This window comes from Onychomys torridus, chromosome 11 (genome assembly GCF_903995425.1).
Source record: "Onychomys torridus chromosome 11, mOncTor1.1, whole genome shotgun sequence".
Taxonomy (NCBI): Eukaryota; Metazoa; Chordata; class Mammalia; order Rodentia; family Cricetidae; genus Onychomys; species Onychomys torridus.
Window position 1 is genome coordinate 29,302,495 of NC_050453.1, and position 70,635 is coordinate 29,373,129.

Consider the following 70,635-nt stretch of genomic DNA (forward strand, 5'->3'; position numbering starts at 1 on the left):
GCCCAGCATGCCTGGCTTCCTGACTCTCTCTGTCCATCCGAGGAGAGGCCTGACCCCCAGTGGGAACTCACTTGTTTCCAGTCCTCCTTTCTACATCCTTCCTTTCCTAGCTCATCCCTATCTCTACTTGTTGGTCTCCACATTTTAAACTGAAGTTTGTGGTTTCAGAATGTTTGTCCCTTCGGGCTCTTTGTTTATAAACTGTCCCAGTTCCTTCAAGAGAAACACCCACAAAAAAAAGAAGGAAAAGAAAGAAAAATATTTTGTTTGTGCGGCATCTGGACAGAACAAGCATGAATTCCTAGGATTGTTTGTTTGGTTTCAATCTGTGCCCATTAGCTTTTTTATTAAGCCCTGGTTCATTGTTATCTTCAGACATCAGCATATAAATGTTTCCTTGACAATATTCTGTTCATCTACTGAAGTTTTATAGCTTAGAATTTTCATGACCTGGATTAAAATACACATACAAAAGTCTATCCTTCAGAGGCTATTTCTATAAAAGGCATTTTTAAATACATGTGTTTTACAAGGGATTAAGGCCAGTGATTTTTCTCACAAACTCAAAATAACATTTGAATCAGTCTTTTAGGTGTTTATATTTCCCTAAGAGCCCAAATAAATGCCTTATTTTAGTATACTAAAATAAGGCTATCCTCTATAAAGTGTTCATAGTTGCTTCATTCCCTGACATTAATTATGTCAACAATGATATAGTACAGCTGTTTCTCTGTGTAAATGATTCTAAAATGGGCTATTTACCTAAGTTCCATCAGCTCATTTGCTACTGTTCCAGGCCACAAATTTAAATCTCTCTCCATGTGCACACATATTATACATATACAACAAAGAATCACAGTGTTTACACAGTCAGAATTTAAATGACAAAAAGTAATACCAAAGACAAAAAATATCAACACACACAAAAAAAATGCTGTTGACTGCAGAGATCTTCACAGCAAGTTACCAAGTTCTGAAAGGACAGATCACATCCTGAGCTGGGTACAGCTGGTACATCAGTAACTCCTGCCTCCTGCCACCCAGTAGCTCTCTCGCTCTCTCTCTCTCTCTTTCTCTTTTTTTTTGTATGTGGAGCTGAGGATCGAACCCAGGGCCTTGCGCTTGCTAGGCAAGTGCTCTACCACTGAGCTAAATCCCCAACCCCCCAGTAGCTCTCTAGACCATTGAGAAATGTAAGAATTCACCTGTACCATTTATAAAGAAAATAAATGCTGGGTCATGGTGGCGCAAACCTTTAATCACAGCACTCAGGAGGCAGAGGTAGGTGGATCTCTGTGAGTTCGAGGCCAACCTTGTCTACAAAGCAAGGTTTAGGACAGCCAGGGCTATGCAGAGAAAGTCTGTCCTTCTTTATATAGAGAAAGAAGAGAAACAGTGTAACAGCTGCATTAGAAGCAATGAGTCTTTTTATTTTTTTAAGATAAGGTTTTACTGTGTAGCTCTGGCTGGCCTAAAACTCACTATGAAGACTGTAGACCATACCGGTCTTGAACTCAGAGATCCACCTACCTCTGAGCGCTGGGATGAAAGGTGTGTGCCACCACATCTGGCCAGGAGTAATGACTCTTCTAAGGTAGTGTCTCACAAGCCAAACAAGTGTGCTTTGGGTTATGATGATAGGTCCAAGAGCTCTAGAAGCTGGTTATATGGAGAAATTCCCTTGCTTTGATTATTTTGTGGCCCTACATACAACAGTTTTAATCCGACTTTGGGTTACATCTCTACTGCACCTAGAAACACCTCAATGCTTGTCTTACCTGTTGTATTTTGGGTCTTCAAATAGGGTTCTGCTTCTGAATTAGGACTGTTTTGGTGCGAGTGTGGGCACACACACACACACTTTTCACACCTGAAAGGTGGGAAGAGGTTCAGTTTCCTAACTTACCTTTCAGTTTTCTGCTTCTTATTCTATACTCTTTCTCTGCTCTCTTCCTATCTCCAGGCTTGCCCAGACTAGCAGCACAATAGGAAAATCTTTCCATTCTTCCCCTGACTAGCACAGAGTCCACAGTTGTAGATACTGGAGGCAGGGAGCAAGTGCCCATCTCTGAGAACTACCATGTCACCAATTCATGGGCTTCTATCAGCAAGGCTGATCTGGTTCCTATTGATTGGGTCTTGATGGACACCTGATTCAAGCTCAGCGGATCAGGTTCTCTCTGCCTAGAATTTGAAATGTAAGCCAGGAGCTGGTTGGCAAGATTGTACTTGGAAGGCCTGGGATTGTACATGAAGAGTACAGACTGAACTGACTGAAGACCAAGAGATAGAGAGAGACAGAGATGATACAGACAGAGACAGAGATGATTGGCAGAGAGATAGAAATACAGAGGCAGAGATGATAGAGACAGACACAGAGAGCCATGTAGTGGGTAGCCATTCCAGCCTCGGCTTGGGAGTTCCAACCCCCATTGAGGCTTCAGTAATGGTCATGCCTACAAGGCGGGGCTGAGAGAGGATGCTGATGATCCGGGATCAAGAGGCCTGGCTAGCTCAGTCGGTAGAGCATGAGACTCTTCGTCTCAGGGTCGTGGGTTCGTGCCCCACCTTGGGCGCCAGCTATTGGTGAAATTATTAAGGCCACACTCCACATAGTTAAAAAGGAAGTTTATTTTGTGGGGTAACTTACAAATGAAGGGATAGGTTGCAGGGTCTGGGAAAGGTATGGCGCAGTCCGGCGGTGTTCTCTGGAGAACTCTGCTCGGTCTACTTCCAGCGTCCAGGGTCCCGGAACCAAGAGAAGCCTCTTCTCTTGATCCTGGGTCTTCAGCGTCCTCTCTCAGCCCCGCCTTGTAGGTGTGACCATTACTGAAACCTCAATGAGGGTTGGAACTTCCAAGCCAAGGCTGGAATGGCTACCCACTACAGAGCCAGCTGCAGGGTATGTTAGAAAGACTATAGAAACTGACTAGCATTCAAGACTTTCCAGCCCCTGGGTCCTTCCTTCCAGAGGCCTGGTTATTCCCTTTTTCCAGACATGCCATGAGATAATTCCAAATTCTTTTGGGAACTCAATCTGTAGACCAGGGTGGACTCAACTCACAGAGATCCTCCTGCCTCTGCCTCCCAAGTGCTGGGATTAAAGGTGTGTGCCACCAGTGCCTAGCCCAAATACTTGAATACAAACTCCTTCACTAAGGACACCTGGAGATAGTTTCTTCTGGTCTTAACCAAAAAGTAATTCTATTAAGACACTCCCTTAGAGAGCATATTATTTGTGCTCATTATCATTACACTGAGAAGCAGTGTGGCCTCTTTTAGGCATTTGATTCTTGTAGAACTCTCTAAGCCCCTGGTCAGTTCCTTGACAACTCCTCAGTCTAAAAGAGACCCAGCTCCTCTACCTCTGCTTTGCCTTATCACTTCCTCTTTCCACCCATCCTGTTTCCTCCTCCTAAGAGCTGGGATTACAGGTGTGTGCCACCACTGCCTGGCTTCTAGTGGCTAGCTCCACACTCTGATCTCCAGGCAAGCTTTATTTGTGAGAGCACGAACAAAATACCACCACATCCCACCTCTTGGGAATATGGGCGTTGTATTCTTAAAATTACTTCCTGCTGTCTGGGGGCACCAGCATCTTTAGAGGACCCTGAAAAACAAATTGGGAGAATTGTGAAGTCCTGGGAGAGCTGGCTGGTACCGTTTGTTATCCAGTCTCTGTGTGACGGGAAAGTGCAGGGCTTGTCTCAAGTCCTGGCTAGAGGAGTCTCTGAGGCTGGACCATCTCAGCTAGCCACCTTGAAGTTGTCCTGAGCAGTTTGTAGTCCAAAGCCAATCTTTAGGTGGTGTTTGTCAGCTTAGTGGTGTTACCATAGTCCAGGTGAATTGTTGTTGTGGGGCCCCATACGCCTTTGGAGACTTCAAAGGTCACTATTAGGCATGGTCTTGGTTCACTGCAGAAAACTGAAACAAAATTCATATGCAGCAAACCTCAAAGAGATTAAAGAACCATAATTTGTTATATATATCCAGAGTACAAAACTTAATTCCTAGTTACCTGGTAGAGACTCAAACACAAAAAAGTCATGTTCAGGAAGTTAGATGAAGCCTTCTAGAATTATGAAGCCTTCTAGAATTAGTTCTCTAGATGACCATTAATATCATGACAAAAACCTGAAAATATATATTAATATTATAAATTTTATATAATATTTATACCTTAAGAAAAGCAAAATAATGTGACTTTTTTTTTTCTTTCCTGAAACAGGATTTCTATGTGTAGACCTAGCTGTCCTGGAGCTTGCTCTGTAGACCAGGCTGGCCTCAAACTCAGATATCTGTCTGCCTCTGCCTCCCAAGTGCTGGGATTAAAGGCGTGCGCCACTACCACCCGGCCCCACCTTTGATTTTTAACTGAACAGGGACTACAGAAAAAAGAGCCAGTTGTCTGCATGGGGGGAATGTGTGAACACAGCAGTGTGACCAGTGGGAAGTGAAATCACTGAGCTGCCTGAAGGCAGAACCAGCTGGTGGTGAGGGGCTGACGCCAGTGGTGTTGGAGCCCAAGTGTCTGTGGCATTTGCTGTAGAGAGGCTGCAATAGAAAACTCCCAGACCCATTCAGAGGGTTTGGGGGAAAAACAGAAAAAGGAAAACCTAGTGGGGTGGTGACTCCAGCAGGAGCCCCCAAATGCAGCTCAGGCATGTGCCTGTGGCTGCAAAGCCACAGGCAAGCGGCTTTTTCGTGAATTTATGCCCCAAAAGTTGGATGCCAAATGAAGCGGAAATCTAATTAATCTTATCAATAAAAACTAGGAGTCAGAGCTGGGCGGTGGTGGCACATGCCTTTAACTCCAGCACTCAGGAGGCAGAGCCAGGTGGATTTCTGTGAGTTTGAGGCCCACCTGAGCTACAGAGAGTTTCAGGAAAGGCACAGAGCTACACAGAGAAACCCTGTCTGGAAAACAAAAAAGAAAACCAAACCAAACCAAACCAAACCAAACCAAACCAAACAAAACAACAACAACAAAACCCTAGGAGTCAGATATCAGGGTAAAACCTGAAAGATCAGACAAGCAGAGGAGCAGCCACCAGTGGCTTCTTACCTCTCCAGATCCTCCAACCAAAAGGGGCCAAGATCCTGTCTCCACCCTACCTTGTCATTTCCTGTCTCCTCTCTATACAGACTTCTACGGTTAACTAGTGGCTGGCTCCGCCCTCTGATCTCCAGGCAAACTTTGTCAGAACCCAAACAAAATATCCCTCAACACGTTCCCCATTCCCCAGTGAACTGTTCCACTGTTTAATAGTTCCCAGGGCCCTACTGCTCCTCCCACCCCAGGAAGAGCTATTGCCTCTGCCCCATGTTGCTGTAACAATTCTTTTTGTGAGGTTTTTGGTTTTTGGTTTTGTTTTTAAATCAGGTTTTTAATAAAAACAAGGAGATACAGAGTGGGTCTTCTTTCTTTCCTATTTTTTGGTTTTTGGGACAAGGTTTCTCTGTGTAGCTCTGACTGTCTGGGAACTCACTCTGTAGACCAGGCTGGCCTCAAACTCTGAGATCCACCTGAGTCTGCCTCCTGAGGGCTGGGATTAAAGGCGTGCACCAAAAACGTCCAGCAAGAGAGTCAATTTTTAAGACACAAGAGAAATATAACCAAGCGAGATGGGTGATCGGAGTGAAAGTATCGCGAGGTCGTTAGGGTTTGACAACAGAGTAGTAATATACGTAACAGCCTGTTCCAAGCATTTAATAAAAAAGTCATGAGCCGGGCATGGTGGTGCACGCCTTTCATCCCAGCACTTGGGAGGCAGAGGTAGACAGATCTCTGAGTTAGAGGCCAGCCTGGGCTACAGAGCAAGCTCCAGGACAGCCAGGTCTACACATAGAAACCCTGTTTCAGGAAAGAAAAAAAAAAAAAAGTCACATTATTTTGCTTATTTTCATTGGCACAATTCCAGAAAGCAAGTATGGAAATAAAATACAACATTGCAGGTTCAAAGATGGAGGAATGTTTTGCTATGTAGACTAGAAAATCAGAGATCCTCCATATTTTTCTTGGCTTAATTTAGAAAAATTCAAAGGAAGAAATCATATAGTAAGAATGTTGGGATGGAGGAAGGCCTGGTGATATATATATATATATATATATATATATAATCCCAATACCAGGGAATCAGCAGAAGGATCAGGGATTCAAGGTCATCCTTAGCTAAAATAGTGAAGGGTCTACCTAGGCTATATGAGACTCTTTTGGAAAAATTGTTGGGATGGCTTTTATTACATGTAATTTGCTCATTCACCTCCTCATTAGGTCTTCTAGCAGATCTAGATAATGTGAGCTTTACAATGAATCTGTAGTGAAAAGGCCCCAGCTTCCTTGGTAAGTTTTCCAGTAGCCAACCACTGTAGGCCAGTGATGAAGGTAGACAACCCTCCACTATTCAGAACGAGCTTCTTCCATGGGGATGCTGACATGCCTACTTTCCATAGGCAACGTGAATGGAGTAACTGGAGTAGGAAGCAAGGACAGAATGCCAACAAAATGAATCAACCCAGAGACCCTGGGCAGGGAAACTGATGATGGGTTCTTGGGTCAGAAATACATACAGAATACCTAAGGAGGAAAGGGTTTATTTGGCTTACACCTCTAGGATGTCAAGGCATGAACTGATTCAGGAACCATGGAGGGACGCTGCTTAGTGGCTCCAGAGTCGAGGGTACGTTTTGAGTGCAAGATGGGTAGGAGTAAGAGGGGGCTGCTGGAACTGAGATGGTAAACAGTTTTGAGAGATGCTCTAATAATAAACCATCTCGTTTTGAGGCAGCTGAAGCCTACAATAATGAGGTGTTTTACCCAAAGGTGCACACAGTTGCACTGCAAGCGTACACGGAGCACCAGGTTTTCAGCGTTGTTTCCACCACACCAGTGTGCAGGCAGCAAAGTCTTCGAATATCAAAAGGATAATTTGCCGCTCCCTTCGCGGTACTAAGAACTGAACACAGGGCCTCGGCGGCTTGCAAGGTAAGTAAGCGCTCTTCCAGAATTGCGCGGTGGAGCCACGATCAATCATTGGCTCGAAGGCCATTGATGCATTGATGTATTCTGTTGGTGCTGCGCCTCCTAAACGCTAGGAGCATTGGGCATGTCCTCAGTACCACGACTCATAAACGCACGAGGTGATGACACTGCTTGGAGGCGTCTGCAAGGCAGAGGAGGATGGGGCTCCGGATCGAGAAAGACGCATTTCCCAAGCCGCTCTGGAGTGACGTCACCGGAAGACTTGAGGCTGAGCGCTCAGGAAAACACCCAGGCGCTCTAAGCCCCGCCCCTCAGCGGCCTCACGTACAACGTGAGTCACGCAGAGCCAGTGGCTCGTCCCGGAAGCAAAATCTGTAGGGGCGGAAGAGACGGCGGAAGGGCGGGCCTACGGCGCGGCGGCAGGGGGCGGGGCCGCAATGGTAACGGACAAACCCCGGAGCCGCGCTTCAGGCAGGGCCGCACTGTGACCGCTGCCGCCCGCACTTGCTCCGAGTGGCCCTACGGCTCCATCTCTGCCATGATGATCCACGGCTTCCAGAGCAGCCACCAGGACTTCTCCTTCGGGCCTTGGAAGCTGACGGCGTCCAAGACCCACATCATGAAGTCTGCGGATGTGGAGAAGTGAGGCTGCGGGGCGGGGCAGGGCCAGGCAGGGCCGGGCAGGGCCGGGCCGGGCCGGGGGTGGAGCTGGGGGTCGAGCGGGCTCCGTGCACCTTCTCGCGGGTCTCGGGACCGCAGGTTCCGACCCTCTGATCCGCCCGTTGATTGACAACTTTAGTAAATGGTTCAGTCCCCAGCTCGCCACCTCTGCTTGCTGAAACTGTCGCTGCGCCGGGCTGAACTGAGCGCGGCTGTTTGGCTGGACTTTCCCCTCGCCTCTCCTATCCTCTGCCTAAGCCTGCGCCACCTTTCAGGGCGTAGATGACCTCTTTCCCGCGGGGCAATGACAGAGATGGAATTTATGTTTAGCTTCTAGCTGGTGGGGTTCTGTGGTGGGCGCTTGAGATTCGGAACACGAACCAATAAGTCTCACAGACTTAATCGTTTGTGAGACCGTTACATTACTGTGTTCAGGATGAAGATGCTTACCCGGAGCGATTTCAGTTTTCAATTTTTTTTTTCTTTTTGCTTTTATCAAATCAGGTGCTGTGATGCCCTTAAGATGTGGAAGGTGAATGATAAAGTCTCAGGGAATTCATAGTTTCATGAGAGACCGTTATAATTACTGTGTGGCTGTTTAGGATGAAGATGTATATACACAGGGCGGTTTGAGAAGTGTGTGTGTGGTCAATGCATTGGGCAGAATCTTTTTTTTTTTCCCCAAGGTGGGGGTTTCTCTGTATGTAACCCGGGTTTTCCTGTAACTCGCTCTGTAGACTAGGCCTTGAACTCACAGAGATCCGCCTGCCTCAGCCTCCAGAATGGGGAATTTGATTGATTGGTAAGTTATTTCGAGACAGGGTTTCTCAGTTTTGTCTTGGTGCCTGTCCTGGATCTCTCTCTGTAGACCAGGCTGGCCTCGAACCCACAGAGATCCTCCTGGCTCTGCCTCCCTAGTGCTGGGATTACAGGCGTGGGCCACCACTGGCCTGGCTTTGGCAGAGTCTTGATCAAGTCTGGGGACTGGGTGGACAAGTAAAGCCAGCAGTCAGAGTGAGCTCTGAGGTGTTTGGGGATGCCTGAACTATATCTAAACAAAATTTTGGGGGCGGCCTGGCAACGTATGTTTGGAGAATTGCCTCCTCTGTCATTGGAGAGTGAGTTCTCCGTTGTACTAAGGAGTTTGGATTTTATCTGATAGCCACCAGGTGTAGTTTTACCCAGAGTCACTAAGTACAGTATGGTTGTGTCTGAAAGGGTTTTTGGAGGTGTTGTAGAAGATGGATTGAAGGTCTGGAGGGCTGTAAAGGAAGCCAGAAAGTGGCAAAGAGATAGTTGAAGGAGCTAAGTGTAAGTGCTTATTAAGTTTGATGGCCAATTGATGGATAAGATATGATGGCAGGATCATATTTAGATATTAAGAATCCCTGGTTTTTAACATGTTTCAAAATTTTAAATTCAGAATATGTTTTAAAATATTTTTATTGTATGTGTATGAGTGTTAGGTGGCATTTTATGTGGGCCTGGTACAGAAAAGGGGGGTTGGATCCCCTGGAACTGGAGTTAATGGACCACTCTAAGCCTCCATGGTGCTGGAAACTGAACCCAGTCCTCTGCAAGAGCAGCAATGCTCTAACCTAGCACCATCTTCCTAGCCCATAAATTTAGAGTATCTTAAACAAGACCCAAACACCTCATTTCTAATGTCACCTTCACCTTTAGCAAGTAGATATCCCAAGTGATAGAGCTGGAAGCCAATAGGTAGAGCATTTGGAGCAACTTACCTAAATAACACTGATTCTTTTACATATGTAACTGGAGTATTTTGTTGGACTACTAGATTTTTTTTTTCAGATAAATTGAGTAAAACCCATGGAATTACATTTATTATTTCATATTTGATAGAATTCAAGAAAGTAGTTAAACACGTATATTTTACAGAATCTTCTTATGGATATCAATCTTTTAGTATTTAATCTTTTAGGCATTTAATATTTTCCATCCCCTAGTAGTAAAGAATAATTCTTACCTGATTTTATGGTGAAAACATGCCATCTTACTGTTATTAACTATCCTAAAAATACACAGCTTAGAAACCCAGTCACAACAGGTGAAATAGATAGTATGTGCCCAGTTTTTGCATTATATTGTCTTAGGCATTTTTCCATCTTTTCCCTAAATGTTTTTAGTGATTTTATAATATTTCATCATATGGTTCCAAGTTTGTATAACCATTTATTGTGGGGTTTTGTTGTTTTTTGAGACAGGATCTCTGCTGACCTAGGATTCACTGTGTAGACCAGGCTGGCCTCAACACACAGATCTGTTTGCCTCTGCCTCCTGAGTGCTGGAACTAAATATGTGAGCCTCCATACCTCACTTATCTATTGGTAGTTTTTTTGTTTTTTAAAGATTTATTTAATTTATTATATATGGTATATAGCATGTATGACTGCAGGCCAGAAGAGGGCACCAGAACTCATTACAGATAGTTGTGAGCCACCATGTGGTTGCTGGGAATTGAACTTAGGACTCTGGAAGAACAGCCAGTGCTCTTAACCTCTGAGCTATCTCTCCAGCCCTCTATTGGTAGTTTTGAGACAGGTCTCTCCGCATATGGCTGCTCTGAAACTCTCAGAAACCAGCCTGTCTCTGCCAGCCTGAGTGCTGGGATTAAAAGCTTGGGCCACCATGCCTTTATTATTTTTTTCCTTTTTTTGGGGGGGGGGGCAGTGGTGATGCACACCTCTAATCCCAGCACTTGGGAGGCAGAGGCAGGCAAATCCCTGAGTTTGAGGCTAGGCTGGTCTATGGAGTGAGTTCCAGGACAGCCAGGGCTACACAGAAACCCTGCCATCCCACCCCACTCCCCAAAAAAGAAAAAGCTTTTTTCACCTCACATATAACCACTTATTTTTATTTGGACACTCAGTATTCCTTTTACACTATTATAACAGAAGTTATTAGTATGTATGATCCAATCTCCTTCCTGTACTTGGTTATTTTGTGTTGCTATCTTGAGTCAGAAATTATAAATCTGATTAAGTTCTTAGACTGTTTTGCTTGATTGTGGTCCCAGGTGGGCAGTGTCCTAGAGAATCTAGTAAGCAAGTGTTGTGACCCTGACCCCAGGGTGGGATGTCAGTGCCCTAGACAGCCTTTTGAGCAAGTGTTGTAACCCTGGCTCCAGGGTGGGATGTCAGTGTCCTAGAGAATCTAGTAGGTAAGTGTTGTGACTGTGGCCCCAGGGCGGAATGTCAGTGTCCTAGAGAATCTAGAGAATCTAGTAAGCATGTGTTGTGACTGTGGCCCCAGGGGGGAATGTCAATGCTCTCTAGACAGCCTTGTGAGCAAGTGTGACTCTGGCTCCAGGGTGGATGTCAGTGTCCTAGACAACCTTTTGAGCAAGTGTTGTGACTGTGGCCCCAGGGTGGGATGTCAGTGTCCTAGACAGCCTTTTGAGCAAGTGTTGGTTTCTGCCCTCGTTTGTAGCTGCTGTAGTTCCTTTTTAACAACAATTTTGAAATTGCTAAGAAGTTGAAAATTTTACTGAGTTTTTTTTTTCTTACAAGTGACAGATTCTTCATTATCTTTTCTTCATAGCTATGATTGATATTAGATGTCATGTAAAAACACAAAGTTCAGCAAAATATGGGGGTGTAGCGCGTTGTAAGTCATCTCCTAGGTGATATTTAAACTCTTTTTTTTTTTTTTCTTTAACTGTTATGGGCCTTTGATGACCCAGAAATGAGATAGATGTTTCTCATAAGGAGCAGTATTTCTCCCCTCTAAAACCTAACTTATTTTATTTGATCATATAGATTTTTTTAAATTAATTGATTTTAATATGTACACAAAAACTTGTTTGTCTAATTGGAAATAAATTTAAAGCTATTGAAAAGAATATAAATGTGCATAGATCTTTTCTTTATGTAAGATTATATTGTTACATAATGGGTTTCATGATGACATTTTTCGACATGTACATAATGTATTTCAATTACATTTACCTCTCATACTACATGTTTATTCCCCTCTGATTCCTGCTAATCTCCTTTTTATTCCTATCTAGTCCCCCTTCTATTTTCTTGTAAGACTATTTCTTTCTTTCTTTTTTTTTTTTTTTCCCAATGCAGGGTCTCACTGTGCAGACCAGGCTGCCCTTGAACTCACAGAACTGAGATTAAAGGCATGTGCCACCATACTTGGCAAGAATATATTCTCTTATTTTGTCTTTCCTAATTCAGGCTGTGGTGGAAGACTCCTTTAATCTCAGCACTCGAGGCAGAGGCAGGCAGATCTCTGTGAGTTCGAGGCTGGCCTGGTCTATAGATCAATTCCAGGACAGTCTCCAAAGCTACACAGAGAAACCCTGTTTCGAAAAACAACAAAACCTAAATAAGTGTATTTGTTTGTTTTTCTAGCCTATAGTAGATTAGGAACCAAATGAAAAGGGGTGAGTGTTGGGTCTGGGGTCTCACAATAATGGGGGACAGACCTCCAAACTCTATTAAACCAGAAGCAAACTTTATTCCATAAATATAAATAATGAAAAAAATTTAAAAAAATATCACAGGGCACAAAAGCTTATCAGCTAGCTGAGACCACAGCCAATGTTGGAATTCTGAGGCTGTGGCAATAGAGTACTGGCCCCCATTTATAGTACCAGGCATGGGATGCATGCTAGAAGTCATGTAGAAACAACTATTAAAAGTTAACTTTGGTCCAGGCAGTTGTTGGCTATAAGGGTCAAGAGGGTTAAAAGTTAACCCCTGGCTGTTGACAGAGGAGCTGGCTGTAAAGCAGACAGCCATTGCTAGCAGTTAACCTTTAGAGCTGATGATTGTCTGTTTTTATCTCTTAAGCTTATAATTTTATATTTCTATATTCCTGGACCCTTCATGAGGATAATTCAGGAGTGGAGCCCTTCATTCTGGAGCAGCTGTAGATTTATACACTATTTAACTTGACACAGCTCCATATGTTGTTATGTGTGATAATCATTGCCAAGAAATGGTAAAATAAGATAGATGTTTCTTGCTTAAGGACACAGAAAAGTCAACTATTTAAATTGGATAGTCTCTAAGCAGCCATATCAGAAGGCTTATCTTTATCTATACTTATGTAGATATAAGTTCATCTGCAGAGTTCCCAAAAGGAAAAATTTTCTTTTCCAATCATCTCCCTGCCCAGATGGAGACACTGGATGAAACCTGGTGTGTTTAAATTAGCAACTCAGACACTTAGTTAAATATACACTTTAAAGCCTCTTGTGAAATTTTCTTCATAATAACCATTCAAACAAAAAAATTCTATGTTAAGAGTAATAGTAGTTCATGATTCATAGCGAGGCTAGGACTTGACTCCTGGAAACCTAGTCGGATGGTTAGAAGGTATCAGGAAACCTGTCTAGTAGCAGAAGCGTTAGCACCTAGTGACATAGGTGAATGAACAAGCTTTTGTAATTTAAACAACTGTTCTGTATGTACTTTCTTTTACTCTCCCTTCTTATTTCAACCTTTTGTTTTCCTGGTTCAGCAAAAGCCAGGAAAATCAACAACATTATAAGCAAAATGTTATCCAATTGTACACTGCATACTTTATTGTAAAGTATGGTATAAAAACTGGTCAATATATAGTTTTATACTTTAAAAACCCCACAAATCTATGGAACATTTAAAAAAGTTTCTAAAATCAGTAAGATTTGGTTCATAAGGTCTCTGGAAAATGTACTTGCTTAGAACCTTTGTGTTAGGTCTGTTTTCAGACTGTGAAATATAGAGACCTGCAGGTTTTGTCTGTCTGTCTGTTTGATTTTTAGACGAGATCTCACTTATTCCTGATTGGCCCAGAACTCACTGTGTACATCAGGCTAGCCCCAAAGTCACAGAGATCTGCCTTCTGAGTACTGGGATTAAAGGTGTGCACTACTAAGCCCAGATTCAGGGTGTTGGTTTTTGTTTTTGTTTTGAGAAAGGGTGTAAATTGCAGCTCTGGTTGGTCTAAAACTTATGTCAACCAGGCTTTCACAGAGATCTGCCTCTACCGATACGTCTTGAGTGCTAGGACTAAAGGTGTGCACCACCACATTTAGGTGAGACTTGTCTTTTGAAGTGGTAAGAATATAATCATTATATATGTGTGTGTGTGTGTGTGTGTGTGTGTGTGTGTGTGTGTATGTATATATATATATTAATGTATTTCTCACACACACACACACACACACACACACACACACATATATATACTGTGTATTTTATAATGCCAGCTAGTAAGTGATTAAAAAACAAGGCAAGGTACCTGGGTGGGAGACATTATTTTAGGTGGGATGATATGAGATCAGTTCTTAAACAGTGGAATATACATATTTGTCTACTCTATAAAACCTGTCTAGCTGGGCAGTGGTGGCGCACGCCTGTAATCCCAGCATTCGGGAGGCAGAGCCAGGCGGATCTTTGTGAGTTCGAGCCCAGCCTGGTCTACCAATGAGATCCAGGAAAGGCGTAAAGCTACACAGAGAAACCCTGTCTCGAAAAACCAAAACAAAAAACAAAAAACAAAAAAACCCTGTCCATCTGTCTAAAAGAACTTGAGTTTCTGTGCAAGGCTTTACTGTTTTTTTCCTTTCCTTCTCTTTGACTTGCTTCCTTTCCTGCTCCTCTTTCTATTACTTGGCAGCTTCACTCTTCAGTTCATGCCTCATGACTTCTGTTTCATGCTGTGTCTCTTAAACAGTGCTGCTTGTGACTGTTCACTCAGATTTCGGAATGGAGAGAATAACAGTAGTAATTGGTCATTATTCAACCCAGCATAAGCATATTGGGCCAAGTTTCAGGGTTTCTAGCCAGCCCATGGGTAATTGCCTTTGGTTGAGATGTTGAACTTTCATCCCTGAATTGGAAGTTCAGGTTGTCACCAAGGTGATTAGATCATGAAGTGCGGCAGTCTATGTACCCACAGCTTTGTTTTTCCAAACATGAATAACTAATTGTCACTTAGTTTTACAGAAGCTAGGGTTGCAGATAGGAGATATGTGCCCAGCCTGTGCAAGGCCCTGAGTTCAGTCTCAGGTATCAAAAAGCAAAAAGAAATCTTTTAACTGGGACTATAAACCCAGCTTTTAAAAACATTAATATTTTTATGTTTATTGAATGTTATTCTAATCTTAAATAGTCTTTTTTAATTTTTGGGGTTTTTTTTGGTTTTTTGAGACAGGGTTTCTCTGTGTAGCTTTGCACCTTTCCTGGATCTCGCTCTGTAGATCAGGCTGGCCTCAAACTCAAAGATCCCCCTGCCTTTGCCTCCTGAGTGCTGGGATTACAGGCGTGCACCACCACCGCCTGGCTAAATAATAAACTCAGAGTCAGATATTGGGGTGAAAGCTGAAAGATCAGAGAAGCAGGGGAAGCCACAGCTACCACCTATTACCTCACCAACTCCACAAATCCTCTGACTGAAAAAGCCTATGAGTCCTCACCCGAAAGGGTCTCAGCTGAACTGCTTTAGTTCCTGTGTCCTGATATACCTTTCTCCGCCCTGCGGGCACTTCCAGGAATTAAAGGTGTGTAGCACCACTGTGTGGCTGTTTCCAGTGTGGCCTTGAACTCACAGATCCAGACAGATCTCTGCCTCCTGAGTGATAGGATTAAGGGTGTATGCAACCACTGTCTGGCCTGTATGTCTAATCTAGTGGCTGGCTCTAAAGCAGTTCAGCTGAGACCCTTTTGGGTGAGGACGACTCAGAGGCTTTCAGACTGAGGATTCATGGAAACAGGATGGGCTCAGGAGTTGGTGAGGTAATAGGTGGTAGCTGTGACCTGCTCTGATTTCTTTCAGCCTTTACCCCAATATCTGGCTCTGAGTTTTTTATTATAAGAACATTTAAGATTTGAACAACAATTAAAGCTAACTATAATTACATCATTTTCCCCTTTCCCTTTGCCAACCCTTCCTGTGTAATCCTCTGCTTGCTCTCAAATTCATGACCTCCTTTAATTATTGTTGTTGGTGGTGTGTGTGTATGTATTGTAGGAATCATGCTGGCTTAGTAGAGTAGCGGTGGTTGTAGGTTCTCTCTAAGAACCATAACCTCACTAGTCCCAGGTTGTTGGCAAGGTTTCTAGTTCCTCTCGAGTGGCCAATTAGAGAGCTGTTGGTTACCACCAAGATACATGTACCACTATTGTATCTTTGCACTTGTTTGCATTTATTGTTCCATGTTAGTTGTGTTGTAGTTCATAGTTGTCAAACCCAGTTGTCTTAAGGACTAGAGGACCAGTGAACTGGACAGCACCTGCCCCAACTTAGAGGGTGGCAACTTGTACTTAGCATCAACCAGGTGGTGCTGTATGACAAAGCAGGCCGTGTGTTGTTAGGCCAACTTTTTTCTTTTTTTAAACCAGAAGTTACAATTTACACAACAATAACAACAACAACAACAAAAATCTCAATTTTTCTTGACAACTTTTCAAGTAGGAAAACAATACCATTCATACTAACAAACACATCTGTGTATTACTGATTTGTGATGCTGACTTATCTTCTAATGAAGTTGCCTGTTTGAGACACGTGTAAAGCATATGGCCTAGCATGTTGGATAAAGGCCTGGGTATTATACTATCAAGAGTACTATTGTACTCTTGAACTTTCTGGGCTTTTCTTGGCTCACAGAATGGTTCTGAGGATCAAATTTTACAAGTAGTGAAATTGGAATTGATATTTATTATCTTAAAATCCTCACTTTTTTTTCCCATATATATATATATGTCACGTAGTGCTCTCTTACCTAGGTTAGTGCTATAAATACTTGATGAACAAATAGGTGATAAGCCTTTCATAGATTTGTTTTAAACGTTATGCACTATTGAACGCGTTCTGTGAAGTCAGAATTGGGTTGGGGTGAAAAGGAAACAGTGACAGTGAAGATAATGATCTGCCCTGGTCTCTGCCTCTGTGCAGGCTAGCTGATGAATTGCATATGCCATCCCTCCCCGAAATGATGTTTGGAGACAACGTTCTAAGGATCCAGCATGGCTCTGGCTTTGGAATCGAGTTCAATGCTACAGATGCACTCAGATGTGTAAACAACTACCAAGGAATGCTTAAAGTAGCCTGTGCTGAAGAGTGGCAGGAAAGTAGGTGAGAATTTGGGTGGTACAGGTTAAACATAGGAAAGAAGTGGTCAGTAAGGATATGTGTGTTTTGTTAGAATTAAACTTGAAAACTGTATTAGTCTAAAGCACATTTTTCTGAGCCCTGTTTGAATATTTGTTAAGTTGATATATTTGAGCTGATCTGTGTAGGTATCCTTTCTCCAGACTGTCAGTGTCCTTAAGTCCAGTCAGTCCATTGTATTTTAATGTTCCTGGTTTTGAAGAAAAACATTTTCTTGTAATTTTCATTGAATATCTGTAGAGTATTAAAACTAAAGAAAATGTTTAGTTTTTGTTTTTTGCTACTTAAATCAGCAATTATTTACTGTATACTGGGTGTTTGGGAGGATAGAAAGAAATGTAAGCTTTAAGTCATTCTTAGGCAGTGTAAGATGACCTAGCAAGACTGTACCATCACTGACAAGTTAAATAACAGCTAAATGTTCAGAAAACAGTAAGAAAGGTTTATGCTAGTGAATGGCAGTGTATATATGCCTTTAATAGGATGATTTATATTGTATGTGTATTGTAGGATATTTTATATTACATATACAGTGTATAATTTGGTGTGCATATGAATACTGATAATATGTATTCTAAATCTCATCTTTTTTGCTTTGATATTTGAGGACGGAGGGTGAACACTCCAAAGAAGTTATTAAACCATATGATTGGACCTATACAACAGATTATAAAGGAACGTTACTTGGAGAATCTCTTAAGTTAAAGGTAAATTTGAATTTTTTGTTTTTATAAATCATTAATTTTCTTGGATAATTTCAGCACTAGATCTTTTACTTATGTGTATTATTTTTCCCCTCTGTTTCATCCTGCTTATTTTTGGTTGTGGCAGGCTTTAGATCCTAATATAAGGGGATTTAGTTTAATTAGTTAATTAATTAATCTATTAGTGGAAAATAAAAGGAAGATATAGGCAGTTTCCTTTTTTGTTTTTCTTTCCTGTCTTCTTTTTTGAGATGGAGTCTTATGAGGCTGATATTGAACTTTTGGGCTCAGGTACCCTTTCTGCCTGGGCCTCCCGAGTATCTGGAACTATCGGTGTGGTATGCACAAGTACCTGCCTAGGAACAATGTTCTTTAAACCTTACTTTGTCTTGGTGTTAGCAGTGTCACAGTTAAGCATCTGTCCTTGGTAATGCAGGAGAAATAGCTAGCTAGTAGCTTAGAGTTTTACGCATGAGCAAACAGAACTGTTGAACAGAAACTTCTATCCTGCTTGCACTGAGTATAAATTGGTATGATTTTAGATGAGTTACTTTTTTCTTTTCTTTTGAATGGCCAGGAGCTTTCTGTGTAGTCCAGTTTGGCTTTGAACTCAGAGATTCACCTGCCTTTGCTACCCTGGTACTAGGATCAAAGTCATGCGCCATCACCCTTTAGGTGACATAGTAATAATACATAGTAATGCTTATCCATCACAGAACTTTTATATGAATAGTTCACGAGCACATTCTAATTACCTTTTAACATGTTGTGTTAATGCTGAGCTGCTCTGTGCAATCCCTGCTTGAGAATGTTGCTTGATGGGAGGGGCACTGGGAACGTGGAATTGGAAGGTCTCTATCTACTAGCTGCATTTAAGAGCTACATTGGGGCTGGAGAGATGGCTCAATGATTAAGAGCACTGACTGCTCTTCCAGAGGTCCTGAGTTCAATTCCCAGCAACCACATGGTGGCTCACAACCACCTGTAATGAGATCTGGTCTCCTCTTCTGGCCTACAGTCATACATGCTGTATACATAATAAATAAATAAATCTTAAAAAAAAAAAAAAAAGCTACATTGACATGGAAGTGAAACTAGTGGGCCTTAGGCTGTCTGTCTGTCAGGCATAAGGAATGAGGAATAAGGAACAAGATTGTTTTAGTGTAAACTATCTTCCTTAACAGTTACTTTAGGGCTGGTGAGATGGCTCAGTGAAAAAACGCACTTGCTGCCAAGGTTGATGACCCATGCTTGATCCCTGGAACTTAATGTGGTGGCAAGATAGAGCAAACACCTACAAGTTGTCCCCTGACCTCCACACACACATACAAATACCACACAGAACTAATTTTTTTTAAAGTAAAAGTTATTGGAGGCTATATCATAAGTTTATGTTAGCTGGACATGTGAGAGCATGTATGAAATTCTTGTCTACAGTTTTTTAGTTTCATGAGATAGAAACTAATTCTTTTGGTGTGTGTGGAGGGGGAGGTGTTCTTTTTTTTCTTTTTTGTTTTAGTTATTTTTTGTTCGTTTGATTTTTTTTTTTTTTTTTTTTTTTTTTTTTTTTTTTTTTTTTTTGAGACAGGTTCCTTTGTGTAGTCCTGGTCTCCTGGAACTCACTGTAGACCAGGCTGGCCACCAACTGATAGTAACCAGCCTGCATTTTCCTCTCACATGCTGAGATTAAAGGGTGTTTAACACTATGCCAACCGAAACTAATTCTTCGTTTCTCCTCCTCCATACTTTTCTGTGTGTCCTTCGAGTACAGAAACAAATTTGAGAGAATAAGACGTTCACTCATTTATTCATTTCATCAGACATATCTTAAACTTTTGCTGTATGCCATTGTATAGTCCAGTGAGAGAGTGGGGTGACTTTGTTCTCTTGAGAGCCTTACAGACTGTGGTCTCTGTCCAAGCTTCTAATTGAAGAAGTTTGCAGAGAGCTTAGGTCATTTAATATTTTGTTGCTGGGAATCAAACCTCATGCAATAGTGATGATGATTGCTTTATGGATTCACTTAGGAAAAGCTGCATTAGCTGTAAGTATAGCATCTGGAGCAAGAACCAAGGCAATAGAGATGGAGTCTGTATAGGAGATAAAACTATGTGCTTGGTATTCTCTTACCAACACTTTCACTATAATATGTCTTCTAAGGTGTTGCTGATGTCAGTGTGATCTCCCACTCTGGTAGTGATGAGTGATGTCCTTAGGCTTTGTCAGAATATAGGCTTTGCTTCAAATCAGCATCATTTACCAACTTGGCAAAGCAATTTGCACTCTGTGTGTTTGTGTGTGTGTGTGTGTGTTAGGGGTATACATATGCCACAGTGTGTGTAGGATAGGACATCCTTGGGTGTGGATTCTTGTCTTCCATCTTGTTGGAGACAGGGTTTCTGTTGTTTTTTTCTGATGTGTCTAGCAAGTTTCTGGAGATTCTCCTGTCACCACCTTTAGGAGCAACAGTACTGCACACATGCACTATTGTGTCTGGTTTTCTGTTGACTTTGGGTTCTTCAAAGTCAGACCTTGCCCATTGAGTCATCTCCCCACAATGTGATCTTTTGCAAAGTCTTATTTTGATAAGTGGACAACACCAGTTGTGAGGCAGATCCCATGTGTAACGTATTTAATGCAGTATCTGTCACACAGTGAAGACCTCAACAGATGGTCTCAAATACCAGGGGACTGTGTTTATTGAAACAGTGGGAATGACATAAGATGCTTTATGGTCTAAAGTTGATGAATGTGGCTTTCTGTTGTTGTTGTTGTTGTTGTTGTTTTAATGGAATGACTGAGGCTGTAAGTTAAGAGTACTTACTGCTCTTGCAGAGGACCCAGGTTCAGTTCCCAGCACCCACAGGGTAGCTCACAACCATCTGTAACTCTAGTTCCAAGGGATCTGATGTCCTGATACTTGTGGGCACCAGGAATGCATGTGGTGTACATATATACATGCAGGCCAAACACTCATTCACATAAAGTAAATAAATCTTGTAAAAAAAATCTTTTTACATGGAAAGGTTTTCAGGTAAATTATTAGAATTTTGTCCTTTAGTGATCAAAAATAACCTTGCAAGGTAGGTCCAATTTTCCTCATTTTGTAGATGAAGTATAGGGTTTACAACTTAAATTATGATTTTGGATAACACACTGCCCATAACTTAGTGTTTTGCACATTTATTATATGTAGATCAATTCCATAGGAATTTATGAAGGGCTTTTTTGTTATTTTTATTTTGCGGGGTGGTGGTGGTGGTGTATGTGTTCCGAGACAGTTTCTCTGTGTTGACCTGGCTGTCCTGGTTCTCTCTCTGTAGACCAGATTGGCCTCAAACTCATAGAGCTCCTCCTACCTCTGCCTTCTGAGTGTTGAGATTCAAGGTGTGCACCACCACTGCCCAGGTTTTGTTGTTATTTTTAAAATTTGTATGTATAATACTGATTGAGATGTCAAATTCTGAAGTCTTCCCTATAACACTCTTTAAAGGCTGGAGAGATGGCTCAGTGGTTAAGAGCCCTTGTTCTTTCAGAGGACCAGATTTGGCTTCTAGCACCCACATGGTGGCTCATAACCATCTCTACACTAAAGTTCCTGGAGGTACCTGATGTCTGTCCTCTTCTGGCCTCCAAGGGCACCACATATGTGCAGGCAAAACGTGTACACACACACACACACACACACACACACACACACACACACACACCATAAAAAAACCCCAAATATTCAAAAACCCTGTGTATGTAGGAAGTTTATGTCAGTAAAAGATATTTTCTGTAGAGAGTCAAAGTTTCAGAACATGTGACATTAGAACAGAGTCTGTCCCTTGCCTTCAAATCCTTGGGTTTTTTTTTTTTTTTTTTTTTAGTTGCTGGAGGCACTTATGTATATGTGGGTGTGTATTTTTTTTTTTTTTAATGTGGAATGCTTCACGAATTTGCGTGTCATCCTTGCGCAGGGGCCATGCTAATCTTCTCTGTATCGTTCCAATTTTAGTGTATGTGCTGCTGAATCGAGCATGTGGGTGTGTATTTTATTGTTGTCTCCTTTTTGGTTGCTTAATTTTTATTCTTTGAGCTATAGTATGGTGTAAAAAGCCACTCACAAAGTTGGGCTAACACTAACCTGACTAGATTAATGTTCAGCTTTGTACTTATTAGCTGGCCCAAAGATGATGATCTGAGAATATAGTTAATGAAAAATTTAAATGTCCAGTATGTGCCTGACCCATAGTGATGTACCCAGAGATGGCTGTTTTCTTCTTGTTTAAATAACTAACTAGATTCTGTGGAAGACTGCTTCTTATAGTTGCACTGGATCCTTTTAATAAAATATGCTTTGTGTCCATGCTTAATATCTTATCTTTAAAATTTACCAGTTTAGCCAGTGGTGGCGGCGCACGCCTTTAATCCCAGCACTTGGGAGGCAAGGCCAGGCGGATCTCTGTGAGTTCGAGGCCAGCCTGGTCTACAGAGTGAGTTTCAGGACAGGCCCCAAAACTACACAGAGAAACCTTGTCTTGAAAAAACCAAAAAGGAAGAAAAAAAAAATTTACCAGCTTAGCAATTTCTAAGTATATATTTTCTTTGTTTTTGTTTTGCTTTTTTGTTGTTTTTTGTTTTGTTTGTTTTAGTTAATGCTTTTATTTTATTTCTTTTTAATTTTTTTGTGGGGGGGGTGCTACAAGTGTGAGGCGCAGATATGGAGGGACTGGGAAATGAGCGGGATTGGGGTGCATGATGTGAAGTTCCCAAAGAATCAATAAACAAATTATTAAAAAAATATTTGGGTGACTGTCAACATAGTGTTATCATGTGTGGCCCACCTAACACATTAATGCTTTTACAATAACAAACAAACCAGGCAGTTTCTAAGTCCATATAGTTGAGAAGAGTTAAACATTAGCATGCTTGTGTAACAGTCTCCCCAGTGCTGGCCTTGCATGCAGGAGCCTCCACACCTGGCTTTTCTGTGGATCCTGGGGATTGAACACAGGCTATCATGCTTTTGCTTCAGGAACTGCATTTCCCACCCCTAAGATAGGTGCCATTTTAACCAAAGAAAGTATTTCTCCAGTTCCAGATGAGGATATATACAGATGCACTCTGATGGCAGGGAACCACACTCACTTACTTTTATGGTAGCTGTAGCTTATCATGCTGATTTTCAGTTGATAATTTTCTCATCTTCACAACAGAATACTTCATTATATAATGAAAGATGGTCCATTTGGACTCGGATAGGAAGTTGGAGCACCAGTTATCTATAGTGTTGTCAGAATGGAGGCAAAGTCTAATCTCTCGGTGTCTACTAATTACATCTAAATTTAGAACTGTATGCTGTTGCTATGCAGAGAAAATGATAAAAACTTTCTTGCAACTCTAGTGCTTTATATTAAACCCCGCCCCCACTTAAAATTGAGTATTTCAGGTTGTACCTACAACAGATCATATAGATACAGAGAAATTGAAAGCCAGAGAACAGATTAAATTTTTTGAAGAAGTTCTCCTGTTTGAGGATGAATTACATGATCATGGAGTTTCCAGTCTGAGCGTGAAAATTGTGAGTATTATGATTATTAAATTGATATCATTCTTCTGTTCTTTTGTTTATTTGTTTCTTTGTTTCAAGACAGGGTTTTTCTGTGTAGCTTTGGTGCCTGTCCTAGAACTCACTCAGTAGCCCAGGATGGCCTCAAACTCACAGAGATCCACCTGGCTCTGCCTCCTGAGTGCTGGGATTAAAGGCGTGTGCCACTGCCACCTGGCTTATTTTTCCGTTCTTAACATTGGCTAACATGATGCCATGTACAATTTCTTTTGTGTCTAGAGCACATCCTCGTGAATAGCCTTTATGAAATTTATGAAAAACATGGATATATTAGTCTGTTTCTTTAATATACTTGCTTGGCTACTTTGTAGGTTATTTGCTTATTATTTAACTTGAATAAATGAAAACTGTGGCTTCCCATGTTTTGAATTAAAAATGATTATTTGTAGGGTCTACAAGTAGCCTGTTGGATTTATTTTATATGTATGAATGTTTTACTCTCATGCACTACCTGCTTGCCTGGTGCCCTTGGAGGTCAGAAAGGGCATTGCATCTCTGGAACTGGAGTTACAGATGGTTGTGAGTTTAGGAGACTAAAACCATGTTAAATGACCTGCTAAGGGCTATGAGGCTAGTTGGAGCTAGGACAGAGAACCTCTATCTAGTTGGTCCCTGATTTGGAATCTTCAGCTTATCATTATTTTGTCTTTATGTTGGTGTGGAAGTGATAAGCATTTATTCTTAACTATATTTTGGATTTTGAATTTTGTCTTTTCCATGTTATCACTGTGTGATTTGATACTCTTGATGCTGGGCAGTGAACTGCAGTGCCTGGTCAGCAGTGTGACTGGAAATGCCTGGTACTCTGTGTCCTTGCATTGCTGAGCTATGATATCAAATAGGTCAGATCTGTTAAGAGCATCTTAGATAGGTATTTTAAATGTCCATAAACCAGAGAGCATCTTTACTGTGGATTTACCTTTCTTCAGTGCTACTCTTTTTTTCTTTCCATAGAGAAATAAGCTATTTAATTTTCATTAACATTTTAATGTACTGTTTTTATCCCCCTAGAGAGTAATGCCTTCCAGCTTTTTTCTGCTATTGCGGTTTTTCCTGAGAATTGATGGAGTGCTTATCAGAATGAATGACACAAGGCTTTACCATGAGGTACTGGCACTCATGTTAAGAGTATACAAATTGATATAGAGCCTGCTTATGTTGTTTTATTGTCACTTAGGTTTTGAGATTAAGTAATGATTCTTGTTAAATGATCATCTATTAACCCATAAATTGAGTGTTTTTAAGTTTACTGACTACACATTTTTCAAAGTTCTGGTAATCAAAAATGTTTTATAAAAAACACTTTCTGGGTATGAGTGATGCCTTGACTAAAAATTTTGTATATATTTAACCTGTATTTAAGGAAAACTGTCCCTTAGCTTGTAACTTTTATGGATAGTATTACTATAGAATGTCCTGATGTTAGCAATCCCACTTAAAACATAAAAAACTGCCTCCTGCAGCTTGTATCACATGCTCACTTGGTAGTTACTCTCAAGGTGGACAGCGCTGTCTTCTGTCTGAAGGAACTTACGCATGTTTAAACGGGTGTTAAAGGAGGAGTGGATGCGTCTAAAGTGAGTCATAGGAGGTTTCCAGTAGCTGGAGAACAGCTTGTCTTTTCGAATATTTAAGTCAGAATTGGCATCTCACAGGAAGGAATTAGACATTTTGCTTCCCCTTGAAGCAGCACAGTGAGTGTGATTGGCCTCTTTCTTCTCTCTCTTTCCTTCTCCCTCTCCCTCCTCCTCTATTATGTAGCCCTGGCTGTTCTAGAACTCTGTGTATATCAGGCTGGTCTCAGAACTGCTTGCCTCTGCTGGGATCAGAGGTGTATGTTACCACATCTGATGGCCTTTTCCCTTCCTATAAGTAAAACCAAAATACTACATTTTTCTCATAGTGAAATCTAAATCTCAAAAACACTATGTTTAAATCTATTTTATAAAGTTATCCTAAAAGGTTCTATTACACAGTAATTTATAAATATTTATCATGTATTTGATCAGAGTTGTATATACTTGAACGTTCACAGGAACATGAAGGAACTTAATAAATTTGATTAAACTGTTTATATCCATACAGTAGTAGCAGAAAAATAAATACCCATCAACATTGACCGTAAACAACTAAATTGAGCTACTTTGGAAAGGTGCCCATCTCAATGAATTTTTTGTTTGTTTGTTTGTTTGTTTGTTTTTTGAGAAAGGGTTTCTCTGTAGCTTTGGAGCCTGTCCTGGACTATCTCTGTAGACCAGACTGGCCTCAAACTCACAGAGATCCACCTGCCTCTGCTTCCCGAGTGCTGGGATTACAGACGTGCGCCACCACCACCCGGCCTCAATGAATTTTTAAAGTTCAGTGTGAACTATTTAAGATTTTGTGTTCAGGCTTTGAAATGGGAAAGGCTGTGTTATCAGAAGTAGCTATGATCGATATTTTATTTCTTATTTATACTTTTATATTACTGATTTATGGTGAACATTAATTTTTTTCTTGTTTCTTATTGATATAAAAGACTGAAACCTTAAAGGAGTATAATTTTGTACATTTTTCTGTGTTGAAAAGTTGTTTTTTTTTTTTTCTTCCGAGACAGGGTTTCCCTTTGTAGCTTTGCCTCTTTCCTGGAACTCACTTGGTAGCCCAGGCTGGCCTCGAACTCACAGAGATCCGCCTGGCTCTGCCTCCGAGTGCTGGGATTAAAGGCATGCGCCACCACTGCCCGGCGAAAAGTTTTTATCCTAAAAGCAAATTATAATAAATTTTCAATTCATTCTTAGGTATTTATCTATCTATCTATCTATCTATCTATTTATTTATATTTTTTTTAGACAGGGTCTCTCTATATATATCTCTGACTGTCTTAAAAGTTATTATTTCTATTTAGACCAGGCTGCCCTCAAACTCAGAGATAGCTCCCTGCCTCTGCCTTTCTAGTGTTGGGGTTAAAGGTATTCACCACCATGCCTGGCAAAATGCAGTTCTTTGACCTAACCGTAAAAGTCTTAAATGAGAGAAACTGAGTGCGAAAGGGTGGGTTTCCATTTATTTATATTAATTGATTGATTGATTAATTAATTAAATTTGGGGTTTTTTTTTGAGATCTGTTTGTCCTGGAACTCACTCTATAGACCAGGCTGGCCCCAAACTCACAGAGATTCGCCTGCCTCTGCCTCCCAAATGCTGGGATTATGGACATGTGCCACTATGCTTGGCTTCCCCTAGACTCACCCAGTGTTTCACTGTATAGCTCAGGCTGGCCTTAAACTTCTGGGGTTCTCCTGCCTAAAACTCCAGGTACGTGAATACAGGCACACACTACCATTCCTAGCTGTCCTCCAGTGCTTTCTTGACACACCAACAGCTGTATAACTTAGTCTGTTTTGGTGTCTTGTGTTTTGAGTCAGGGTTTTTCACTATGTAATTGTTGGCTCTGAGACCTGCTATGAAGACCAGGCTGGCCTTGAACTCACACAGGTCTACCTGCTTCTGGTAAAGTAAGGAATTTGGCAAGATGTTTGTGGGAATAGGAAAGTATTAAAAAAAAAAAAATGGCCAGGCGGTAGTGGCGCACACCTTTAATCCCAGCATTCAGAGGCAGAGCCAGGTGGATCTCTGAGTTTGAGGCCAGTCTGAGCTACTAAGTGAGTTCCAGGAAAAGGCGCAAAGCTATGCAGAGAAACCCTGTCTCGAAACCCCCCCTCCAAAAAATAATAATAATAAAAATAAATAAACTTTTTTTTTGTACAAAAGGAGCCAGTGAAAAAATAAGATAGCTTATGAAAAAGATTTCATTTAAAACTTGAAGCCTGTAGTTATCTCTATTTCTATTGTACATAGATACATCCCATCAAAGTACAGCCTTTGTGTGTGTGTATGTGCATGCGAGTGTATGTCGACATGGTAATAATCAAGTCTGCTTGCTTGTGTGTGCCTGGAGTTACTTCTGGAGTTACTGTGTTTGTAGGGTTAGGAAATAGTATTTCAGAATTCTTGTTGATAATTAAAAACATTTCTCAATGTAGAGCCAAATATTTTCATCACAATTCATGCTTCTCTTACAACCTGTCCTAAAATGTAGACAGTCTGTTTTATAGGAAGGATTTTTGTAAAATCAATATAAAATATATTGTAATTTCTTTTATTTTTAAACATAGGCTGACAAGACCTACATGTTACGAGAATATACATCACGAGAGAGCAAAATTGCTAATTTAATGGTAAGTACTTGAATTTTAATGGTTCATTTTAAATCTGTTATCCGACTAATCCCATTCATCTAAATTTACATTGTAAGTGTGCTCATCCTCAGGGCTCTGCTGAGTGATCTATTGAGTGCATCTCCTCTGAGGTTGTCTCAAGCACCAGGGCATCAGGGGTTGTTCAGTATCTTAGTTGTCACTCATCTTATTTCCACTGTTGGTTCTGAAGAAACTGAAACCCGGAGATGCCATGATCTGAGTCCCATAGCTGCAGCTGGCGCCACTGGATGTTTGTCTAACTTAGTACCTTGCCTCTCTAGAATTATTTTTAAATATTTTTTTTTTCATTTTTTGAAATTATACTATATGGTTTCATAAATTTTTCCTTTCTGTCCTCCCATGTACCTCCCTCCCCTTACTCTCTTTCAAATTCATGGTCTCTTTTCTTTCTAGTAGTTGTTGAATGTGTGTGTTTCTTTCTTTCTTTTCTTTTCTTTTTTTTTTTTTTGAGACAGGGTTTCTCTGTGTAGCTTTGTGCCTTTCCTGGAACTCGCTTTGGAGACCAGGCTGGCCTCGAACTCATAGAGATCCACCTGCCTCTGCCTCCTGAGTACTGGGATTAAAGGTGTGCACCACCACCGCCTGGCTGTTTCTTAAATACATAAATACAACCTGCTCAGTCTGTATGTTATTTGTATGTATATATTTTTACACATTCGTTTTTCTTCCAAAAACTGGTCATTTTGTGACCTGACCTGTGTATTCTGGCATAGTTTTCCTGTGTATTTTGCTCATTGGAATTTGTGAAGCTCTTCCTTAGTACTTGGATTTTGCAGAGTGGCTTAGAAGGTGGTACCTTTCTACAAACTTAATATTTTTTTTAACCTGTGTACTTATTTCTATCTGAATATAGAGTAGTACCCTTGAGTTAGAATAGTTACTCGGTTTCTGTCATAGAATATGAACTGGGCACTAATTCAAGACTTGTCTTTCAAGTTACTCAAGGAACAGGAACCAGGGAGGGACTTGGTCAAAATGTATGAAAGTCTTTCAGCACTTATGGTAGCACTGTAAATTACTTGACCCTGAGTTCCTTGAAGGTCCTTCAACAACACAGTTGAATGACTTAGTAGTGACAAATACCTTTTATTTGGGGGAGCGCTTAATGATGCTCCTTATAGTGTGTGATGTCCCTTATTTTGAAATTGGCGTCCTTTATGAATGTTTGAACTAGAAGATCTCAGAAATTGTCCAGGCCATAACTTCAGTATTTACTAATACGATTTTGTGTTTTCCCTAGCATGTTCCACCTTCCCTCTTCACAGAACCTAACGAAATATCACAATATTTGCCAGTCAAGGAGGCAGTTTGTGAGAAGCTAGTATTTCCAGAAAGGATTGATCCTAACCCTGCGGACTCACAAAATACACCCTCGGAATAGAATGTGACACAGCATACTCTCCTTGTGGAACCTGACGGACACCTTGGCTATCTGTAGGGATAGTTTTATTATGAGAATTAATTTCCTTGCTTATGCTCAGATTTTCTGTAGCCTTAAAGGAAAATAAAAGATCATTGCAGGCAGCTTCCACTCAACTCCCATTTATACTGTCTGTCTTCAAATTTCCACTGGAGATATGTGCTCTGGAGCTAAATTTGGATTCCTAAATTATCACAGATTGTGACCTCAGCAGCAGTGATGTGAATGTGTCTCAGGAGGGGGACAAGATCTGCATCCATCAAGAAGCGTCGTCTTCTCCTGTGAAGAGGCTGAATTGTAAATCCCGTCACTGAGTCCCGATGCCTGCGACTGTCATAGGATTCTGACTGCATGTTGATGTACTGTGTTGGCTCTTGGCTTTGGGCTTTCTGGTGTTTATTCGCACTTCTGGAGAGTTGTGACGTGTCACCTAAGAAATTAATCTTGTATTATTCATTAGTTTGAGTTTCTGGGCAACATCATATTGTGTGTGTTTGTACACACATGTATTTTTAAAACTCTTCATTTAAATGTCTGTCTCTGAGTAGTGTTAGATTACTTATTTTGATAATTCATTGTTAAAATTGTGGAGAATTAAAAGAATTGACTTTTTTTTTTTTAAAAAAAACAATAAAAGTGGGTGGTGGGAAAGATGAATGTACTTCTGAAGATTTTATTTTAGTGTATTCTGGTGAGGAATACCAAGAAAATGTCTCTGGCCATTTCTAAATATGACATATACCATTTTATATTTATTTGTCCAAGTGTCTTTTGTAAGAGGAGAATAAATAATAAGGAATTACAGATTCATATTTTGCTATTTATTTCAGTTTTCCTTGAGCTTAACTGCAGAGTGGCTTAGGGTCTCTCTTTTCATTCACTCCTTATGTTTTGAGCCTGTCGATAGTGCAGATTACAAATGGAAATTGGTAGGCAGTTATGGACGTGATCCTGTAGTTTACCTCTGAGCTCTTACCCCTCTTCTCTCTCTGTTCTTTACATTCTGTGGGCAGTTTAAGTAGTCAGAAAATATGCATACGTGCCATGTATAGCATCCCATAAACAATTCAATCCTGAGTGCTATGTTGTCTGATGTGGTATAGGGAATACATAATGAAGGCATACAACACAGTTGGTCCTTTATACCTGTGGGTGCTACATATGTGGATTCAACTAGCTACTCATGAAAAGATTTGAAAAAATACTCCCATCTATATTGACCATGCACAGATTTTTGCCATTATTCCCTGACTAACAGTTTAACAACCGTTTATGAGGTATTAACAACTGTACTAGGTCTTACAGATAATCTAGAGATTTAAAGTGTGAGAGGATTCAGTGGCTTATTTTACATTTTGGTCTTTGTATGAATATGAGCCAACTCTCCTATGACGACTGAGACAGCTTTTCATGGGGCCAAGGTCTACCAGAAAATACAAAAGTTAGTACAGGCTTTGGAAAAGCAGTGATGGAGCTAATAAGGAGGATAGTGGGAGGACCAACTTTAGTAATCAGTTCTGATTCAAAAGAAACTGTAGCGGGCCTTGACATTGTCCTTACCAATTTAACAAGGAACAGAAAGCTGGGTGATCTATACAACTACCACTTTTGGTGAGATTACAAGACAGACAAACTGAATCCCAGGGAATGTAAGCCCCGAGGAGAAAAAGGACACAGACCTCTTCGTCTTCAGAACACAAGAGCAAGGCAGCCACTATCTCCACAAGCATAAAGAAACATTAACAGACATCATGTTACAAATTCTTCCTTTTTAATTATTTCTTCTACTTATTTATTTGTTTTTTCTCTTAAGATAGTGTTTCTCTGTGTAGTCCTGGCTGTCTTGGACCTCATTCTGTGGACCAGGATGGCCTCAAACTCACAGAGATCCGCCTGCCTCTGCCTTTTGAGTGCTGGGATTACAGGCGTGCGCCACCACTACCTTTTTTTTGAGCTGAGGACCGAACCCAGGGCCTTGTGCTTGCTAGGCAAGCGCTCCACCACTGAGCTAAACCCCACCCCCTACCTTTTATTTTTTTTTAAGATTATAATGTAATTACATCATTTCCCCGTAGCTTTCCTCCTCTCAACCCTCCATACACTCCTCTTGGCTCTTTTTTCAAATTTATGGCCTCTTTTTTCGTTAATTGTTATATATGTGTGCTTGGTGTGTGTGTGTGTGTGTGTGTGTGTGTGTGTGTGTGTGTGTGTGTGTGTGTGTCCGTCTGGCGTTGGATAACTCATGGGTGTGCTCTCCCCTGGGGAACATTTTTACCCGCTGTCAGCACTCCTTAGTTGCCTGTAGCTCTCTGTGTAGGTCAGTCTACAAATTCTTAAAGGCTGTGTGTGGACTAGTGTGTCTTTGGGGTAGGTGGAAGTCTCAGTTAAACTTAACTTCTTTAGTACAGATGTCCCTCTTAGAGCTAAAGGCCTACACGTGCGAAAGAGCGGAGAAGGGCACCTGCAAGTCCTGGGAAGGGTTCAGGCATGCAGGATGTGACTGGGGACAGATGCAAAACTGCCTGCTTACCCCAGGCCTTCCTTTCGAAGGCTGTAAATGCTGTAGGGTGCTGTGGGGGAAGAAAGAGCTGCAAACTTTTTCACCCTTCTTACATCTGACAAAGCCTACCTCCCCCAGGAAGGGGAGTGGAGATTCCTTTCAGGACAGATAAAGAATGATTCCTACTAAAAGAAAGAATAGAAGCCACACTTGGCTGGCCTGGATGAAGGGACTGAAGTGCCATATGGACCAGGGTTCCATAGGTGCACCACTAGAGGACTGCTGCCCGGTGGGAGGCGGGCCATGGAATTCTTCCTCACAAGAGACCACTGATTTAGGGTAGTTTCCTGGTTATTGCAGAATGAGGTGGGAATGTTGAGAAAGCCACACCCTGCCTAGCCAGATGCAAAGCCTGCCTAAGACAGGGTAGCCACGGTCAACGGAGAAAACTTTCCTGTCCCCACTGTGAGCCTAGTGGTCACTAGTTAACAAGGAAACCGGTCTACTGCTAAAGGAATAATGAGCGTGAATGCAGATCTCTGAATGAAGTAGGCATTTGGGGACCCCTTAAAGTTGAGGAGGGGGATAAGCGTTACTTTAAAACAAGTAGGCTTGCTGGAAAGCTAGGAGTCTGAGACAGGGGGATCATTAGCTTAGGACCAACATGGGATGCAGAGTTCTTAAAGGATAGTTTGAACTACATGGTAAGACCCTTTTTAAAGAAACTCAAGGGCTGGAGATGCTTCTCTGTGGGCATAAGTTCAATATCCAGGACTGCAAAAGCAGACATGGGCTGTTAGCTGGGGCTTATGGGAACAATCATGCCCATGGGAACACCTTGTAATCATTTTGGTGATTTGAGAAAGAGAATACTCATTAACAAGGCAAGCTGGAGCTTTCTATTAGTCATTTCTCACAGTTATAAAATGTATTATGAATAGCAAAAGTGGTCCTGATAATGCTTATTCTAGGAACTAGAGGTATGCTGGTTTCTTTTTACTGAACTCTTTTCCTTTTGTTGTTGTTTGAGAATATACTTTCAGACAGTGTGTTTTGATCATATTCACTCCCTACTTAATGCCCTCTTGGATTCACTCCACAATTTCATGTCGTCTTTATTTTAACCCACTTGGTCCAATTAGTGCTGCCTGTATACCCATGAATATGGGAGCACCCACTGGAGTATGGTTGGCTACCAGGGCCACACCCTTCAAACTGACTCTCCCCTAGCAGCCATCAGTTGTTGATAGCTCCTCTGCTAGGGGTGGGAACTTGTGAGTCTCTCCCACCTTCATGCTGGAATGTTGCCTGGCCTGAGGGTGTGCAGGCAGCCGTAGCTGCAGTGAGTTCATAGTCCCATCATGGCCAGAAGACATTGTGACCCTGCCTGGTTCTTTTCTAACATGCCTAACGTAGCTTCTGTCCGTGATTCATAAAACACCTGAATCTTGGCAAATCTTTCCTCTGGGTGTGCACATAAGTTAAACGAGTATTTGCCATATAGCTTAGGAGGCGGGACTTGGGGGAAATCAGCCTATTCTGGTACCATTTTGAGGAAAACTGTTGGGAGGCTCGTTTTGGTCCATGTGAGTTTTAAGGCTGGGCTAGTATTACAGTGACAGGGCTCTGTGGGTATGGCTTGGGCACTGAGTATCCCAGACCAAATCCCATTTCAGGAAATACTCTTGGCTTGGGTCTTCAAAGCTGACTCAGAAAAGCATGAAGAGGCTGGTAATTTGAAAAATGAAGGACAGCAGAGAGTAGAGGAGAAATAAGGGAGAAAAACAAATGTGTAACGAACGAGTAGGTCCCTGCTGTGATTGAGTGGAGCTTAATCTTGCCAGTCATCTGAGATGCTGGAACACACGCAGGTTGCTTCCCAAAGGAGGGGAACCTGGGCCACTTACATTCCTATCCCATAGCTGGCATGGGATCCAGGGTGAGGGCTCTGCTTTGCCAAATGCCCATTACCTTCCTACACAACACATGCATGCATGCTTATGCATGCCTAGAAGAGAGCAGCTGTCCCCATTCCAGGATGTCCACTCACAATGCAGGAGGAGACAAGGATAGATGGGGAGGCTGAGGTGGGAACTAGCAGCCCTTGCTTGTTTCAAACCCTGAAAGTTCATGTGTTGTAAAGCAGTTGCCTTGCGATGCAGCGTGGAAGAGTCTGTCCTTACACTCCCAGGTCTGTCTCTGCATTTCTGAACTCAGCTTGTTTTATCCCGTCTATACATTTGTCCCTTTACAAGACCTCGGCACTGCCTTAGAAAGGCAATGCTACCTTTTATTCAAAAGTGGTGAGAATATCGAACAGTGACAGTTCTCTTCATCTTCTTTTCCTATCTAAATGACCATGCCTCTTCCCTAAGGGACTTTGGGAAAATCATTTGAAGTCTACCACTAAGGCCAATCTAGGGCTTTGGGAAACAGCCAGTGAGTATCTGCAAGCTTTCTCCTGCTCTTGGTGCCTTCCACCAGGAGTGTATTAGTGGCTGATTGTACACACCCCATCCCTGGAATTGGAAGCAATTTTTCTGCATATGGAAAGACACTGAAGGCAATGCTCTTACAGGGTCTGTGGCACCAAAACAGAATTAAAAATAATGGCTTTCCTGTCTGGTTCAGCCAAAGGCCCCTTTCTACTTACTTCACATGGCAAAATTAAGAAAAGACATGAATACCCATCTATACAGGGAGGAAGTGTGGGTGACCACACCAGTCTCCACAAGGGACATGATCCTAAGGAGTCTGCAGTTTAGCCTCTTGCTTTACAGCTTCCAGATCTGACCTGGGACTACTCAGAAGGCTGATATTTGATTGATAGTGGCAAAATGGATATGGCTACTTAGGATGTAAGATTTCTTATCAAAAACACAACTGAAATTGGGGGTTTGCATCCTGGCGCCAGACTCTCATGGTTGCGTAGAGATGCCTGCTTCATGTGGGACCCATCCTGTGAGGACTACTCCCTCCCTGTACCCTCCAACTTCAGCTGTGCAATGGCTTTGACGTCTCAGATCTCTTAGATCTTTTTCTTTAAAATCACCAAGTAAGAAACATCTCCACCCTGACTAGTTCTGTGCCTTAATGATGAGAGGCCCACTTTGTTTCTGTTTCTTGGTGACTGCTTCTCTACAGCTTCCTGCACACAGACAATGACGACTACATATATATATATATATATATATATATATATATATATATATATATATACACACACACACATATATAGTATATATATACTACATTTTTTTCTGAGACAAGGCTTCTCTGTGTAGCACCCGCTGTTCAGGGACTCTATCTGTAGACCAGGCTGGCCTCAAACTCAGAGATCTACCTGCCGGTCTCCTGAGTGCTGAGATAAGGTGTGTGCCACCACTGCCTGGGTGCATAGTCTTAAGAGACCCTGTAAGCACTGTGTTTGTTTAAGCTCTTGTCGAAGGGAGAGTGAAATTTAACCAGGTCCCCGCGGAACGTTCAGCTTAAGCTTCCTGGTTGTCTGGGCTGGCCACACAGAGCTGCGAAGACACAGAACCCTCAGCCTGGAGGCTGGTTTGCTTCTGTGCTGCACAATGTGCCATGAGGAGAATGGTGACAAGTCATCTGAGCAGCGCCTGGAGGAAAGAGACTGTTATTCAACATCTGTCGCGTGTCCCAGGCACTGTGCTTGGTGTTGGGGCTGCGGATAAAACCCGTGTCCGGCAAAGACCCTCACTTGAATGAGGCGACGGCACGTGAGTAGTAGAGCACACCATGCCAAGTGTCACCGTGCAGGTGAGAATAAGGTGATGTCAGGCAACTTGCTGGAAGGGACAAGGGAAGTAAGAGAAGAACAGGTGTTTTCTAGAAAGACACGTGAGGAACACCGGGGTCAGTGGCCACTCGTGTGGGGCTCAGAGGGTGTGGGAGAGAGAGGAGCATACAGAGGAAGATCAAGGTGGCCAGGCAGTGAGCAGGGATGTATCTGTAGGGAAATTATATGCTAACAAATGATCCTATGAGCAGTGGCTTATAATCACAGAAACTTACTCTCTCCCTGTGCAGGGCCAGAGTCTGGGGCAGGAGCAAGGTGTTTAGCAGGGCTGTGCTCCCTTTTTAGGCTCTCAGGGAGACCCTTACCTTGCCTCTTCCAGCTTCTAGTGGGTGCTGGCATTCCTTGGCATGTGTCTGTCTGGCTCCAGCCTCTGCCTGTCTTGTCACCTTGCTGTGTCCTGTCTCCTCCGCTCTTTACTGCCTTGAGCACTGAGCTAAATGTGAGACTCATCTCTAGTTCCGGTTAGTTAAAGCACTTACGTGGGCATAATCCCTTTTTAGCCATCTACGGTAACATTCACAGCTCCCAGGGGTTAGGGTATGGATTCCTGTGGGGGCCATTTTTCAGTTTAGCACACTGTGAGCAGGTTTATTTATTTAGTGTGCATGGTGTATGTGTGTGCACATGGTGTACTAGTGTGCGTGCACAGGTGTGTGGAGGCCAGAGGTTGATATTGGGTATTTACTCCTTCTCATCTTCTTTTCTGAGGCAGGGTTTTCCACTGAGCCTGGAGCTCATTAATTTGCTAGGTCCCCAGGCTTGTGTGGCAGATAGTTTAACAACTGAGTCATCCAGCTCCTGGGTTCCAGCTTTGTTTGTTTGTTTTTGACAAAGTCTCTCTAGCAGAGACTGGTCAGGAACTTGGGATCCTCTCACCTCAGCCTCCTGTGTGCTGGGATTGTCAGCATGCACCACCAGGCCCAGCTACGATAAGATCATAAGCAGGGCAAACACTCGGTCAGACTTAGAGTTTCCAGAATCTTCCAGGACATGGTGTGGCACAGTCAGAAAGAATGCCCCCAAGCCACTGTTACCTAGTTTGAAATAGGGCAGGAAGAACAGTGGATCAGCGAAGCCCCATCAGGTGGGCAGCTTGGGAACTTGTTAGGACAGGGCCCCAGAGCCTCAGAAACCCAGAGGTAGGTATTTAACCCTCCTTTCACAACCCTCTTTTTCTTGAGACAGAATGTCTCTATGTAGTCCTGGCTAGAACTCTGTATGTAGACAAAGAGTTGATCTCTAACTCAAAGAGATCCATCTGCCTCTGCCTCTGCCTCTGCCATTACACCTGGCTTCACTTCTGAGCTTTTGAATCCTTCCTTCCTGTACATAAACATAACATTTTTATTTTAGAGGCCATCATCCTATTTCCCTTCTCACTGCCAAAACCACATGCTGGGGTCTGAGGAGTGGTACCTATACCTCCTCCTGTGTGTGCTTAGAAAGCATTATTTGGTTTGGGGGCTTTTTGATGAATAAAAACAATAGCAACACCAGCAAAACTGTGAAATATGTTTTGTTTTATTACTCAGGGAGGAGAATTAGGAAGAAGTTAGAAAGAAGCAGTGGAAACCCAGAGGGACGGAGTCCACCTGCAGGATGTCTGACCTCTTGACATTGAGACAGGACATTGTCATCTATATAGAGTTCGTGATCCAGAACTGTGTCCAGTAACTCTGGACATTAGTTAATGCCAAATTGCAAATGTTTACCGTTTTGAGTTTGATCGAATTCATAGCTGTCCTTGGCTACATCCAGGCTGCTAACTGTGGGTGGGAGATTCTGAGTTACAGGGCAGACAAGGCTACACACACACACACACACACACACACACACACACACACACACACACACACCTGTCTCCAAAAACAAAAACAAACAAATAACACCACCAACAAACCAACCAACCAAAAAACCCTATGGGTAGTTATTATTCCCTTGTCACCGATGAAGACACCAAATCTTAGAAAGATCAAATATCTGCCTGTGGCCATATGACTGATAAATGCAGGAATCTATATTTGAACTCATGTTCTTCTGACTCCAGACACTATGTTATGCTTTAAAAGCATTTATAAACTATAAAGCAACAGTGTAGAGATGCCTTGTTGAAACCCTGAAGAGATAGGGAATGTTTAAAGAGAGAGAGAGAGCTGACAGCCCAGTGCTGAGAAAAAGAAGAAATAAAGGCAGAGGACTGCTTGTATCTGTGGGTTCATAAGAACAGTGGTTCTCAGATGTTTCTGTTTTATATACACGCTTTCAACTAGGACAGCTGCTATCTTGACTTTGTCCCTCTATGCTCTAAGGGCACTGGTGATCTTAGGCCACGGAGTGAGATTAAAGACATGAGTTTTCTATCCAAACTCTTATTTCAGTGACTACAGCAAACAGGGATGGGAGAGGAGGGTGGTCACTCAGCTAACACAAACAAGCCTTGCCTGCTGGCTTGTCACAGTCATCTGAAGGGCTGGTCAGCTCACTGGCTGGTCATTTTTAGGCCTGCAGAAGATAGAATGAGGTTTTCCATTCATTTCTTCAGTCAATAAGTGTTTGTCAAGCATCCCGTTTTCCAGACGTTATTTGTGAAGATCTCACAATGTAGAGGACACAGACTTGAAAACTTATGATAATATTGTGAGCCAGGTATGTAGATGTGCTTACAATTGCTACTGGGGCACAGAGGAAAGAACAGCTGCCCATGCCAGTGTTGGGTGGCTTGGAGAAGCTTCAGAGGAGCTGGAATAAGGACAGCTTCCACCTGTCTAGCTAGTCATGTTTAGTTCCCATAGTCACTTGTGGAAATCATTATGCTCACTTTACATTACAGAAGGAAACAACCAGGGACAGAAAGGCTAATTAGCTAGTCGTTCAAGGCCACACAGGTGGTAAATGATGGAGCTGCAGTTCCCAGATCCTCTTGACTCCAGCGGATGGACTGCACTGTGTTCTGATGTTTGACCTCTCCACTGGAGAGCATGGGAGGGAAGGTCATCCGGGCAAAAGCAGTAGCAGTTGATCTCAAAGGTCTACCTTACACATTTACACAAGAAGCACGCTGGAAAGCATCCTCACAAGGATGAGGGCACAGAGGCGGTGTAGCAGGAGTGCCCTGATTGGTGTGAATGGGGGTCTGGGAATAAATCTGCTTAGTTACTACTCATTTCCCCTAACTTCTTGGTCAGTATGTGGATTCTCCCGTCAGCATGCTTACCCTCCAGCAAGTGCTGGGGAGAGTGCTGAGGAGGTATGAGAGATCTTTTAGTGGGTGTTTCTGAAGTCCTCTCTGTGACCTCCTTTCCCTTTTTGGGAAGCAGGGACAGTGCTGGAAACTGAACCCGAGGTCCTGCACACGCTAGGCAGTCTCTCACTGAGCCACACTCCGGTCTCGGTGTTTTCCTGAGCAAATTTAATCTTAATTTAAGTTTTCCAGATTTCCGCAGCAACGGGTGTTCTAGGTGAGCAAACCTCTGACTAGCCTGGAAGATTCCATGAGTTCATATGGATTCTGCTACATAGCCTCAGTAACGATTCAGCCTGATTAGAAGTAAAGCATCCAGGAAACACAAAACTATCTTATTCTCCTCGGCCAATTGGTCATCTGTTCGCAGGCGTTGTCCAAGTCTTATCTCCCGAGCCATTTCCCCTAGGAATTAGGTAGGAATTGCTGCTTTCACCGATACACACATTTGCACTTGCTACAGCCTGTGGCCCACTGATTTGTTCCGGTTAGCCTGGATTGTTTGTTTGTTCGTTTGTTTTTTTGAAGGTCTTCTGCGGAGTATACAGAACCACCAGCGGATTAACTTCAGCCTCTGTGGGTAAGTCTGCACAAGGCCTCCCCTGCGTTCTTCCGGGCCCTGGCACGTGGTGGTGGTGCTCGGCGCTGGAACGAAAGCGTGAAGCCCGGGCGCGCAGCCAGTCTGGCGTTCTGTATCTGACTTCACCCCAACTCTCCCAGCCCGCCTCCGGTGACCCCTAGGAGCTGGTCTAGGGGGCGTGTCTGGCGCGGGGCATGCCGGGCGGGCAGGTGGGCAGGTGCCTGGGCGGGGCGCGCCGTGGTTGGAGGCGGGCGGAGGGGCGGGGGCCATGCACCCGGAAGAGCGGCCGGCGGAGCTAAGGCCACAGGCGGCGGCTGGGGGCCCGACATGGACAAGCTGAAGAAGGTGCTGAGCGGCCAGGACACCGAGGACCGCAGCGGTCTGTCCGAGGTGAGCGCAGCCCTGGAAGCCAGGGTTTCTTGGACAGCTGCCCTGCTCCCCTCCCACTCGCCGCGCCCAGCTCAGCCGGGACAGTGCCACAGGTGGCAGCGCGGGGACTTTGCAGAGGGCGTGGCTCCCGATCCCTTCCCAACTTCCCCTCGGGAGCACTGGGGCTCTGGAGCAAGATCGGAGAAATCTTCGCGGGTGGGAGTGTGGGTCCCGGGGCCTCCTGGGTCCCTGGACCTGAACCCCCACTCCTTTCCCCGCCACTGCAGCTGGACCGGCCAGGGCTCTCCTTTAGGAGCTGGGCGAGGCAGGTGGCTTTGGTGGAAGGAGCCCCTCCTGGATAACCAGCTGGCTGGCTTTGGTTGTGGGTTATGAGTTCCAGACCCGCCCGCCCTTATTCGTACTGCATAAATAGTAGGGGAACTCCGTGAACGTCCTACGAGGTCTCTGAGATTCCAAGGTTCATTCCTAGACTATAGATTCCCAAGCACCCCCGGAGACTGCCAGGGTGTTGTTTTATTAGGGCTTTGATGGCTCGGAAACCTGCCCCAATAAGGCCCCGGTGTTCCAGAGCCACCGAGAATGTCTTATTTTAGGTGCTTTGGGAGTTTGTTTGCATTTTCCTTTCTCGAAGACAGAATTAACATTTTTACTTGATGTATCCTTAGCCCCGGTTTCCCCTGCTGTGAAACAGGGGTGTTGAACAAGATGATACGACCTTTTCTCCTTGGAAACTGAGTTCCTCTCTTAATATTTACTTGTGTTTCTCGTGGTTTTCCCAACCTTCTGCTCTCAATTTTGTGGTTGATTTTGTTCTGAGTTTAGTCTTTGCAAAAACACAACCGCACTTCAAAGGGAGTTAGAGTTTATTTTGAAGCCAAATAGAGCGACCATGGCCTCAGGACAGATTCGGATTCCTGCAAATTCAGTGTTCCAACTTAACAGTTGGATACATTTTTATAGTAACAAAGTAATAAATCAAGGAACTCGCTAAATGTATCAGTGGCAACACTAAGTAGGTGGTTACAGCAAAGTAGAATCTCAGTTGCAGGACCTCTCTAGGCTATCTAATGGTACTCTAAAACCCTTGGTTTGTGGAAGCTTGGGTTTTATTAAGTTAAATTCCAAGATGTTTTTACCTGTTAGTCACAGGTGGGCACGATATGACTGTTTACGGGGAGCTAAAGATAGCCAGAGGTTAGTTGCGATCAGACTCTGGACCTGCAACTTTCCAACCTCTCCACAATCATTGGGATTAGAATCAGTAATTTTTATGTTTTTTAAAAAAAATTTTTTGTATTTGTGGCCTCTTGTGAACTTTCATATGAGATGAAGCCTAAGAAAGCCCCAGGACTTAGCTGACCCTCATTGTCATGTAAAGATAAGCTTCATGGAAGTCCACAAGCTGTTGTACAGAGTTGGGGCAGAAGGGGAGACTGGGAGTAATGTTGGCAGTAAGTGTTGTTCATCAGTAGCAGTGGGTGGGCCTTCAGGAGTGAATAGTGTAGCACCATTTGAAAACAAATGCAAAGTTTTCCCTGCAAATGGTGAATGCCTGTGTGGAAACAGTGAAGGGCTTTACCCTCCTCTTAAGCTCAGGCACATATTACATCTATTTTTAAAAGACTGTTGGCTTCACTTTGTTGGAAAACATTGTCAGTTTCCTCTTTCCTAGTAAGATTCCTGTTGATGTGCGTCATTCTGTGGCATTTCCAGGTCTTGAACTCCAGGAACTATTCTGTAGCCAATAGGGTTCGTTGTCAGGGATGTTTTGGCTTAGTGATCACTTACTAGGTCCGGCCTCCTTTTGAGTACTAACTAATGTGGGCACACTTTCTATGGCTTTGAGCCTGGAAAAACTGGAGGATTCTGTGGTGAAATTCCTGTTTGTGTGGTTAGTTGGATGATGTTGCCTTCAAGTCTTTTTAGTTATATAACCTTAAGAGGTTGCCAGAAAAGTTAGAAAACATTTTATAATTTATTTTAATGCCAACTATAACAGTATGTTTTGTTTCTTCTGTTCCTCCTAGGTAGCTATAAAGTTGGTTACAGTCTATGCTAAGTCTTCTAATTGATTCCTTGTCATCATAAACATCCTTACGTCCTGGTTTCAGTGTAGTCCTTTCTGAAAGAATAGGCTTTGTGTTTTCTGGAAAGGGTTCTTGGGACAAGGAAGGTCTGAAGGGTGTCTGATCATAACGTGCAGGAATACAACAACAGCGTTCCTTTCTCACCTCCTGGTTGCCAGCCCCACCTTCTTGGACAATCCTTAGCTTTGGCACTTGGCAAGAATCCCTCTGCCTTCTCCATCCTGGAGTCAAAGGGACCTTTGTGCGTGCCAGCCAGTCAGACAGCTTGTGATTCTCCACATTCCCTACAGAGTCTACCCAGGTACTGTTTTATTTTGGAAACAAACTCTGTGCTAGCAGAGTTTCCAGAAACTACAGCTTAGAGAAATTTTCCATCAACTGAATTTGCTTTCATAAAATGGCAAAAAGTATTTTCCTTTCACTTAATCTGTTTAGAAGAAGTTGAGCAAAAGCTTCTTCCTCTTTCCTTGACCAAGTGACAGAACACACATATAGTGGGAAGCATGGTGAATTATCCCTGCTCCCACTTTATGTCCCCCTTCCTGCTAAAGAAAAGGTAGCATTTAGGTAGGTTCATCTTGTGACATTTGTTGAACTTGTATCTAAAGGTATCACTCTTGTGTCTGAAGGTAAAAAGCAGGACCATGCTTTTTGGCAGAAATGCTTTCTCTTGCCAGTGATTTTATTTTATTTTTCTTTTTAGCTTTTTTTTTTTTTTTTTTTTTTTTTTTTTGAGACAGGGTTTCTCTGTGTAGCCCTGACTATCCTGGAACTTGCTCTGTAGATCAGGCTGGCCTCAAACTCAGAAATCCACTTGCCTCTGCCTCCTGAGTGCTGGGGTTGTTTGCCACCACCACTGCCCACCTAAACAGCCAGTGCTAGTCTCCCAGTCTGTGGGAATCAAACCCAGTCTCCCACAGGACAGGCAGGGATACTCAGCACTGGACTAACGAGGATGACTGTCTCTTGCTGGTGATTTTACTGTCTACAAAGGTGTGAGTCTCAGTATCTTGCTCTGACTCTGGAATGAACTTTGATACTTTGCAGTTTATCCCCCTAAACAGAAAACAGGTTGAAGTTTTTGAGTACGGCTGTTGATGCTGGTGACCCTCAGGCAGTTTATTCGGGGCTCTGGTCCTCTTCTCTTCCTTTCCATGGCTTGGTCCTTTCCACCTTGGCAAAGTACACGTGTGCCTGGAAGAGTGTAAGCTGTTCATTGTCTTTTGCACTTGGGAAATGACTTGGGTTAGTCAGAAGAGGTCTAACTTGATTGGCTAGGGCCCTGTAAAGCCTGGCAACAGCATCCTGCGGTTACGTTAGGGCCACGGGGATTGGAACAGTCTCTTCAAGGTGGACAGGTGGCCTCTGCTTGGAAACACAGGGCTCAGTTGTCAGGTCCTGACATTGTGGTGCATGCCCTCCTTCTCTTTTAATATACACATATATTAAATGTATGGATTATATATGTTAAATATAAGGAATGAATATATACACACACACATATGTGGAGAGAGAGGTTATAATTACATACATCATTTCCCTCTTCCCTTTCCTCCTTCCATACCATCTCATATATCCCCCACCTTGTTCTCTTTCCAATTCATGGCCTCTGTAGTTGTTGTTGTTGTGTTATTATTGGTGTGTGTGTGTGTGTGTGTTTTACTAAATACATAAACACCACCTGCTCAGTACATAATGGTACTTGTATGTCTATATTTTCAGAGCTGACCATTTGGTATTGGATAGCCAGTTGGTGTGCTCTTCCCTGGGGAAGACTGTTCCTCCTGCTCCCAGCATTCCTTAGGTGCCTGGAGTTGGCCACTGTTGAAGCCTCTCAGGTTTTTCCCTTCCACGTTAGCATGCCTATCGGTGTTGTCCTTGTTCAGCTCAAGTTTAGGCAGCTGTGTTAGTGAGATTTCCAGGGTGTAGCTTCTGACATTTCTAGGAGACATAATCTTACAGCAGACTCCCTGTTCCCAGGCTCTTAGAGTTTTTCTTCTACAGTGACCCTGAGCTTTAGATGCTGGAGTGGTGTCATCGATGTGCCACTTGGGACTGGGCTCCGACGCTGCCTTTTGATTGGTGTGGTTTTCTGCAGTGGTCTCTGTCTCTTGCAAAGAGAAGTTTCCCTGATGAGCGAGGACTACACTTAACTGTGGGCATAAGGACAAATATTTGGAATGTAGTTAGTCTGCTGCATGCCCCCTTTTTGAGGTGCTGGAGAAGGAACCCAAAGGCTCGCTCATGCTGGGCAAGTACTGTACCTCTGAGCTACACCCCTAGCCCAGCCCAGCCCTGACTGTGACTTCTCTTCAGGGTCATTCTCTGTGCCAGGTTTCCGCAGGTGCTCGGTGTGTCCGTATGTGTGACATTACAGTGTCATAGCAACTCAATGGAAGTGGGGGGAAAGCCGTTTTTGATGACCCGAATTCCCTTCTCCTGGGGGGAGAATAAACCTTTCTGCACAGTATTTATCACACCTAGGGAGCCTCTTGGGCTCTGCTCTTCCAGCTTCTGGTTTGACAGGTTAGAAACACGCCATTGAACCGGGGCCAGTCAGGGCCGAGGGAGTGGTCCTGCTCCCCTACCTTCGCCCATCTGTTGGGTGACAGTGTAGGAGGCAGCCTTACTCACTCTGTGAGGCTGTGCTGCCTACAGAAGGGAGCTTGGGTGTGTAGATGCTGACCTGGCTCTGCCGATTGGGTTTCATCTCTCAGTGGCAGCTTCCTGTGTCCATCTGTGGGCAGTGAGCCCCCTTGCATCTTAAGGACAGTCTAGGAAGGCCTGTGGTACAGTGGTTTGTCATCTTTGACATGGGAAAGGGCCATGGAGGTCTGCTCTCCAGCTTTTCTGCTTTAGTAGTTTTCCAGGAAAATTTGTCTTCCCTTGGACTTAACCTGGAAGAAGCATTAGTTATGCCAAGAATGGTAGAGAGTCAAAATGAGTGGGTAGTGATTGATTAGCTAAGATCTGGCTGACTGGCTGATTTGGCTGTTGCTAGCATGATGTAAATAAGAATAAGTAGCAGGCCAGGCAGTGGTGGTGCACACCTTTAATCTCAGCACTCGGGAGGCAGAGGCAGGCGGATCTTTGTGAGTTTGAGGCCAGCCTGGGCTACCAAGTGAGTTCCAGGAAAGGCGCAAAGCTAACAGGGAAACCCTGTCTCGAAAAACCAAAATTAAAAAAAAAAAAATAATAATTAGCATCCCTATGCATCCTGAGAAGTTTGAGGACCTTCTCTGAGGTGCCAGAAGTGTTGCAGCAACTTCTGGGGTTGGTAGGAGAGATAAGAGAACATGGCCAGTGGACCAAACTGCCTTAGAGTCCGGCCCTTATCTTCTCTCGTGACCCAGGCCCTATCTGGCAGAGCCCTGCCCTTCCAATTGTAGTCTGCCTGGGCTGCAGTAAGGCTTTGGGCTGTGCTAAGGTTAGCTTCCCTGCCTGTGCTTGAAGCAGGAGATACAGTAAACTTCTGTAAGCTGCTGGAGGGAAGAGATGGGTCTGTAGGAGTTCACGGCTCTACTAAGAGCTGGATGTGATGGCTAGCTGTGAATGTATACGTTTCCATGTTTCTTTCCTACCCCAGAGAGTGTTGACACCTTCCTTCCTTCCTTCCCTCCCTCCCTTCCTCCCTCCCTCCCTCCCTCCCTCCTTTTCCCTTCCTCACCCCCTCCTTCCCTCCCTCCTTCTTGATTTATTGGTTGTGTGTGTGTGTGTGTGTGTGTGTGTGTGTGTGTAAGTGCGGGTGGGCAGCACTCACGTGGAAGCCAGGGGTCAGCCTGCAGGACTCCTCTCCTGCTTCCTTTCTGTGGTTTCCGGTGATGGAACTTAGGTCCTCAGGTTTGCACTCCAGACCCCTTTGTCTGCTGAGCCAGCTCTAAGTACCATTTCTCTTGGTCCTTAAGACCATTTCTAAGTTCATTGCGCGTTTTCTTCCTTTTCAGTAAACGTATGTATGCACTTGTTGTTTTGAAACCGCAGGTTGTGGAGGCTTCCTCCTTAAGCTGGGGCACCAGAATAAGAGGCTTCATCGCATGTTTTGCTGTAGGAATCCTCTGCTCACTGCTGGTAAGAGTTCCTTCCGTCCTTCCTGATTCTCGGCTCTATTCTTTTCCTTTTACCTGCTTTTCTCCCGGCAGCCTCATTAAATTGAATGGTTGGGGGGCGGGGAGATAGGAGGCCGGGAGGGCAGCTGGGTGGTGGGCGTGGCATTGCTGTGCTCACGAGTCCTGTGCTTCCCCTTCTAGGGTACTTTCCTGCTGTGGGTGCCCAGGAAAGGACTGACCCTCTTTGCGGTGTTTTACACCTTGGGGAACATGGCATCAATTGGGAGGTAACCTTTTTCTTTTCTCCTTTTTCCAACCTTGCTGTTTATTAGGTGATAAAATGTCCATCGTATTTGAGGGAGGGAGAAGGAGGGAGAAGAAGGATGCTTCGTATCTTTAAGGAGCTGGGAAGAAGGAGGAGTTTTGGCATATATCATGTTCATATCCTCTTTTTGCAAAACATCCTGTATCTTAGATTATCTTTCGCCCCTGGCAGAGGGCAGAAAACGGTCACCACTTCTTCGCCTGTGAGGGAACACAGCACAAAGCATGGGGATGGTTTCCCCGAGGCACACAGTATGGCCAACCCTCCCATGCTGGTTTCACCGCCCTCAGAGACTGGAGGCAGCTGCTGCTTCTGGCAGCCACGGGTCAGGCGAGGGACTGTGCGCCTGGGACCTGGTTACTATGGAGTGCCAGACCGTCCTGGGCTTGAGGACCAGGCTCCTGTGTCAGGGCATCTGATGGGTGCCTTCCAGGGGAGGTTAGCCGTTCTGCCTGCTTCAAGTGCACGGGTAGCTTGAGTTGACCCTGGCCTCCACCTGGTGCTTCAGGCACACCTGTGCAGACAGTGCCAGGCCTACCTCTGGTGGGAAATGCTCGCCTGGCCCTATCAGAATGGACTTCGGGAACCTGACTGGGCCGTCTTTCCTTCCCTTTCCCCTTCTCTCCCCTGTGCTTCTGTAAATGGCTTCAGAGTACTGTGGGGAGAGGGTCCAGGAGTACAAGTTTTCCGCTGTTAACCCAGCCATAATAACTCAGTTGCTGTTGTATTTCTTTTCTTTTAATATTTTAATTTTTTTGTATATGAGTCTTTTGCCTGCGTGTGTGTCTGTTTGCCACGCATACGCCTGGAGCCTGCGGAGGTCAGAAGAGGGCACCAGATTCCCTGGACCTGGATTTAGATACAGTTGTGAGCCACCATGTGGGTGCTGGGAATTGAACCTTGGTCCTCTGCTAGAGCAGCCAGTGCTCTTAACCACTGAGCCATCTCTCCAGCGCCGTTGCTGCTGTTGTTGTTTTTCTACTTGGCTTTCTTCCCCATCCCTGTGGCCGTTTATCCCCACTGATTGATTTTGGAGTCACTGGGTAAGTCCTGTCGCCTCTGCTGGACTCAGAGACTACCAAAGACAGGCACACTGGATCTCTCTCGCCAGCGAGGCAGTGAGACACGGACCAGTATCGCAGCAGATAGTGTGCTGAGAAGCTCTGAGAGGGCTGGCCTGACAGTAGGTCAGGGACGATTTCCTGCAAAGGCGGCGTCTGGACTATTCTCAGCTTTGTGCACCTCCTCCTACCTCAGCTACCCTATCATATTCTGTTGGGTTTCCACATCCCCTTTTTGCCCCCCATCTGGGCTCTTTTCTTCTGAGCTATGGGACCTTGGTGCGAGCCCCTCGTGTGGCTCCCTGCCCCCTCTCTGCAGGTGGAATCCAGACTTGGTGCTTCTTCCCAGGCCAGTCTCCTCGTCTGTGGTCCTGCCCATCTCTCTGCTCCCCGGTTGTCATTTGTTAAATCCTGCCTCTAACGTCACCTCTCGCGTGAGGCTGTGCTGATCACCACCTCCTTCCCGGGACTGTTGACCTTCTCCTCCAGGGTCTTTCCTGTACCATTTATATTTACGTGACAGCCTGGGTAGCAGTGACTGATGTTGCCCTTGAAGCTTTCTCAGGTACTAGCTTTTTGTGGGGTTTGCCTTGGGGCCCCCAGGGTGGGTTCAGTGAACAGAGTGAGCGTAATTATACAGATGCGTTGCTTACTCCAAAAGAACTCTTTAGCAGTTCTTAGTGGGACAGACGCCATAGCACAGCTGAGGGAAACAGTGGAGGGCACCTGTTACTTCATGGTGTTACTAGGAGTTTCTGACTTTACACGGAATCTATTCATACATGGAATCTATTTATATACGTGTGCCTTGAGTCTGCTGCTTACCCTGTTTGGTGAAGAACCTCTGAGCATGGAGACTTGAGCTCAGAAAACAGCTTAACTTCAAAGACGTATTGTAAACAACAAAAACAAAACGAAAAACCATGCCTTTCATTGAGTGTTTGGTAGTCAATGACATCTGCTGTCACTTGTATTGAGTGCCAGCTGTAAGGAGCTCAGCACTTCTTCGTGATCCAGAGAGCGTGACTCAAACCTCGTGCCTGTACCTGATGTGTTAGGCGTGTGGATCCGCTTGCTCACTTGTGACCACTCCCATTAGCCAGCGTCCAGTTTCCTTCATACAGATTCACGCTGAGGGTACCTTTAGAACAGAGGGGGTTAAGCACTAGTGCTTTGGATTCCTAGCTGTGTGATCTCAAATAGGCAAGCTAATCTCTCCCTTTCATATCTCTGAAGTAGGAACAGTGACAGCCATCTCAGAATCGTTGAGGGGCTGAAGTGAGTGCTGTACGCACCCCTGACATTTAGCAAGCATCCCCTGGTAGCAGATGTTGCTCTTACCATCATTACAATTCCGGGAGAGTACGAAAGTGTCCGTGTTTTTTGTTTCGTAAATCCGAGCTCTTGGTTTGTTTCTGTGGGTAGGTAGTCAAGGATGCAGAGTAACCCATCTTGGAGAGAGGGCGATGTGAGTGACTCCGCAGTCCGACCCACGTGCACTTATGGCCCTGTTCTTCTATCAGTGGGGTGACCTTGGTTATGTAACCTCTTGGGCTTTTTCTTCCTCTGAAATGAATGTACTAATTGTCCCTACTTCATAGGTCCTTGATGGATCAAATGAGGACAGCGCACAAAAGGCCTGCAAGGCCAGTGCCTGGCAAGAGCGGCTCCTAAAGATGCTGTTCCTGTTTTCGCCACAGGAGCTCTTGGGGAGGTGGCTGGTGCGCCTCTGCTCTGCCTCTAATGGCTCGTGTGTGTGTGTGTTTGCCTCTTAGTACCATCTTCCTCATGGGGCCAGTGAAACAGCTGAAGCGCATGTTTGAGCCGACGCGTCTCATTGCCACCATCCTGGTGCTGGTAAGGACAGACGGCTTGGGAGGTGGGAGCCTGTCCTTTCTTTCCCTTTTTAACCCTGGGGATTAAACAGGCTCTCAGGCATACGGGGCTTCATAAGTTGTTCAGGCTGGCCTTGAACCTGCTGTCTGCTTGCCTCACTCTCCTGAGTGCTGAGATCGCAGGCATGAACTGCTATGTATGGCTGGAAGGTTCTCTCTCTCTCTCTCTGTGTGTGTCTCTCTCTCTCTCCTTCCCTCTCTCCCTCCCTCCCTTCCCTCCCTCCCTCCCTCCTTCCTTCCGTCCTTTCTTTTTTCTTTCTTTCCTTCTTTCTTGTTTTTCTATGTGTAGCTCTGGCTCTCCTGGAACTCACTCTATAGCCCAGGCTGGCATTGAACTCACAGAGATCTGCCTGCCTCTGTCTCCAGAGTGCTGCGGTTAAAGGCATTTGCCACCACCACCTGCCTTGTAAGGTTTTATTTCTATCCTGTCAACACAGACTATCTCTTTCTTTTTTTGACCCAGTTATCCATCTAGCTGTCAAAATCTTTCCAGACCCCATTCTCATAATTATCAGTATTGCGAGGTTTGAACTTGATCGGCATACTTCTAATTTTAGTTCAGTTTGTGGGTCTCCCATTCATTCACACAAGACTGTTCTCTACGGCCATGACTGTGTTAGCAATTTATTTACATTCTTGCAGAGTGCAGTGCTGGACACAGAGTGTTTAGGGCACACTGATTACGAGGTGATAGAGGAGTATGAAGAAAGGTATGGAAGGTGGCGGGAGCAACCACTGCTTTTTCCAGCCTCAGATAGATGTGGATGGCCTGACAGCTCTGTAGTGGAAAGACTTTCTAAGAAAGGACACAGGGCGGTGTCAGATGACAGGTAAACAGATAGCAGGCTTCCTGGCCGTGCGACTGACATCTCATGGTGACCTTTGTCCTCACGCACCTTTTCTACTCTGGAGCTAGGTCACAGAGAGGTTGGTGGCCGCTTACTTTTGTGTCTTGAATGAACAGATTGATGAGTGAATGACCGGTCCAGGAAGGTGCTTTCATTTGCTGACATTTAGGGAGATCTTAAACAGAAGCACAGCTGTCCCTTTCCAGTCTGCATGCATTTTTATTGTTGTGTTGGAGTTCTTCTCTGACACGGCCGTTCAGGTGGGTTAAACGCTTTGAACCACATTGTATTAATTGGTGTTTCCTCTTCTTCTAGTTGTGTTTTGCACTTACCCTGTGCTCTGCCTTTTGGGTAAGTGTGAACTCTAGTCTTCTGTGACCTTCTGGTTTAGATCCCTTGTCACACACTTTCCAGTCACTGTGTCCCTTTTTTTTAGTGGCATAAAAAGGGGCTCGCGCTCATCTTCTGCATTTTGCAGTCCTTGGCCTTGACCTGGTAAGTAGCATCAGTGTCCTTCCTCCACCCCCAGCCCTGCCTTTGACTTGTGGAGGGAAAGCAGAGAAACCCCGTGTGTTATGGGTGGGAAGGTTAGGAGAACACAGACGTCAGTAATGCAGCAGAAGTCAGGCTTCAGAAGCCAGTTGACTCGGCCCACTGCCAATAGATGCCATTAGCGGTCTTGAGTGGTCACCAGGGGCCTCGGGCCACAGCGTTTTTGCTGAGCTCACGATCAGTTGTGAGATGTACAGCTACTCATGTCCAGTAAGGGCAAGGACAATGAAAGTATTATAAAGGCTGGTAAAAAGAGGCCAGGACTCAACTAGACACGTCCAGAGAAGGATGCTGCTGAGAAAATCAGTGATTGTGATGGGGTGACCATTCATTCCATAGAAAGATGAAAATGGCATTGTCAGCTGAGTTGAGGGAGCAAGCAGTAGCTAAGGAAATGAAAACCCATGTGGAGGTAGGCCGGCTTTGGGGAATTTCAGGTGAAGGTTAGGAGATTGTAACTCAGAGGCCAAGTACTGGTCACGGCTTTTTAAAACTGTAGATTCTTGGTTATTTAAACCTGTGTTTAACATCCAAGGGTGGGGTGTGGTGGCATGTATCTAATCCGAGGCATTTCTGTGTGACTTTGGAAGTTTAATCCATCAGTTAGGATGTCCAGCAGAACAGTTTCAGTACAGTGTGACTAGTCTGTTTGGGATAAAAATGTCTGCTAGGATGCAGAGAAAAGGGAGGCTGTGGGCATCTAAATAGACTTCTCCTGGCCAGTGAACACCTAGTTAGTAGAAGTGGATCTTGGGAATCTAAGCTGGATGCCATCTTCCTTTTGGAACTTTGACCTTCTGAAGAAATACTCTTGTTTGCTGCTTCAGACTTGACCATACTCACAAGTTAAGCACGTGTGCGTGGAAAGTGGAAGTATGGAGAAGAATGGTGACCTGGTTTCAGCGAGACACATTTTGCCAGTAGATACTACAAGGGCCTGGCTTGATGGCTTATGTTTCTAGTGTGGTCTTCTTCTGGGTGCAGAAATTGGTACCTTCATATACACAGCTCTGTTGCAAGCCTCTAAGGAGTCAGCATTCCTCTGGCTCAGGAAGATGGTGGCACCCTTTAAACTGATGCTGCTCTTTGCTTCTCTTAAGTCTGACTGACTTACACGCTGACTGACACACAGGGCAGGCATCTCTCCCCTGTGTAGTTTTTGTACAGGCAGTGTGGCTTGGGTTCTTGAAGCACTGCACCACGGTGCATTCTCATCTATAGACTGGTAGGTGGTGGCTTTTTTTTAAATTTGTGAGAACAGATAGAAACTTGATGTCACCTGGGTTGAAGTGAAGTTCTCCTGAGAACTTACAAAGCATTAGATCACTATTGATGAGGATGTTAATTGCAGTTTCTGCACATGGGACTCTGATGTCATATGGGCATCTGGAATCTGCCTGTTTTAGTGGTCACTGCTGGCTCATGTGGTTAAGTAGTACCACAAGCAAGGCTGGGGTCAAAGGGGTCATTGTTATACGGGCCTTTTGTAGTCCTCTCTGCCACGTAGCTACTTACAGGTCGGGCAGAGTGTTTATGAGATGTGTGAGTACATACCAGTAGGGATAAATCACTGGATGCTCTTAGAGCCTCGGGGGCTTCCTGCTGGGGAATTTTCCACTCCCTCCGTTCAATTTGATCTTGCTTTTCTTTTCTTTGTAGGTATAGCCTCTCCTTCATACCATATGCAAGGTAAGACTAACTATGTATTTAGAAATAGAGATTCTTTGATTTGTGAACCATGATGTGTTTATATAGGACTTTTAATTCTTAAAAGATCTATTTATTTTTATTTTAATGTGTATTTTGTCTGCATGTATATTTATCTGCCAGGTGTGTGCATTTCTTGTGCAGGTTAGAAGAGGGTGTTGAATCCCCTGGAATTAATAGATGGTTGTTAGCTGCTGTGTGGGTGTTGAGAATTGAACCTAGTTCTTCTGGAAGAGCAGCAAATGCTCTTAACCACTGAGCCATCTCTCTAGCTCCTGCATATGGACTTTAGTTTGGAGATTTTAGTTTGGTTGCAGGAAGCACATGCTATTTATCAGTACTAAACTGATATTTTATTTATCAGTACTAAAATTCTTTGAGCTAGTTAGGCATAGGTCATGGATCTGTTTATAGATTGCTATGATAAGATTGGTTCTCCTGATCTCATTATTCAACTAGTGATGTGTTGGCTAGACTATAAGTTCCTGGTGTTTGGGGCATCTACTCTAATAGAAAGTGCAATGATGCTCATTAGTATTCCTTTAATTTGTAGCTTTGAGGTGGTGGGGGTCCTTAGTGCATGCCTGTTTTCTCACAGGGGCTCACTCAGGGAAGGGTCTAGAGGGAAAGCAGGGCCAGGACTCCAGGGGGCCAGTGTTTCCTAGTCAGCAGTGTGAGCTTGGTGACTTTATTGACCACCAAGACCTCAGATGAGACTTGGATAAGAGGAGTGGGTATGGCTGACTTATCCCCAGAGACTGGGAGTTTATTAATTAACCACTTTTGGTGGTGGACTTTTCCCAGTTAGTCATAGGACTTCTGCCTCTGATTCCATTCTAATGAAACTACTTAACTTTCTTCTTCTTGGTCATCTACTAGATAAAAATATTTTCCATAATTGTGTTGAGGAAGTGAAAAATTGTGCAGGGTCGACGTTATGTCTTATGCACGCCAGATCTTCTGCTGCCAGTGATTTGAATGTGCTGGGGAGTGAGCTAACAAGCCCAGAAAGCGTACCTTTGTGCATGGGATATAACAGGAGTGTAACAACGGTGAATACTGCCTTTGGGGCAGGGAGGAACTTATCCTGAGAAGCATATGGGCAAAGATTTCCCCAGGAGCTAGCTTGCTCTATGAAATAAGCCAAGGTCTGCTATATTTGAGCATCTACTGAAGTATTTATCTATTTGCAACTGTTTGACCATATCTTGTAGGTCCCTAAACTACCTACATAATTTACTGGGCCCAGCACAATGTGCAAATGTGGGCTCCTCCTTTTAAAATGATTAAGAATTTCAAGATAGGGCGCTGGAGAGATGGCTCAGTGGTTAAAAGCACCAGCTGCTCTTCCAGAAGACCCGGGTTCAATTCCCAGCACCCACATGGTAGCTCACAACTGTAACTCCAGTTCCAGGGGATCTGATACCTTCACACCAATGCACATAAAATAAAGTTAAATAAATTATTAAAAAATTCAAGATAGTGACATTAAGGTATTAGACTAGAGTGGACCTTTCTAAGTCCACAGCCTCGTGTAGTTGCAGTTACTCAGGAAACGGGACTCAGGTTCAGAATTGATCAAGATGGGCGTGGATGAGTGATGGAAACATAATTCTTTTTGAACCAGTGAGTTTTTGTGTTGAGCAGATGGATCTTTCCTCTCTTAGGGAGGGAATCAGAGTGAGTTCTGAGTTTGGCTTCTAGAATAGCTTTCTCTAGTTTCCACAGAACAGATTATACAGCTGAAAAGGTTCTAAGACCAAGTGAGTTTGTAAAATAGGTTAAGCAAAATGAGGTGGGCTCTGGCCAACGTTCTAGGTCCCTCAGCGTGCTGTGTGGCCTGTCAGGAGGGGCCTGGTTTGGGCAGTAACCCCCCTTACCTTACTTACAGTGTACTTCTGGCACTTCAGCATGCAGCACACCTGGACAAATCCTTCACTAGAGTCTTTTTAAATTAAAAAAAAAAAAAAGTCACATTCTCTTATGCAGCCCATGTATGCCACAAATGTACAGTCCTTTTGCCTCAGCTTCCTGAGTGCTGGCATTACAGGCATGTTTCACCATGCATGGCTCCTTGATGGTTTTTGATGTTCAGTTCATTGCCTGCTCAGGTAGTTGGGTTCACTCACCTCATGTGACCTTCCAGTCCTTAGTACCTGAATACCCAAGAACACAGTGTCAAACCTGGAATGGGGCGAGGGTGAGAGCTTAGGGGTTCCTTCATACAGACAGGTGTAGTGGTGGGAGAGAAGAGGTCTGCTTGGACAGATAAGCTATCTGCTGAGCATCCACTCTTTGCTTCCCTGAGCTACACTGAGTCCCGGGCACCAAGTGAGCCTGTTAGTTAGTAATGCTCCGTGCCTGTACCCAGCGCCCTGTGCCAGGGAGCTCCCAGAGGTGTTCCTTCACAGTCTTCTGCTGCTTCCTGATGCTGTAGGCCTGCTGACCACACCTGAGTGATGTCAGTGTTTTCTGTGATTGGCTGATGTACAAATGCAGCAGCATGTACTAGTCTCCAGGAGCAGTCTGCAAAGGTCAGTGGGAACATCCCATTTGACAGATGAGGAATTTAAAACTCCAGCATGACCAGTAACGTGTCCAGGAGAAAACTGCTAAGATACATTGGCACTGCCGTTTGATGACTGGTTCTGACCTCGCTGTTTTCGCCTTCAGCAGCATGGTACCCTGGGAAATGCTCAAGGAAGGTCTTTGCCATTGGGAGCCTTTGGAGTGATAACGTACCATTCATCTCTGTGTTTTTCCTTCCTAGGGATGCTGTGAAGAAGTGCTTCGCTGTGTGTCTTGCATAGTACACTGCCAGTCTGCAGAGAGCACCGTGGATTGTAGCCGGTGGACAGTTTTGTAAATACCCGCTCAACTCTGTCTCACAGACATGTGCCTTTAACTTGCAGCAGTGTGTTGCTTGCAATTTGGACATTTTTGAGGGTTGCCATGGGAGCAGTCATGAATCCTAAACCCTAATGTCTGTAGCACAGTGTGGGGTTCTGTGGCTAGTGTGGAGGACTCTTCCTCATGACCATTTTCCTCTCTGGATGGTTTCAATCTTTGTTTAATCATAGCAGCAGATAAGCCCCAGGAGCCACAGGTTCCCAGGCCACAGCAGGAAGGTCTACAGAGATTATAGGGATGCAGCAGGACATGCAGAATTTTGAAGAATTGCCCCTCACCACGGAAACCATTGTCACTGCCTCACAGAGCGTCTTCCCTGGTGTTTGAGAACAAATGATCCTGCCCTTCCTAAGCCCCTGGGATCCTGCCCTGGATACATTGTTCCTTCCTATGGATGCGCCATCTTGCTGTTCTCAATCACAACTGGCTATGGAATGTGTTTTCTGGTGTTCAGTGTGGATTCTTTCTCTTGCCCTCACCCTCACATGTCTCTTGTCTTATGACCTTGGGGGACTGCTTGCTTGATGGAGAGTGAGGTAGCGGCCTAAAGTACTCTTTGCTTCTGGACAAGAGCCACCAGAAAGTGAAAAACCTTCGCGTTCCCCGCTCTGTTTATTTTTCTTCATTATTTATAAACATTTACTTTTATTGATTTTATTTTCCGTTCTTCGCTGGAGTTGGGCCAAAGAAAGTGCGTGGGAAGACCGATCCCTTGTGGGGCCAGCAGGAAGTAGGTAGGCATGCCTGCCAAGCAACTTCTCAGTAATCCGGCATTGACACTCAGCCTGTGCTGGACACTGGAAAGACACCAGCCTGCAGGTGGTCATGTCTCAGCCTGATGTCTAACCACACACACAGCGTTCTCATGTTGGTGATCTTCTCTGGTCCTCATGAGAGCCCTGTGAGGAAGCAGGATTATTGTCTCACTGTGTAGTCAAGGGACGGAAGCCCAGATGGGTTTCCATGTCCCCTGAAGCCACAGCTGTGGCAGGGTCAAGCCAGAGTCTGGATGCCTCATTTCCAGTCTCCTTCCTGATGACACAGCTCTGGTCAAACCTGCCGTCATCTCTCATAACCCTTTCCTTGTTTTCATCATCCCAGCCTGGACCTTTTCAGGTTTCAGTATCTATGTCACCTGTGTCCTATGGTCATCCTGTACTAAAAGGGAACCATCCCATGTTCCCTTTCAGGGCTCTCTGCTTCCCGGGCATCATCATATCTAGGTTTACCCTCCGCTCTTTGTGCAAGGCCAGATCTACTCTGGTCCGTGCTTTGCCACCTCCAGACCAAAGGCAGTGAGAACTTATCTCTTTGGTTGTGGCCAGTTGCTGAAGTGTGGCTAATAACTCCGTCTTTTCTTCTGAGATGGAGAAGAATGGATAGGCTCAATCAGTCCAGATTCTCTCCATGCTGTTGAAGGCACCTGTGAGGTCTTCAACCTGTCTTCAGTCAGGAAGGAAAATCATATGCTGTTCTCTGGCTTTGTGAGGCACAATCATATCCGAGGAGCTTTGGGAATCAGTTCAGGTCTCAGAAGTGCTCAGTGTCAGAAGGGGCATGGAGAGTTTAGGGGTGCACATGGTTCCTAGCTGACCGGAGGCTGGGCTAGTTGCTTCAAGTTCCAACTACCCTAGAGTCATGCACGTAAATAAGGCTGACCCCTCTATGCCCTTTTCAGTGACTTGGACTTGTATCCAAGATGTTAGAAGGGCTGAGCAGCATAGCTGTGTGAATGTGGGCTGAGAAAATAAGCAGATCTGGGTATGAGCGGTGGTCCAGTCACATGTTGGTTGGGTCTTTTGAAGTTGCCTAATGTTTGGGTCCTCAATTTCTCTGTTTCAAAGTAACAGGCTGACAAATGGTGCTGGGTCATCGGCGGATGCCAGTGAAAGATGACTAGATCAAGTGCTTGGTCTGGGGCCCAGCAGAGATCTCTGCATAACTCCTAAAGGGACAGGGTGAATGCTTGGCCATTGCTTTGTCTAGCGTACTTAATGCTGTGTGTACTGCTGTAGACTCTACCATACACTATCTCACTCATTGGGCACAGGGACTGCCAGGCAAGAGATACTGCCTTTATCATCATGAAGTAGTAGCTGCTTCAGATGCTCTCACCAGCAGGGATCAGTGAGGAGGCTCTAGGTAGGGGATGACATCTCGGATAAAAGGCTTTGGGGCCTAATTCCTACAGCCTGTGGCCAGTTTGCCTCAACAGCTTGACTCTGGACACAGTTAAGCATCTTTTGGATGGCTGTCCTCCAGTATCTTCCAGACTCCCAGACTATTTCTTCTGTCGCCTTGTCCTTTGGTAATTTCCTTTCCTGCTTTTACTGGACTGTGGAAGGAAGAAATCCATTCCAAATCTGCTTAAGTCTCATACCAAGCAATAGCATCGATTAGAAGCAACTTGGTGAGGGAGGCTTTAGTGGAGAATTAGGGCCTCTGACGCTGGCTGGTGGTGGTGGTGTCTGTTTCCTCTCCCCCTTTACACTCCCCAGTTCACTGCCTGGTGAGGGGACACCACTGTTTTTTGGGAGTGATGGAAACTCTTGAGTGACCTTTGTAGAGGGAAATGTGGTACTCCATCAGGGTGTGCCCCGGCCAGTGGGGTTTCAACGAGGGCGACTCACCTGTGGGAGACAATGACAGGACAGTGCAACACAAGAGACAGCAGCAAGACAGGATTCTGATCAAGCCACCAAACTTTATTTCTCTCCACATGGCTTATATAGCATAAGAGGGGAAGGGGCTGGAAGGAGGGAAGGGAAAAGGGGCGTGTAGAACATGGAAGGGGTACAAGACGTGTGAGGCAGATCGTGCAATTGCGAGATGTCAGCTAAGGTCACTGGTCAGGGGCAGTTTATTCTGTTGCTAGGCTACCTGACCCTGGAATGCTCTTTACGTTCGGTTGTCATGGCACCTGACTGTGGGATGTTCTCTTATCTTTGGAGGCCTCTGGTTACTGCTCTGGGAAGGGACTTATGACTTGTTCTCTGGTCTAGCTAGTACTTTCCATGGTTCATGTTTGGTTCCTGACATCTTGGTCCCTAACAGGGGTGTCTTTCCAGGTTTGGGGAGCCTCTGTCCTGAGTGCTGCCTTCCCTGGGCTGTGGTCTGTGGAGTGCAACACTCAGAGGACCACTGTGCCTTCTGGACCAGGAGAGTAGCTTAGGGTCCCCTTGGCCCCTCTCTACTCCAGGCTGGCTGTTGGGACACTGAGGGTGGGTCCCTGCTCACTGAATTCTGTCTCTCACAGCCTAATCCCTGAGGAAGCTTTTGTCTCTTCTGCTCCTCTGCATGGCTGCTCAGACCCCAGCTCAGGCATCCTGTCTTGGGGAAGGGTGAAGTACCATTCCCGCTCAGCATTTTCACCATGGAGATTGTTTCAGTGCCGGGGTGTCTCTGTTACTCTGATGGTGACTTGGTGGATTATGTCTTAAGTGCCACCATCCTTCCACGTCGTCACCGTAGGCTGAGAGAGCGAGAAGTGAAATCAAGAAGTGCATTCCATATAAAATTACTTTTTTTTTTTTTTTAGCTGAGGATCGAACACAGGGCCTTGTGCTTGCTAGGCAAGCGCTCTACCACTGAGCTAAATCCCCAACCCCTGGTTTATCTTTTTTTGTTTGTTTGTTTTTTTGAGACAGGGTTTCTCTGTAGTTTTGGAGCCCGTCCTGGACTCACTCTGTAGACCAGGCTGGCCTCGAACTCACAGAGATCCACCTGCCTCTGCCTCCCGAGTGCTGGGATTACAGGTGTGCACCACCACCTGGCTGGTTTATCTTTTGATATTCCCGTGAGTGGCAAGTGTTGCAGTGTATGGGATGCGGCTTGGGGAAGTGAATTGGGCAGCCACACCCCGGGGCTTTCCTTTCCTGTGGGCACCTTATGCCCGCCCACCCTTGTGTTTACTCTTCCTTCAGTTACATACACTTTGAATTCACAACCAAGCCTAAAACTTATTTTCAGCTAGTTAAGAAAAAAGAAAGATCAGTGTTTAAAACAGTATAAAGATGTTTGCTAGGCCTTGTGGCAGTTTTTTGTTTTTAATGTCCAAGTTCTTTTTTTAAAATTATGTTTAATATGTGCTATAGCTTACAGATAACACCCTTTTAAAAGTGAATGAACCTTAGCCGAAATTCAGTGCAGATGCACATCTGTGTAACTCTTTGCAGTTTGATTGAAAAGGTTGCTGAGGAGGTGAGCTTGAAGTACCTGCCAATTCACAATTCTGTGATGTTTTGAGATCTTGTGTATGGGAAGGCTAGTGAAGTGGGGTTTGTTTGATCCCAGCTCACTCAGGGTGTGGGTGGGGGGCTTGTTCTACTTGGAGCATTTCCAGTCCTGCTGTGACGGACAGTGACACTTGAAAGGAGCTACTGGGTAAGCTTTGCCCATCGGTTTGTCGGGTCTCTGTTGCAGTGTGGCAAAGAGTAAGCGGCAGAGCCTTCAGTAATGCGCTGACAACATACAGTGACGTCCATTCTAGCAGAAGCTAGTAACTGACAGCTAGGCTTGGACATGTGCAGAGTGAGTGCGTTTCTGCAGGTTGGCTGATCTGACACCAGAGAGAGAAGTTCTGTTCAAGATGGGAGAGGTCAGCCCATGGTATCTTAACAAACAATAATCTATGCTTTGTACTCAGAATAATGCCACTACATGGAATAGAGTGCTTGCCTAGCATGCATGGAGCCTTGGGTTCAATCTCTGGAAATGCATACATTGGCTGTAGTGGTACATGCCTGTAATCCCAGCATTTGGGAGGTGGAGGCAGGAGGATCTGGAGCACATTAGACCCTACCTTAAAACATAAGAAAAATCACTGGGTGGTGGTGGTGCACGCCTTTAATCCTAACACTTGGGGGCAGAGACAAGCGGATCTCTGAGTTCGAGGCCAGACTGGTCTACCAGATCGAGTTCCGGGAAAGATGCAAAGCTACACAGAAACCCTGTCTCGAAAAACAAAACAAACAAACAAACAAACAGTCAAATGAAGTCTCATGTTGGGCCCATGCACAGCGCTCTTGTCTGTTAAATGTCCAACTTTTTACTGGCCTTTTCCATTGTGTTTGTTTAACTTGAATAAGGAAAGGAAAAAAGTCGCCCCCTGAACTCTGTCCTCTGCAGTTCTGTTGTGAAGTTGATAGTGAGGGTGTGCAGAAGCCTGTGATGAAGGCACACCTATCTTGTGGCTTTGGGCACCTGGGCACGCTCCCCAGCAGTGAAACTAAATCCAAAATGCTTATGATGGATTTGTATGCCTTCAGAACATTGTACCTGTTCAAATACAGTGAACTTTAATGAAACAATTTTTATAATTGCGTAGCTGTAGTTGATTTTGAATGTTACTGGTTGCATAACTGAATTTTTATATCCAAAACTACATTCTTGAGTACTGCCTTTCTGTCCTGATCTACTTCGTATAATGTTTTCTGTTTACTAACTTATTTCAAAGAGAAAGAGTATTGCTAGAGAGAGCTCTCTCTTCCTTTCATAGTTTTTTTTTTTCCCTTTTTCTTTTCTCAAATAAATGGTAGTAACATCATGATCTTTAACAAATCTAGTGTTGTCTTTTATTTATGTCTGCTTCTCTGGGCCTCACTGAGCCAAACAACTATAAGATGATGTCTTAGTACGTAGTACATATTGTAGGCAGGTTAAGCCCCTTACCCCCATATATGCACACACAATTACTAAATTGTTTATTTCTCAAATGAATTAGAGCTTAAAATCCATCTAAGGACCACCAGCCTTGACCTCTTTCTGACAGTGAATAAATACAATGTGACCAGCTACTCGCTCTCACTGCCGAGATTTCCCAGCCCTCCAACCCTGAGCCAAAGCAAACCTGTCCTGGAGGAAGGTGCTGCTTAGCAGGTATTCTATCACATCCGTGCTAACAGGAACCAGCACACAAGACAGTGTGGCTCTTCAAAAGATCTGGTTTCATCTACGGAATGCAAAGATCCTGAACTAGGTAAAATGTCCAAATGAACTAGGTAAGATTTCCAAAGGTTGCTGGGAATAAAGGACGACTCAGAAGGCAAGAAGAAACTAAGACCAGTTTCTGGAGAGAAAAGGGGCAATGTAAAGAAAAGGGTCAGCAAAACAGACGAGAAGATCAGAGACACAGATGAGACAGCAATGAGGAGGAAGAGTTAGTAAGGAAATTGAAAAGCAGAAATCAAAACCAGAAATGTTAGGAAAACCCCTACAAACCAAAAAACAAACAGACAAAACTGTGGAATTGCCACAGGTTGGACCAAGCGGAAGAGTGAGTATTGGGGATGGAGGTCAAGACTGAGGAAGTCATCGAGACAATGCTGCAGTGTCCCATAACCCAGGGCTATAATTAAGATGCCGAACCTAGGAATCTGTAGGATGGAAGAAGCATAGAGAAACATGGAAGGCATAGAGAATCTATTCAATGAAGTTAGAGCGGATAATCCTAGAGGAATGGACACCCAACCACAAGAGCTATTTAGAAAACCGTAAACATTACCAGAGAATAACCTCTGCACAAGTCTAGATAATAAAATCAAAGCAAATAAACATTAGCATTAAAACCTGTGGGGGAAACACCAACCCACCCACAAAGGCAAAGACATCAGAAGAGCAGCAGTGCTCTGGTCAGCAGCCCTAAAAGCCAAGAAAACATGGAATGATGTATTTCAAGCCCTGAAAGTAAATAACTACCAACCAAGATTGCTATAGCCAGATGGGGCCGTTTGAATGAGAAGTATCCCCATAAACCCCTGTATTCGAACACTTACGTGGTCCATAGTGGAAGTGATGTTTGGGGAGGTTATGGAACTTTCAGGAGGTGGAAACTTGCTGGAGGAAGTATGTTACTCGGGGCAGGCTTTGAGGGTTTATAACCATTTTACACTTCCTATTCTTTTTCTGTTTCTGCTATGTGGAGGAAAGTGTGATCACCCAGCCTCCTGCGCTCCTGCCATGCTTATTCAGCCATGACGGACTTTCAAGCCATAAGCCGAAATAAACTTGTTTTAATTGCTTTTGGTCATGGTATTTTATCGTAGCAACAGAAAAGTAAATGACACACTGCATCCTTTTTTAAATGGTGGAAAAATAGATTTCAAGACAAGGAGAGTCTGAGGCAGTTCTTGATCACTAATCCACTGCAGAACCAAATTAAGTACTATGCAAAGAGAAAGAAGAAAGTCTCAATCATGAGATGACAGGAAAGAATAAACGGCATGAGAGGAGCGAATAAACAAAGCTACCAAGGAGTCTATCACATCCAACACAGTAAATAGTAATCCAGAAAAATTGCAATAAAATTACAAGAATTAGTAAAGCATTCCCAATAATAACCTTAAATGTAATGGCTTCCGCTTCCAACCAGACTGACTAGTGTAATTAAAAAATTAGATCCAATTATTTGTTGTCTTTAAGAAATGTACTACATGAATGGACACTCGGTCAAAGGATGGAAAATGAAAAAAAACAAAAAAACAAAAAACAAAAAAAAACTAGAAGCCCAAAAGAAGCTGGGCTAGACACAAACCAAAATAAGAAGAGATAAACAAGGTCATTACATATTAATAGAGGAGACTAAGAAGTCATAATAATTTTAAGTGCATGTGCATCCAATATTGGGGCTCCTAATTTCATAAACACTACTGGATGTAAAAGATCTGAGAGTTCCTAACACAATGGTAGTGATTTCAATGTTCTAGTTTCATCTTCAGTTCGTAGGCCATCCAAACTAAAAATCAAAGAAACCTCAGAGTTAAACACTATAGGTTAAAGGGATATAACAATACAGTAGAATATATCATGCAGTAGACAAAATTACACATTCTTCTCACCATCCCTAGGACATCACATTCTAGGACATGCAGCAAATCTTAAGAAATAGATAATCAAAATAATTTCTTTATCTCAAAGAAGAAAAAGACTATACAAATCAATAGTAAGAGAAACTATACAAATAGAGTAAGCAATTATTTTCCAAGTGGCCAGTGGGCCACTGAAGAAGTTAGGGAGGAAGGTTAAATTCCTAGATTCAAAGGAAAATTGAAGCACAACCTGCCAGAATCTTTGAGATACAGCTAAGGCAGTTCTAAGAGGAAAGTTTATATATGCTTACATTAACAATCCAGAAAGAGGGCTGGAGAGATGGCTCAGAGGTTGAGATGCTGCTCTTCCAGAGGTCCTGAGTTCAATTCCCAGCAACCACATCGTGGCTCACAACCATCTATAATGAGATCTTCTGGTGTGGCCTGCAGGCATACATGCAGACAGAACACTGTATACATAATAAATAAATCAATCTTTTTTTAAAATCCAGAAAGGGCTCAGATAAAAGAACAATTCAGACTCAAAAACAGTAGATGGCAAGAAGTAATAAAGATCAGGGCAGAAATTAGTGAAATGGAGAAAAAAATATGTAGAATCAATCAAGCAAAGAGTTGGTTCTTTGAAAAATAATGAGCTAGGTTGACAAAACCTTACTTAAGCTCACTCACACACACACACACACACACACACACACACACACACACACACACACAAAAGAGAGAGCAAATCAATAAAATCAGATATAAAAGGGGAGATAGGAATAGATTATAATGAAATAATATGATTACTTAGCACTATTTTGAAAACATTTAAAAAACCTGGAAAATCTAGAAGAAATGGATACAATTCTAGACACACATGACCTACTAAAATTAAACCAAGAGGACACCTTAAAAATTCCTAACAGGCAATGAGAGTAAAGCCATAATAAGTCTACACACAAAGAGAAGCCCCAGACCAGACAGACTTGCTGATGGAATCTGCCAGACTTCCAGAAAAACTAACTCAACACTTTACAAACTTCTCTGACATAGGAAGGGATGGAACATTCCTAAACTCATTTTACATAAACATCATCACCCTGAGTTACACACACACACACACACACACACACACACACACACACACACAATTTCCCTGATGAACATACATGCAGAAAGTCTCAATTTTTTTTTTTTTAGGTTGAATTCAAGAACGCATTAAGAAGATTATACACATGACAAAGCTACTTTCATTCTAAGATGCTAGTTTCAACATATACAAATCATTAAGTGTAACTCAGCACATAAGAGACTGAAGGGCGGAGACTGCTTGATCATCTCAACCAAAGCACGAAGGGCCTTTGACAAGGTCCAACATCTTATCATAACAACCCCCCACCAAAAAAAACCAAAAACCTGGCAATAGAGAGAACATACTTTAGCATTCGAATTCCTGATCTTCCTGCCTCCACCTTTGCAGTGCTTGGATTACAGACTTGGACCACCATCTCTTGCTGTGGATATCGCTCTGTGTAAATAAAGTTCTGATTGGCCAGTGGCCAGGCAGGAAGTATAGGCGGGACAAGAGAAAAGAAAATTCTGGGAGGTGGAAGGCTGGGTGGAAAGAGACACTCTCAGCCGCTGCCATGAGAAGCAACATGTAAAGACACTGGTAAGCCACAAGCCATGTAGCAAAGTATAGACTAACAAAAATGGGCTAAATATAAGAGTAAGAGCTAGACAATGGTAGGCCTGAGCTAATGGCCAAACAGTTTAAATAATCTAAATGTCTATATGATCATTTTATACGTGGGTTATGGGACCGCAGAGGCCTGGTGGAACCTGGAGAGAAGCTCTCCAACTGCAATCTCTGGCTCCTTTTGTGGTTTTCAGCTGAACGTTTTTATGATGCTGGTTTCTCTACTTGCTCAGCTTGGCAGTGGTGCCACTTCCTGGTCCTCTCCTCATTCTTATTTGCCAAATATATCTATGATTGGTGCAAATTAAAATGTAAATAACAATGTAGAGCATAAGTGCTTTGTGTTAGTAAATATCAGCAACATAGCCCTGACCTGTACCTCCCAGCTCTGTGCCAGGCTGCCATTCTTTGCAGTGACATGTCTGTGTGCATTGTCTTCATATCACCTTTGTTGTTTTATTTTGTGCTGATTGGCCATTTTAAAACTTTGGTTCCACCCTTCCTTTTTGTTTCCTTTTTTTTTTTTTTTTTCTGAGACGAGGTTTCTCTGTGTAGCTTTGCACCTTTCCTGGATCTCACTCTGTAGACCAGGCTGGCCTCGAACTCACAGAGATCCGTCTGCCTCTGCCTCCCAAGTGTTGGGATCAAAGGTGTGCGCCACTGCCACCCTGCCCATCCTCCCAATAGTAATGAAAATCATGTACTATTGGAGCATTCTGCAGTGATTACCCTAGACAACACTGCAGACATCTTTACCACACCAAGGCACCGTGTTCGCTGGTCATTTTCTTCTCAGACATTTGGCAGACTCCATTTCCCTTAGACTTCATTAGCTCTTCCCAGTTTCTCTGTCATTGTTTTCGTTCAACATATACTTTAATCTAATCAGGACAGGGCTGTAGGGCAGAGTTAATGGAGTTTTCATTGCTCTCCATTCCTTCCTATCCCTCTGTTTAATCTGAGATCATTTTCCTTTTGACTGAAGAACATGCTGCATTATTTCCTGTAGTACAAGTCTTCCTGGTGGCAAATTGTTCTTTAAAACAAAATTACATTCGTTTATTTACTTAGTACATCACCTCACATAGAGAAGACACTTAAACTATTTGCTGAATGAATGAAAGTGTAAATATGTAAAGGAGTCTGGATGCACAGGCAGCCTGCAGACACAGTTTTGTTTTTCTGTACATAAGACTGAAGCTTTCTTGTCTTTTGATGAACACATGGCTTTCTTTCCCCCAGTCTCACATACCTTCACTTGCCTTTTAGTGTGTATGTTTCCTGGTTTAGCTGCAAAGGCATGGTAGATGTATCATAACAGCTGTAGGGAAGCCAAAGTTCCTTTAACTTTGTCACATAGAGGACCAGTTGAATTGATTCCTTCTTTTAAAAATTGGTTTTATGTGTGAGAGTCTCACCTGCATGTGTGTATGTGCACCACGTGTGTGCAGGGTCCACAGAGGCTGGAAGAGGGCACCAGATCCCCTGGCTCTGGAGTTACAGAGTTTGTGAGCTTCCATGTGGGTGCTGGGAACTGAACCTGGCTGGGTCCTCTGCAAGAACAGCAGGTGCTCTCACCTACTGAGCTGTCCATCTAGCTCCCTATCATGCTTGTCGTTATTAGCGATGACACCGGAGATTTAGAATGATGTTCTCACAGATAACTGGAAACTCAGCAGAAATAATTTTGTGTGATGTTTCTGTTGAAAACTAAGAGACGTTTGGGAGTCTGATGAGTAGTTAGTTTGCTGGTGGCTTGCGAAACTGAACCTTTCAGACATGGAAAGGGATGTATGGGAGGTTATCTTAAAAGGTTATCTTAAAAGGCGTTGTATTGGAACTGACCTCCACACTAATGAAAGAGTAATCCTCCTCAAATCACCCCAAAGCTAGTAATCCCTGGGGCTGCGTGCTGGTGATTAAAAAAGAAAGGTAAGAACAGCTGTCTTTTTGTTCAGCTTAATTCTGTCTATGTACCTGGGTGGGTGTTAATTTCCTGGTGGCGATGGCTGAGGGAAAGGGAGGTGTTAGGTTTCTGCAAGGACTGAATGTGCAGACGGGGATTCTGCCTGGTGTGTTCCCGGGGAACAGCACAGTTCAGGGGAGCTCAAGCTCGGGAGCTCAGGTTGCGTGCCTTTTAATTTCTGTCCTTTAAGTTGGACACATGGGCCACTATGTGCCTTAGGACATGGCAGTACTATCAAGTGTCAGCTAGACAGCACACTTTAATTAACAGTGCATCACCTCACCCCCACCTCCAACAAGGAGCCCTGCTGAGCCTGTGAAGCAGAAGTCAAGTTGTCAGGCAGAGGAGCAACACCTTCACCCTGATATGCTACATCTATCTATCTATCTATCTATCTGTCTGTCTGTCTGTCTATCTATCTATCTAGACAGCAGACAGATATGGTTCAGGAGTAGTAGCTGAGAGCTTACATCTTTACTGGCAAGTAGGAGGCAGAGAGAGCTAATTGAGAATGGTGTGGGCTTTTTGAAACCTGAAAGCCCACCCTCAGTGATACACCTGAACTGTACCATGTGATGCCTGGAACAGGGAACCTAGCGACATTTTTTCTGGACTTCAGACCCATAGAAACTATGAGATAACAAAGGATATTGTTTTAGGCTCTACATTTGTAGCAGATTGTAAGGAAGCAATAAAATAATAATAATAATAGCAATAATGATAATACCTCACAAAAATCCATCTATCACTAACTCAACTTTAATTCTCTATCAAGATTGATATCCAGCTGGGTGGTGGCGGCGCACACCTTTAATCCCAGCACTCAGGAGGCAGAGGCAGGCAGATAGATCTCTGTGAGTTTGAGGGCAGCCTGGGCTACAGAGGGAGATCCAAGAAAGGCACAAAGCTACACAGAGAGACCCTGTCTCAAAACAAAACAAAACAAAACAAACAAACAAACAAAAAGATTAATATGCGTCTCAGTAAAGTCAAACACATTAATCAATCAACTCCAGTTTTATCTCATTGTCTTTTATTTATTTATTTTGAGAAAAAATTCCTTTTGAGCAACTTTGAATTCTAGGAAAAGCACAGGCTTGAAGGACAGTCCCCACCAAGATGAAGACAATTATCTATGAATGTGAGGCTACGTATGGCTTATTTCACTTAATGGACTCATTCGGTTCCATCTATTTTGTTATAAATTATGGGCTTTTATTCTTTTTATGGCATAAGAGTATTCCACTATACAAATGTGCCACATTAAAAAACATCCATTTTTCAGTTAACCCAACATCTCTTTATGATAGAAGTCCTGGAGCATCTACAGATGCAGGGGACATATCTTAACATAATAAAATCAATATACAGCAAGCCCACAGCTAGCATTATTCTAAATAGGAAAACTCAAACATTTTCACTAAAATCAGGAACAAAACAAATAAGGATGTCTATTCTCTCCATTCCTGCTCAATACAGTGTTTGAAGTCTGAGCTAGAGCAATCAGACAAAGGAAGGAGATAGAGATAAATAGGAAAGGATGAGGTCAAAGTATTCTTATCTGCAGATGATGTGATTCTATACAAGAAAGACCATAAAGAGTCTATCAGAAACACTACAGCTGATAAACACGGTTCAGCAAGGTAGTATAGCATAGAAACACCTAGTCTCCAAACTAAAGTGTGGCTCTGCTTAACTCTGCGTCTCCTTCTGCATCTCTGTCTCAGGAAATGGACTAATTATTCATGTTAGCCTCCTGGTCCCCTCAGCCATGATTTTCTCTTCATCGATGTGTTCTGCTACTCTGCCCAAGCCATGTCTGACATCTTCGGGATCCTCTTCTGGAGACATTTTTCCCACCTTTTTCTGTCCCTTTCAGTGGCTGTGGAGAGACCTTCTCAAGCAGTACAGCACACTGTCACATCAGGACCCCCGCATCTTGACTTGCAGTTTTCTCCACCACTTCACCATTGTACATGACCTTCATATTCCTCCCATGGTTGATAATCGAACTACTTCATGTCCTTTCTTTCTCTCTCTCTTTCTTTCTTTCTCTCTTTCTTTCTTTCTTTCTTTCTTTCTTTCTTTCTTTCTTTCCTTCCTTCCTTCCTTCCTTCCTTCCTTCCTTCCTTCCTTCCTTCTTTCTTTCTTTCTTTCTTTCTTTCTTTCTTTCTTTCTTTCTTTCTTTCTTTCTTTCAGATTAGTAGTTCTAGGAAGATGTCGCTTCTCTTCTCCATCACTCCTGTGTAGTACTTAGTGGGCACTTAATTCCTGTTTGGCATCCTCCACATTCGGAAGTCTTCCCTAAACTTTCTGCTTTCATTTTTCCCATTGTTCTGACATTCTCCTTTTCTTTTATAACAACAAGAAAAACCTGCACCCCAGGCTATGCTGGGGACTGGGGTATTTCGGCTGTCTTGGGTTGCTTCCTCCATGGCTTCCCCGCTTCCCATCCACTAGCAATGTGTTGTATCTTTAGCAAAAGGAAATGTTTCTACTAATTGCATCCTCTCAGGAAATAGGGAGATTCACCCTGGGAGGATAGCACTGGCCATGGCTGTCCAAAAGGGAACCGGATGCTTTTTGGAATAAGGGCTAGCATTCCTCTGCCTAATGATGTAAAAACTTGATTCTCACTCACAAGGGGCAGAGTTTTACTTAGAATAATTGGGTACAAACTACTTTCCTCCTCCTATTCACTAGCACCGGAAATAAGAAAAATTAGGGTCCTGGATTCTAGGGAGGAAGGTCAAAGTTCAAAGCTCCCTTGCTTGGTGAAGATGTAAAGGACCTTTGAGGTGAGTAGGGTGTGACTGTGGGTGGCAGCAGCCAGCGGCAGGTGACCAGAGGAGCCCCCTAGTGGAAAGAGGTCCTTCTTTCTTTTCTTTCCTCCTGACTTCAGTTCCTTGAGCATGGCACACAGAGAAGCTTCCTTTATTCTCAGGTTTTGTATGTTGGCACAGAGCCCCTGACCTTCAGCACAGAGCGCTCTTCTCTCCAGGGCTTCCACATCTGTCCAAGTCGCTAGCGCAGGGCCGAGGGAGTTCTAAAGATTGCTCTTTCAGGACAGTTCACTGGGGCAGCAAGTTTGTTGATTCCCCACAGCACCCCCTTTTCTATAGGTGCCATATGCCACAATTTATACACAGACATGATTTGCCTGATTGTTGCAGTCTGGGCCTGGAATAATTTTAATTAACGGGAAAATGGTCCTCAATACACCGATTAGACCTCTTCAGGTACAACAAGATAAAAGCCTGATAATTTGGATGGAGTACTCTTCTTAAACGTCTACTGTAGGCACGGCAGCCAATGGGAAAGCCAGGCTGACTCCCACCTGACCCAGTGAGTAATTAAGAGAGGGCCTTTTCTTCTCCACCTCTCTCCCACTCTACCCTGCTCCCCAACTGAAGCTTAACAGGTTGGCGGCATAATTTGGAGACTTTCAGGGGTGTCATACTAGAAGCTTAAGCAAGGACCAAGACATCTTCTACTCCCCGTCACTGACCAGCTGGGGTCGAAAAGCCAGCAAGTGAGGGGAGGAAGGGGCTGGGGACGGCTCTCAGCAAAGTTTGCAAAGGCCTATGGCCATGAGTGAGCTGGGCACACAGAAGGCTGGGGAAGGCACTGTGTCTCGCCTGCTCAATGTGGTGGAAAGTGAGCTTCAGGCAGGGAGGGAGAAGGGAGATCCTACAGAGAAGCAACTTCAGATCATCCTGGAGGATGCCCCACTCTGGCAGAGATTCAAGGAAGTTACTAACGAAATGATTGTGACCAAGAATGGCAGGTGAGTTTGTCTGCATCCTGGTTGTGCTGGCCTTGGGTTGGCAAGGAAGGCAAGACCCCTTTAGGAATGGCGGGGCTACCAACCACTCTTCCTTCAGAGGCACTAGGCTCTGACCGAACACCTCAAAGAAAGACGGTCTCAGCTGGCTGTCACTCAGCCAACTTAATTAATTTCCCTGATATCCTTAGAGCAGTGGAAGATGGAGACACCTGTCTTAGACACACATTAAATGGAGAATTGCTTTGCCGGGGGCCATGCCCCATGCACTGGGGAAGTGGACTCAACTGTCAGAAAGTGGTATTCATTCTTGACTGTGTGCCCTGGAGCAGACGTGAGCACAGCCCTGTTCAGACAATGTGAAAGTTGATTTTATTTGGAGACTGGGCAGTTTCCTCTTAAGCCCAGCAAAGGTGTCAGACAATTTTGATTAGATGAAGATTGGGATTGAAAGGGCAGATTTAGCTCACCGATCTAACCGAAGCGTCTGGAAAAGTCAGTCAGTGGCTCACAGAACCAGGGCTAAAGCAGCTGTCCTGTGGAGAAGGGCCCCTGACCCACCTGCTGAGGAAGCAGTTTGGAGCCAGGAATTAGAGAGACACAGGCCTGGGCAGAGAGGAATGTGTAAAATGCTTCCTT

The 70,635-nt window shown here is 43.9% G+C and overlaps 3 protein-coding genes, 1 long non-coding RNA gene and 1 other non-coding gene across 6 annotated transcripts in view; 3 read left to right on the top strand and 2 right to left on the bottom strand.

Moving 5' to 3' along the window:
* Positions 1–3,895: 3,895 nt before the first annotated feature.
* Positions 3,896–7,209, bottom strand: LOC118592782. Its single transcript, XR_004946153.1, has 3 exons — positions 6,818–7,209; positions 4,019–4,134; positions 3,896–3,924 (listed from the first exon to the last, which is right to left on the bottom strand). It is a non-coding gene; the product is annotated as an uncharacterized LOC118592782 (long non-coding RNA).
* A 172-nt stretch (positions 7,210–7,381) lies between these two features.
* Positions 7,382–29,587, top strand: Tiprl (TOR signaling pathway regulator). Of its 2 annotated transcripts, XM_036202743.1 has the most exons (7): positions 7,382–7,624; positions 16,562–16,741; positions 17,385–17,484; positions 22,916–23,047; positions 24,107–24,202; positions 27,253–27,315; positions 28,598–29,587. In XM_036202743.1, the coding sequence occupies exons 1-7, from the start codon at positions 7,521–7,523 to the stop codon at positions 28,736–28,738; spliced, it is 816 nt and encodes a 271-aa protein (XP_036058636.1). In that variant the 5' UTR covers positions 7,382–7,520; the 3' UTR covers positions 28,739–29,587. The 2 variants fall into 2 exon arrangements, with proteins under 2 accessions (XP_036058636.1, XP_036058637.1); XM_036202744.1 differs by lacking the exon at positions 22,916–23,047.
* LOC118593604 lies at positions 21,399–21,505 on the bottom strand. Its single transcript, XR_004946272.1, has one exon. It is a non-coding gene; the product is annotated as a U6 spliceosomal RNA (small nuclear RNA).
* A 9,611-nt stretch (positions 29,588–39,198) lies between the features above and the next one.
* On the top strand, positions 39,199–57,448 carry Sft2d2 (SFT2 domain containing 2). The gene is made up of 8 exons (XM_036202251.1): positions 39,199–39,308; positions 45,377–45,463; positions 45,643–45,728; positions 48,603–48,684; positions 49,886–49,921; positions 50,007–50,065; positions 51,782–51,811; positions 54,600–57,448. Exons 1-8 carry the CDS (start codon positions 39,246–39,248, stop codon positions 54,637–54,639), a joined length of 483 nt encoding a protein of 160 aa, XP_036058144.1. The 5' UTR covers positions 39,199–39,245; the 3' UTR covers positions 54,640–57,448.
* Positions 57,449–69,605: 12,157 nt separating this feature from the next.
* The window catches only part of Tbx19 (T-box transcription factor 19), a 22,669-nt gene continuing 21,639 nt past the window's right edge, over positions 69,606–70,635 (top strand). Inside the window, exon 1 of the mRNA XM_036203097.1 lies at positions 69,606–69,999. Coding sequence (XP_036058990.1) covers positions 69,797–69,999 — 203 coding nt within the window. The 5' untranslated portion in view covers positions 69,606–69,796. The remainder of the gene's footprint in view (positions 70,000–70,635) is intronic.

Excerpts from the sequence above, each read along its gene's own strand:
- Tiprl (XM_036202743.1), top strand. The coding sequence starts at position 7,521 with ATGATGATCCACGGCTTCCAGAGCAGCCACCAGGACTTCTCCTTCGGG. Across the intron at positions 7,625-16,561 it reads AAGTCTGCGGATGTGGAGAA|GCTAGCTGATGAATTGCATA; the intron begins GTGAGGCTGCGG and ends GCCTCTGTGCAG. Across the intron at positions 24,203-27,252 it reads ACACAAGGCTTTACCATGAG|GCTGACAAGACCTACATGTT; the intron begins GTACTGGCACTC and ends TTTTAAACATAG.
- Sft2d2 (XM_036202251.1), top strand. The coding sequence starts at position 39,246 with ATGGACAAGCTGAAGAAGGTGCTGAGCGGCCAGGACACCGAGGACCGC. Across the intron at positions 45,729-48,602 it reads AACATGGCATCAATTGGGAG|TACCATCTTCCTCATGGGGC; the intron begins GTAACCTTTTTC and ends TTTGCCTCTTAG. Across the intron at positions 51,812-54,599 it reads TCCTTCATACCATATGCAAG|GGATGCTGTGAAGAAGTGCT; the intron begins GTAAGACTAACT and ends TTTCCTTCCTAG.